This window comes from Lactuca sativa, chromosome 4 (genome assembly GCF_002870075.4).
Source record: "Lactuca sativa cultivar Salinas chromosome 4, Lsat_Salinas_v11, whole genome shotgun sequence".
Classification (NCBI taxonomy): domain Eukaryota; kingdom Viridiplantae; phylum Streptophyta; class Magnoliopsida; order Asterales; family Asteraceae; genus Lactuca; species Lactuca sativa.
The window spans coordinates 195,979,551-196,047,479 of NC_056626.2; the positions used below are offsets into that span (position 1 = coordinate 195,979,551).

Here is a 67,929-nt window from a genome sequence, read left to right on the forward strand (position 1 = left end):
AGATCGTGGCGCGGCACGGGGTGCCAGTATCGGTGATCTCGAACAGGGATGTGCGTTTTACTTCCAGATTTTGGAAGAGATTTCATTACGAGTTGGGCACTCGTTTGCATTTTAGCACCGCCTTTCACCCGCAGACGGATGGTCAAAGCGAGCGGACCATCCAGACTTTGGAGGATATATTGCGGGCATGCGTGTTGGATTTCAGTGGTAGCTGGGATACCTATCTTCCCCTGGCCGAGTTCTCATACAACAACAACTACCACGCGAGTATTGACCGTCCTCCATTTGAGATGTTGTACGGTCGGAGGTGCAGGACCCCGATATGCTGGGGTGAGGTTGGCCAGAGAGTCATGGGGAGCACCGAAGTGGTGCTCAAGACGACCGAGAGGATCCAGCAGGTCCGGACCAGGCTTCGGACTGCTCAGAGTTGGCAGAAGAGTTATGCCGACAAGCGTCGATCCGACTTGGAATTCCAAGTCGGGGATATGGTTCTCCTGAAGGTGTCGCCTTGGAAGGGCGTCATTCGATTCAGGAAGCGAGGCAAGTTAGGTCTGAGGTTCATCGGACCATTCCGATTCATGGCCCGGGTGGGCAAGGTGGCGTATAGACTGGATCTGCCAGTCGAGCTCAGCCAAATCCACAGCACTTTCCATGTTTCCCAGCTACGGAAGTGCCTAGTGGACGATACAGTAGTAGTGCCTTTGGAGGATATTCAGGTTGATGACAGCCTGAATTACATTGAGCGCCCAGTCGCAATCCTTGACAGGAAGTCGAAGGATTTGAGGAACAAGAGGGTGGAGCTAGTGAAGGTGCAATGGCAGCACCGCCAAGGTTCGGAATGGACTTGGGAGCCGGTGGACGAGATGATGGAGCATTATCCCGAGTTGTTTCAGGATCGAGCAGCAGACTTCGAGGACGAAGTCTAAAATGAGTGGGGGAGATTTGTAGCACCTGGTTCCTGGTTTTGAGGAAAAAGGGGAAGTAGATCAAGAGGAAGGGAAGGAATCCAGGCATCTTTGTACTCCTTCAGCAGTTCCTTTGAGGTATAATCTGTTTTCCCCTTGTTTCTATGCTCATTACTTCATTTAAGTCATTCTTGAGCCAATCCCCAAGTTTGTATGTGCAAATTATTCCGTAATAAGTTGATTGGCCCTTAGATCTAGGCATGGTTGAGCTCCAGGAGCTCAGATCTGTTGCCTTTATGGACCCGTATTGCATGAAGACCCTAGATCTACCCTTTTGGGTACATATTGAACCCTAAAATCCATATTGGTGAATATCTACACGTAAAGTTGGAAAAATTTACGTGTGATTCGTGTTCTAGGAGTCCAGATCTGTGAATGGCATGGACTGGAATCGAGCAGATCTGTGTATTTAGTGAGTGCATGGCAACGACTCAGAGAGTCGTTCATGTGACTCGGCGAGTCTGTTCGCGAGTCTCCGAGTTTGTCCCCTTTTCGTAGTGTCGAGTGAACAGTGAGTCACGGGGTGTGACTCAGTGAGTCGGAAGCTGAACTCATCTATGGAGGAACTCGGCGAGTCAATGCCCTGACTCGGCGAGTTCAAGGCAATCTCCTTAGATCAAGAACAGAGTCGGCGAGCTGTTCATACAACTCGGCGAGTCTTAGCATAAGTGTTCATCGGATGAAGATGAACTCGACGAGTTGTTTGTACAACTCGGCGAGTAGGATGAAGGACTTGAATATCAGTTTAGAAGGAGAACTCGTCGAGTCGTCGCCTAACTCGACGAGTAGAAACGGGATTCAGGACAGTCGTTTAGGAAGGGACTCGGCGAGTTGGAAAGTCAACTCGGCGAGTCGGGTCAACTGAAAGTTGACTCTGACTTGACTTAGGGCATGATCAGGTGTAAAATGGTCATTTTACCCAAAGGACAGTTAGCAGTGTTTGATTGAGTATGTTGTGGGAATTGCAGCCGGAGGATTTCCGGAGCAGCAGTAGCAGCAGTAGTCAGTCAGTTCCCGATCAGATCAGCAGCTACTTCGAGGTGAGTTACCTTCCAGTAGCGGTGGGTCTACGGCCACAATGTCGGCCCACCAATAGGAGTTGTATGTAGATGATTGTCTCTGTGATATTCATCTAGGGATTACTACTACCTGTGTTGTGTTTATGTGCTAGTATGATATGATGCTATGTGCTAGTGACAGTAGGGGGAGATAGTCCCCGAGATATCCGGCCGGTAGGGACGAAGGGGTAGTCATACCCAGCCATGTTAGATAGACACTGATATTGCGATACATGTTATGTAGTAGTAGTAGTAGAGGGGAGAAATAGTTCCCCAGTATCCGGTTGAGAGGACCGAAGGGGAGGCCAGCACCCAGATATGCTAGGCAGTATCCGGTTGAGAGGACCGACGGGGAGGCTAGCACCCAGATATGCTAGGAAATGTCCGGTCGAGAGAGCCGAAGGGTTAGGTTGGGCACCCAGATATGCCTGAAAATATGTGTATGTTATGTGATTATATGGTATGTGGTACAGTGGGGGAACTCACTAAGCTTCGTGCTTACGGTTTTCAGTTTTGGTTTCAGGTACCTCCTCAGCTAGGGGAAAGGAGTCGGCGCGGTAGTAGCATGTCACACACACACACTCTGGTTTCCGCATTTACAAGATTCTCTGGGATTTATACTCTGATTTTGATTGGTTTTATGATTTGGCTTTTAGACATGGTTTACGTTGTGTTATGGTTGATCAAACAATGTTTTTAATTATTAATGTTTTCTAAAGTAATGTTTTAAAATGAAATTTTTGGATTTGAAAATTGGGTCGTTACAATATTAGTCAAGAATTAATTGGTAATTAGTTTTGTGACTAAAAGAGATTAATTAAACTTAAGGGACTGGAATTGTAATTATAAGATAATTGCAATTTGGGCCATGGATTTCCTTTTATTATAAGGTGGACGAATTCTATGGGGGAAGCCCATATGAAATCGTCCAAGGCCTTGAGAAAAGGGCTCCATGGGTTGCTTAGGGCTTAAGCATCCAAATTAGGGTTTCCTTCTTAGATAACCCTAATTGCCTCACTATATATATATATATATATATATATATATATATATATATATATATATATATATATATATATATATATATCCCTTAAGGACCAAAAACGTGGGAAGACTCCTCTAGGGTTTGTAGACGTTTTTGGGCAGCCTCCATCCTCTCTCCTCTTCATCCTCTTGCTTATGGTGTTTGTGAACCATTAGAGGAGTGACACTTGTGACTCTAAGCCTTCCAAAGTCAATACAAGGAGATTTGGGATTGTTATTGCTACATAACAATCAAGGTAACATCTTAAACCTATTCTCATGTTAATCGGATTACTTGAATGCTAGAATTAGGGTTTATAGTCTTGGATAACTTGCATGTACAATAGAGAAACCTAGATCCAAGCATTAGGGTTTGTATGAGCACATAGGATGTCTTATGACCAAAACCCATTAGTGGTATCAGAGCCTAGACTGGTTTCAATTGTATTGATGCATTACATGTTTAAAAAATTCGATTTTTTGGATTCTAGAGGCTGGACTCGCCGAGTCCATGCAGACTCGACGAGTCCAAGCTTGACTCGACGAGCCAACTCGTCAGATGGAGGGTATTTCGCGATTTCTTGCTGTTTTTGCTTATGGATTGTTACCTTATCATATTAGATCAATATAAATCCGATTTTATGATATATTAAACTATATTCTTGATCTAATTGAAGATATTTATCAATTAATAAGATAATTGTTTCCTTATGTGATAATTAATTAATTATTTTGACTAAATTGGTAAATTGTTTTGCAAGAAATCATTAAATAAATCAAATATGGACAATTATGTAATTAAATGTTAATTTAGATTATCTGTTATTTGATCCTTGTGCTTTGAAAAGTTTCATATTTTCCCCTTTAGGTTTTATAGTTTAAATTTGAACCCAAAAGTTTTTGTTGTTTTGAAATTTAAATAGTTAAAACCCTAATGTTTTGAAAAAGGTTTCAAAACTTGCCCTCAAGTTTTGGAATTTAAATTTTGATTAATTGTTTAATTTTGATGTATATTTAAATTCTAAACCCTAATGTTTTGAAATGTTTCAAAACTTGTCCTCAAGTTTTGGAATTTAAAAGTTGATTAAAAGGTTTAATTAGGAATGTTAAATTCTAAAACCCTAGTATTGTTTTGAAAAAGTTCAAATTACACCCTTATGGTTTTATTAATTAATTAAGGTGTATAATTAAAAGAGGTTTAATAAATCCATAAAATTTTAGGTTTACAGTTTAATTGAATTAAAAGTATAATTGTTAAATTTGACCACCCAATATTTTAAAAGTGTAAAATACACCCTATACTATATATAACATGAAAAGTCTAACATTATATATATGTATGAGTAAAAGTCAGTCTTATCGTTAGTAGGCCTCATTCACGAAGCTGGTCTATAAGGGGTGTTTAAGGAAATTGCCTATAAAATGGCGATTGAATGGGTATCCACTCTTACCCACCGCACTCTTGACTAGTGGAGGGTCGTTAGCCGAACGGGTAGGGTAAGACGAAACCTTCCATTATAAGTATAATGAATTATTAAAGTAACTAAATGTTTTCATAAAATTCCCATTCTTAATTACTTAGGCAAAAGTGAATTGATGCAATTCCATGAAATTACACTTTGTGCCCTTGCGAAGACGTTAGTGGAGCGTGTGTGGTTTACCAGCACACTAAATGGTTCTAAGCAAAGGTAGCAAAGGGTGACTCAATGTTTGTCATAGTTCAGTGGAGCGTGTGTGGTTTACCGGCACATCGAATAGGTGACTGTAACATGTGAGGGCACCATGTAAGTTTGCATGGTTATTCACACCCGCTTTGTGATCCTCGGCATCCCAGTCACAAACAAGAGGGGCATATCGAGATTTAAACATGCCATTGAAATGTTCAATGAATCTCAAAGGATCTAGGAGTTTTCATAGATTTAAAACTTAAATTTCTTTTTCGTTTTTCATGGTGGAAATTAGTGAATCGTCATTCACTTACCTTCAAATATTTTGCAATTTGGGTTACGGCATCCCTCTCCCGAGTTGTAGAATATTGTGTTGGGTCCTAGCCTTAGCATCTCATTTGGGTGATTTACTAAGGACTCAATCGATCAACTAACTTGAATTTGTTTTCTCCTATTTTGTAGATGTCAAAGTTCGACAATTATGGTCTTCCCAAATCCCGTGGAACAAGCATTCCACATGAAGATGATATTCCACGATTCGATCGAGGAACAAGAGATCATGCTTCATTTCCTCCACCTCCTCCAATTGTTCTCCCTAACCCACAAGTTCAAAGGCTTGAAAAGTTCAAGATCACTCAAGCCCTTTTGGCAAGTAAACACAAAGAAGGAAAGTCGGTGTGTGCACACGTCCTAGGGATGGAGTCACACATTGATAGGTTAAGAATGTTGGGATCCGTTGTCTATAAGGAAATGGCTGTTGATTGGGTTCTTCAGTCACTTCCTAACTCATATACTGAGTTCGTAAGAGAGTACTATATGATGAACCACGACGTGACCCTTATAGATCTCACCTATATGCTTATTGTTGCTGAATCAGCAATGGTTTGGCGCAATAGAGAAGCAAAGTTAATTGATGAATCTGCCTTTAAGACCTCTATGGATATAAACAATGGCAACGAAAGACATGCTATGATCGAAAAGTTTGATCATAAGAGAAAGGCAATATCTGAAGTAGTTCCATGTCATGTTCCAAAAGAGTCAATTTGCTTTTATTGCCAAGAGAAAGGGCATTGGAGACGAAGCTGCCCCATTTACCTAAGAGATCTAAGAGATGGGAGAGTCGAAACGTATGGCTCTAATTTAGGTAAAATCCATTGACTAACTCTTTTAAGCTTCATTCTAGATTCTTAATACATAATGTGATAAGATTACAATTGATGTTTTGTAGGATCGATGAAAAGAAAGGAAGCTTAAGGGAAGAAGTGAGCAAAATCTAACCGTGAAGGAATGGATTTCGATCGCATTTCTCGAAGATTAGATTCTTAAGCTACTACTTAGAGTTAGAATAAGATTGCTAAGAAAGATGTATTAGCATAGTTTTTCAATGAATTGCATTGTAAGGACAAATTTTTCCGCAATAAAATAAATTTTGATTTTAAATTTTATTTATTTATCCTTGCAATGGCGTGTATGAAAATTGATGTTAAAATGTTTCTATTGTTAGCAATAATGGAGTTGATTCTTAATTATGTTATTTATGGAAATGTCGAAGAATTTACCGAATAAGGAAAGTTTCTCATCGCCCAAGTTTCAATTGGACAGAAACTTGGAATCATGCAACTTGGTTGCTCGATGAATGAGAAATTTCATATTTGGAAATTAGACTAATTCATTGACAAAGTGTCAAGTGAAGGACTAGGAGATCGAGTACACAAAGTTGTGTGTTGATCAAAGTCCACCATAAGAGTAACAAGATATTCGTCATGATTTACTAAAGGTTTAGTAAATATGATTATATCTATAAGATTAAGTGTAATTCAGAATTGATTAAAAGGGGTTTAAATCAATAGCAGAACGAATAAGAAGAATCAAGTAGGCAAAAAGATAAAAGTTTCTCCATTCTAAGAAGAAGGGAGAGTAGCTTTTATGCTTTATGATAGGTCTTAATGATTAAGAACCATATCTCAGTTGATCCTCTAAGTGAGTCTTAGTACAATTATATGTTTAAGAAGAGGAATCCAGGATTGAAGAAATGGTTAAATCAAGAAGTCAATCATACTTCGTTCCAATAACAAGTCTTAAAGTTAAGATTGTGACATTGAGTGAAAAGTATTAAGAAGGTTTATAGCATTCATCAAATGTGGAAAGTTGTGATGTCTTGGATAAGACAAAGACCAACTAGGACCAATTTATGAAATGTTTTGATAAAAGCTACACTAACTCTTGAATATTTGTTTGTCAAGAAATGTTTGTTGACAAGAGAATCTTATATGTCAAGGAGTCAGTGAGAGTCTTAATGGTCTTGAAAGGTTTCAAGAACAAATCAAATAAACCTTATCGATCATCACTAGCACACGAGTTGAGGTTTACAACCTATCGTGTTGACATTATTGTGTTTCTGTGCCAATCCAATCGAGTTAATTATGCATGTGAGTCCTATGAGTTCTCATTTGAATGCATAAAAAGCAAGGACCTTAATCAATGAAAGGTACATTGATAGGAAAGGGTGAACTGCTTAACTACTTGGAAGACATGGTGGGTAGCTGTGCTACCATAAGGCAAGAAATCAAGATTAAGAAAGTTCGGTCCATATGAGTTTGAATTTGTCATAAACTTTGGTTTTAACAAATTCACATGGATAGGAACACATACATAGTTTAAAATCTAAGTGTCATAAGATTTCCTCCTTCATAAAAATGATTGTGAGGAAATACTTTCACTAAGAAAGATTTTAAGAAGATAGTGATTGTAAAATTGCATTCTCGAATTCGATTATGGTTACGGTATCCCTTTCCATGATTTGAATTGTGAGGTTTGGCAATTAGTCTTAATTGTTTAGACACACATATGAACTATCTAAAGGCAAAGGTGTATAAGTTTAAGAGGCCTTGATAAAAGATTATCAAAGCATTAAGTATTAGAAACATGGATTTAAGAAATTCAATAGGTATTGTTTTTCTGAAAGTTAAGATGTTTATGAATACATATCGAAGCTAGTGGGAGCATAAGTGTTATGTTTTATAATAATCATCATGATAGTGGGAGCATAAATGTTATGATTGTATGATTATTAAGGCACGTATTGCAAGTTGGCAATATTAATTATAGAAAACAAGAGTTATACCTTGCAAAGTCGTAAGGGTTGGAATAGTTGTTTTGGTATAGTTAAGGGAGAGAGAATATTATGCTTAATTTCAAATCTAAAGGCTTAGGTTGTGGAATGTTAATAAATTAGTCAAAGAAACATAGTGTGTTCTTAAAATTTCGATTATGATTACGGCATTCCTCTTCACAATTCGAATTTTGAGAACATAGCAAATAAAACATTATGCGTCGTGTCCCATACGCTTCGGGTATAGGATCGATTGCAAATGCTTTAATGTTTGACCATTCTAAAATTTTTTCAAATGTCTAGCGCATTTAGAGGGAAAAGGGACTAGAATTGGTTTTGACTAAAACAATTAAACAACTATCAAAGGACAACCCAAAGTTCGATGAGGATTGGTCGCTTGTGAGTAGTTGGAAGTATAGTATTGGAAAATATGGAAATGTTTCCATATTGGATGGACCATATCGATATTATTATGAATAGATAAGATTCTATTAAGAATAAGTTGTCATATGGAAAATATGGAAATGTACCCATATTGGGAATTGAATATTGAAAAATCTATGACTAGATTAGAAACTTTTGTGCAAAAGGATGTTCAAAGGAATGTACTTAGAGTGAGAGACATCATATCTAAGGAATTTTCTTGTAACAATTTCCGATAGAGGACTTTGTAATATCATTGGCAATAGTTTTTGTGACTTTGGTGCAGTGACATTACGAAAGGATAGTTGCATAGAATGTTAGAATCTAGCATATTCTATAAGTAGCAAGAATTTGATATTCTTTCACTAATGAAAAGGATTTGGAGTTGTGAAATGAGAATGATTGGAAATGTGTTCAATGTGATCTATTTCACAAAATAAGAACCATAGGTAAACATTATGTGCATGCTAGGAGCATGGGACAAGTGTTGTAATTCAAGTAAGAAGTTGATTGCCCGAAACGACAAATAATGAGTAATCAATATGGTGATAAATAAAAGGCGTTTTATTTATACCCAAAGGTTTGGGGCCATATGGGATTAGTATTATTCTTGTGTTTCACATTTGCATGTTTTGACTTCCAGAATAATTGAGTTTATTAAGAATAATCGAATTATTCGAACGGGCCACAGTCGTTCATATGTTGGAAGTAGATATGAAAGAAGACTGTCGTGAATTGGTGTGTGGATTGTCTAAAGAGCATTAGACATAAGCAAATGTTTGCTGCAACATTCATGAGTGCTTATGAATATGATTTGAGCATTGGATTAAACCCACGCTCACTTGGATCACTCCATGGATTGTATCACGAGTGATTGGTGAGACGATAACATCTTATATTCTTGAAACCGAGATGTGTGAGTTGTATCTTGCAAATCGGTTGCACATTGATAATATGTAAACGCACTAGTAACTTGGTGTTATAAAACATATTGTTGTGTGTGATTCGGTGAATGAGTGCAAGCAAGAATTGTATCAAAGTTTATCCGTTCCTTTTATCCAAAGTAGGATAAAAGCGATATCTTTGGGCCCCTCGATGATTTAGTGATGACAAACGTAAATGCTCGGCCGGGCTAGGGCTAATTTGATTTGTTCAGTTAGTCAGTCGTCATAAATCGGGAATCGAGATATAGTACAAAGAGAATGATTAGAAATCATGTCTCATATGATATCTAGAATGGAGGAATATATGATCCCTTATCTAAGGACACGTGTATCTGATAGGATCAGAGTGAACAACGGCTTTGGAAAGCTACGATTACAGATCAGGATCTGAAGTCATACGCAGAATAGTTGTTAGACTTATCCAACTGGGAGACTGTTGGATTAGTGTCTAAGTCCATAACTATTTGGTATGTACTTGACCCGATGGTGCATGGTCCTTTTGGGTTGCCTTCATCAAAGCAACTTGATAGGATGAATTATGGAGAGAAAGGATTAAATATGATTTATTAATATATTATGGGAATAATATATTAAAGGAGAAATCATATTGTTTAATTAATATTAGTCAAGAATTAATTGGTAATTAGTTTTGTGACTAAAAGAGATTAATTAAACTTAAGGGACTGGAATTGTAATTATAAGATAATTGCAATTTGGGCCATGGATTGCCTTTTATTATAAGGTGGACGAATTCTATGGGGGAAGCCCATATGAAATCGTCCAAGGCCTTGAGAAAAGGGCTCCATGGGTTGCTTAGGGCTTAAGCATCCAAATTAGGGTTTCCTTCTTAGATAACCCTAATTGCCTCACTATATATATATATATATATATATATATATATATATATATATATATATATCCCTTAAGGACCAAAAACGTGGGAAGACTCCTCTAGGGTTTGTAGACGTTTTTGGGCAGCCTCCATCCTCTCTCCTCTTCATCCTCTTGCTTATGGTGTTTGTGAACCATTAGAGGAGTGACACTTGTGACTCTAAGCCTTCCAAAGTCAATACAAGGAGATTTGGGATTGTTATTGCTACATAACAATCAAGGTAACATCTTAAACCTATTCTCATGTTAATAGGATTACTTGAATGCTAGAATTAGGGTTTATAGTCTTGGATAACTTGCATGTACAATAGAGAAACCTAGATCCAAGCATTAGGGTTTGTATGAGCACATAGGATGTCTTATGACCAAAACCCATCAGTCCCTGTCGGTCTGAAAGCTGGCATCACTATACCCACGTACCTTCAAGTTATCACTCCCCCCGAGGACTAAAAACCATTCCTTGGTCCTCCGAAGGTACTTAAGGAGATTCTTGACCGCAATCCAATGGGCTTTGCCAAGGTTCCCTTGATATCTACTAACCATGCTCAAAGCAAAGGCTACATCAGGGTGAGTACAAGTCATAGCATACATGATTGAGCCAACTGCGGAAGCGTATGGTACTCGGCTCATTTCTGCTATTTCGGCTTCGGTACTCGGACTTTGATTCTTACCCAACTTGGCATTACTTTGTATCGGTAATTCTCCCTTCTTCGAATTTTCCATACTAAAACGTTTCAGTACTTTATCCAAGTAAGCGTTCTGACTAAGTCCTATTAGTCTCTTACTTCGTTCTCTCACTATCCTTATTCCCAAAATATAGGAAGCCTCTCCGAGGTCCTTCATAGCGAAGCACTTCCCGAGCCAGGACTTAACCTCCTGCAGTGTCGGAACGTCGTTTCCTATGAGTAATATGTCATCGACATATAGAACGAGGAAGCTGACTATACTCCACTGGCTTTGACATATACACATGATTCATCTTCGCTTCGTACAAATCCAAACTCTTTGACTTTCTCATCGAAGCAAATATTCCATCTGCGAGACGCTTGATTCAGTCCATAAATGGACTTCTCAAGCTTACACACTCTATTTGGATGCTTCGGATCAACAAAACCCTCTGGCTGAGCCATGTAAACATCCTCAGTACAATATATTGACCTGTATATGAAGTTCAACAACTCATCAAAGTAGTGTCATTCTTGGACAATTATACATCAATTCAATAGATTTATGACAATTTAGTACATTCATAAAATGGACTTATGAGTTTTGTTTGAGTTTTGTATGTAAACTTCTACTATTGTCATTTTCTCATGTATGAACATATGTCACTTTATGGTGTCACGCAAGATAGCATAATCCCCATTTGAAGTGTATATATATATATATATATATATATATATATATATATATATATATATATAGGCATAGGTTATTCTATTAAAACTAATTATTGTGTTATTGTATGCATAAATGTGGGCCAATCTTTTTACTTATTTTAAGAAAGTAATTAATACATATTATTGAATTAAAAATAATTGAAAAATACTGTCCAATTTAACTAGAAGGGTATTTTAGTCAACTAATACATATTTAATAAAAGGAATTTGCATATTTTAAGGAATCATAGATTCTATTAATTTTAAAAATCCGAATTTTAATAATTATAAGATTTTTAATTCAGACATTTTGACAGAATATGATTATGAGTATATTCAAAAATAAAAAAAATTCCTGAGCTGTAAATAAAAAAAAAATCTTGAACCTATTTCTTGATCATGAATTTAAAAACTTCTTGTAGAATAACAAATTCTTGAACAATCAATTGAAGAATAAAAACAAAAAATACATTATTTCTTATAGAATATGGGTAACAATTGTTAAGAATTACATTTATTGTTAAAGAATAAAACTAAAAAACTTTCAAAACAAGAAAGAAAACATCAAAAATCTAACAACGACTAATACATTCTAAAAGAATAATGTGGTATGTTTCAATTTTGTGGTCCGTTCTTCAATGATCAACTTCTGTGATTCCAACAGAATTGGAATTCTTGATTTCATTCCCACAGAATCGGAATTCGTCACTATCTGTAGCAGTGCGAAGAAGGGATAAAATTTGTAAAAATTCGAGAAATTTGAAAAGAATTTCGGATATTAGGTAAAATCCGTGAAGATCTGAATGTTGTGGGGGATAAAAATGAAAATATAACCCATATTCTTCAATTTGACGCTGAAAGTGTGAAAAGATGGTTAAATTTGTGAAGTCTGTAAACATTTGAGGACTGGAATAGTTAAAACACTGAAGTTGCAGGGACCAAGAATGTAACATCAGTCATCTTCTTCATACAAACAAAAAAGAACACACTTTTGACTCCTAAAAGTCAAAATCAAATTTTCGTTTACAATCCTCCGATCTATTTTCTGAAAATGACGAAATTGATTACCGACAATTCTAGTTTCCATCTCGACTGTGTTGTGCAAAGCCGACAATTCTAGTTCCCACAGCCTTCTGATCTTTCCATAAATCAGAAATCAAAATCGAATTCTCATTCAAATTAAACACCTCTACTCTCTCCAACAAGCTGGTCGTTTCTTCGCTGATTCCAATCGAAGTTTCAGCAGTTCGTGCGCCATTAATCTGCCAAATTACATAACTTGTGGATTAGTGTGTGTATTACGATGGAGAAGAATAAAACTTGCCGGTGGAGCTGGAGACGGCGGCGGCGGAGACAGGGCAGAGAGTATGTGGTGAAGAAGCAATTGTTGAGAGGGTAATCGCCATGTTCGGTGGTGGGTATGAGATTTAAAGACGGACCCTGCACCCTTACGCTATGCTCGGATAACACGACCCATTTCTAAATTAAAGGGATATTAAGTGATATTCCTAAATTAAAGAGATATTAATTGATTTATATATTTATCAAAATTAATTAACTGTAAGATTACATATTTATCCTTTTGAAATGATTGGCCTACATTGATGCATACAATAACACAAAACCTCTCTCTCTCTCTCTCTATATATATATATATATATATATATATATATATATATATATATATATATATATATATATATATATATATATATATATATATATATATATATAAAATAAACTTCAAATAGGGCTAATCATATTTTGGTTGAGTTTTATATGTAAACTTCTACTATTGTTATTTTGTCATGTATAAACATATGTCATTTTATGGTGTCTCACAAGATAGCATAATCCCCATTTGAAGTTTATTATATATATATATATATATATATATACTTCAAATGAATATTTTGTTTGAGTTGTGTATGTAAACTTCTACTATTGTCATTTTCTCATGTATGAACATATTTCATTTTATGTTATCTTAACACTAAATTATATCTATCTAGCATTTTGTGTATTTTTCCACTTTTTTTAAATCTATATGGTATTTAATTCTTTCTATAATAAATAGATTTCAATTTCACAAATACAGTAACTAATTTATTTTCCTTCTAAATTTAAAATTCGCGTATTCAATGACTTTTATCACGCATTACGTTAATTAGGATTGTTTGAAACAATTCCCTTTAGTCATGTCTGTTCCTCTTAGCTCAAAGGGGAAAAAAATAGCAGTTGCCATATTTTCCACATTTTGGCATTCCATGTTCTTGTTTGTCTGATGATTTCGAATCGGAAATTATTCTGGACATGGGAAGAAGCGAAAGCGATAATGATGGTTGAAGGGAAAATAACAAGGGTCGGGGTTTTGGGGTGTGAATATACGTTGGTGTCGGAATGGATGTTGTATCGAGCTATTAAATGGTTAGAGTTGTTTTTATTCAATAATTTCTCTTTCGGTTATCTATGTGCATGGATTTATTAAGTTTTCTGACATGAATTTGGTTCAAGAGACAAAATTGAGTGTTGTTGATTTTAGTGTCACCTGACATTTTTTGTAATTGGGACTGACATGTGAGCTAAGGGGCTTATTTTTTATACTTTATATTATATGTTCGGTGAATGCTGAGTGCATGCATATATAAGATCGAATTATAAGTTGGTACGAAAAAAGACGGAGGTCAAGGAGGTCATGCCCCTCCGCAAGATCCTAGGGGCAGAGCTCCTGACGATGGTCCCAAAAGGTCTTCGGGCAGGGTCAAGGTGCAACGTCCCAAAAGGTCTTCGGAAATAGGAGTGGAAACAGGGCAGGGCATGTTTTCCCAAACCCGCCCCGATATCTTTCAAGTATCTTATCGGGGCGCCCCCATCGGGTTTCAGGTATCTTATCGTGTTTACAAAAATTCATAACGAAATCTTTATTTTGTTTTAGGGTACCTCGATGTCTTATAAAAATACATGTTCTAGCCTCTCTTTTAAATTAAAAATATGATGAATCACTTTAATAAAATAAACTAGGCGTTATATTAAAATTATTTGATTTAAGTTTAGTGTAATACATCAAAACATAAAAAATGATCATTCACACGAGATTGTTAATAACTAAAAAGATTGTCTACGGTAAGTATTTTATCTTTGAATCCATGCAATTAACATCAAAAGGATACGAACATTTATATATATAATCGGGGCAGGGTAGGTCGAGGCGAGGATAACCTACTCCCTGCCCTGAACCTGATAACGACCCCTTACCCAACTCGAAATGATCGGGTTTCGAGTTTTCCCGTCGGGTTAAGACTTTTTTACCATCCCTATTCGGAAATTTGAATTAGTTTCTTAATGGAAAATCCGAATTGTAGTGGGTGATTATGGGAAGATTGATAAATATTGTCAGTTTTGGTGACCATTGATTATGCCATTAATTTCGAGATTTGCATAATTAACTTAGAAGATTAACCCTAATATGTCCTGTTTTTATAAGACTCCTCTTTTGAGCCGTATACAGAATGTTTTTCTCAGCTCTTCTTTTTCTAAATGATCTCAGAATTCTATAGCGATTTGGTTTGTGTTTTTGTGTCTAGATACACAAGTGTCCTTTCAGATTATCATAGACTGGATTTCCTGTAACCCAACCTAGACATAGAGTGAAAATATCGGTTCAAAAAGTGAATATATACAATCTTTAAAAAATCCGGATTTTCACCATCATCCTACTCAAATATCCTCCTCCATGGAACATCTAAAAGCTCTCATTTGAATTGGGTTTTAATTTGTTGAAGATAACACTTTTGACCTTAAAATTACCTTAGCCTTAGAACCAGGTAAGATATTAACTTTGTTATTTTGCTCTTTTTTTATTGGTAATCACTTCTCTGCTTTCTCTTTTCTTATTTCTTTCTCGCTCTCTCTTTCGAACCCATTGTTGGCCCATTGATGGACATCGAGCAGTTAAGAAGACGATTCGGGTAAAATTTTCACTGGGAAAAAAATAAAGATAAAGAAGATGTGGAGTTTTGACATAAAAAAAGGGATTTTTACTGCTCTAATATTTAATTGCAACAATGTTGGAAGACTTACATCGTCGCTCTTACAATTTCGCTTTCTCTTACATCAATGTCCGTTTCTCTCCCTTGTCTAAACCTCTTGATTTTAGAATATGTCTTTTCTTCGGGACAAAGTGCATGTAAGTGCAATAGATGCTACAATTACCAGGGGGTTTGATTTTTTGTTTTTTTTGTTTTTTGTATCCCCTCCCTTTTCTAATTCCACTGATTTGATTTTTTGTTTTTTTTTTGTTTTTTTTCCTATTTTGTTTTTTTATGTCTGTAATTCATTTTTAATTTTTATTATTATTATAATTATTATTATTATTATTATTATTATTATTATTATTATTATTATTATTATTATTATAAAGAAGATGTGTTGCTTTTTAAGAACACCTTATTTTTCTATTTAGACACCCTATTTGATTTTTATGGTTTTTTTATTTGTTGAATTTGCATTGTTTTTTTGAAAAAGTAAATTATAAATAGTTTATTATAGGTTGACTTTTACTAAAAATGTTTATAGAGTGTTTAAAGGGTGTCAATTTAGCAACACCCATATATATATATATATATATATATATATATATATATATATATATATATATATATATATATATATATATATATATATATAAGTCTAATAATGTCAAAAGAAGAAAAGAAAAAGGAAAATAAACAAAACAATGATGTCAAATCAAATGTTAAAAAATTGATTAGATTGAGTTTAGAGGGGTAAATTTGGTTGAGGGGGGTACTTATAGCACAACCTTTTTCAAACCAAAAGAGAAAAGAAAAAGGTCTATATTTTTGTATTTACGCATTGTTTCAAATCAAAACACTTTTACTAAAAATAAACCTATAATAAACAATTTATAATTTAGTTTTTCAAAAAACAATGCAAATTCAATCGCTAAAAAAATGGATAATGTCATAAAAAGCCTTAAGTTTGACAGAAAATGTCGATTTTACCATTCGGCAGATTTTTGGTTCGTTTATACGGCATTTTTTTGTCGGTTTTTCCCTTGTTACCTGCAATAGCAGGTTTCCAGGTTACTATGAATTATTTTTTGCGAAAAAACCCTTAAGTTTACAAATATTTTGCAAAAAAACCCTTAAGATTATAAACATATAAAATATAAATATATATTCAAAATTTGATAAAACTAAATAGTTTTCTATTGAAGCATATTTTTAGCTTTATGTACGGTAAATTTTATATTTGTTCGATAGAAAATTTTTATATTTAAATTTTAAAAAAGTTACATAGTTTTATCAAAATGTAAATATATTTATTAATTAATACTTAAACTTTTCAAAGCAACATTAAAAAACGTCTAGCTAATAATAATATGACATTAGTTACATTCAATTAATTTTATTAAAAGAAAAATAAAAAATATTTTATATTTTAAAAGGTTTGTATTTCAGAAATAATAAACTATCATATTTTTTATAAAAATAAATATATTTATATAATAAATTAGACAAATATATTTATATTTTATATGTTTAAAATGTTTATATTTATTTTTGATGTTTAATTATGATATTTTTATAAAAAAAAATATGATAATATTATTATGTATTTAAACATATAAAAAATATCATACGTTAGTATTTCTGAAATACAAACCTTTTAAACATATAAAATATTTTATTTACCTTTTAAAAAAATTAATTGAATGTACTTGATGCCATATTATTCATATTAACTATTTTAGCATAATTAATTATTAACTAATAGATGTTTTATAATTTTGTTTTGAAAAGTTGAAGTATTAATTGAGAAATATATTCAAATTTTGATAAAACTAGGTAACTTTTTTAAAACTTAAATATACAAAGTTTATATCAAATCCATATAAAAGTTATTGTATGTAAAGCTAAAATATGTTTCAGTAGAAAACTATTTAGTTTTATCAAATTTTAAATATATATATATATATATATATATATATATATATATATATATATATATATATATATTTATATTTTGTATGTTTATAATCTTAAGGGTTTTTTTGCAAAATATTTGTAAACTTAAGGGTTTTTCGCAAAAAATAATTCATAGTAACCTGGAAACCTGCTATTGCAGGTAACAAGGGCCAAACCGACAAAAAAATGACAAGTTTGCGGTATAAATGAACAAAATTATGTCGAAGGGTAAAACCGACATTTTCTGCCAAACTTAAGGCTTTTTATAACATTATCCCCTAAAAAAATCTTAAAAATCAAATAATATATCTAAATGGAAAAATAGGGATACAAGGTACCCAGGAAATTGTGAACATTACTAAAGGTTTTGAAAGTCCACATAATCTAAAAAAAGCGTTTACAACAATTTTGAATATTCATATATAATTACTGTAGAACCTAGTAGTTACAAAATCGCTTCAGGTAGATGAAGACTAAGGCCTCGTTTGTTTTTCTACAAAAGTATTTTTTTGAGCACTTTTCCCTTCTGGCGGGTAGACGTTTCGCAAGTGTACGTCTTCTTCCGCAAACTTGGAAAAAGACAAAAGACATTTAACCACTTCCAAAACAAACAGCACCTAAGCGTTGAAGAACACTGCTACCTCAACCAAGCATCGATTAAGGTAAAAGAAATGGAAGTTAGGGTTTTGTTTCTTATTTTTTTTAGATCTACGTTACAAGATCTGATCTGTGTTTTTTGTGTTTGCGAGTTTTATAGTTTTCATATGGTTATTGTTTGTTTGAGATCAATGAAGCATTGGTTTGAAGATTCTTATAGTTATGGAGATGGATTGGTGAATTAATACACCAACAAAACTATTGTCGTGGAAGGGTCAAAATGGTAAACATGGGATTGTATTAACATCAGGTCAAAACTGTAGAAAACTATCAAGTTTAGAACAATTTATAGCAACATATTTCTGTTAAAGTGGAATTTTAAAGTAAGGTAAAAATGGTTTACAACCAATATTTGTTTGTTAAAATATGACTTCTCTGCCAAGGTGAAAATAGTAAAATTGATGTTTTGGGATCATGTAGAAATAGTGCAAAATAAGCATTTTTAAAGCAACTTGTAACAACGTACTTCCATTAAATGGGCATTTGAAATGTAACATTAAAAATTTATTAGAATGAGTAAACTTTGATCAAAAGGATACTTTTTTGGAAAGGTCAAAGGTAAAAATGGGATTGTTTTAGCATCAGGTAATATTGTAGAAAATGATTATTTTCAGAAAAATTTATAGCAACATACTTCCATTAAAGGGGAATTTTGAAGTCAAGTAAATAAAAATTATTTTCAAAAAAGGTCAAAATGGTAAAATGATGTTTTGGCATCATGTTAAAATCAAACAAAATAAACATTTTTTTGCAATTTATAGCAACGTAATTTCGTTAAATGGCCATTTTAAATGTAGCATTAAAAATTGATTAAAATAAGCAAAATTTGGTCAAAAGGGGACTGCTTTGGAAAGCTCAAAATGGTAAAATGAGGTTGTTTTAGCATCATGTCAAAATAGAGCAAAATAAGCATTTTTAAGCAATTTATAACAACGTACTTCCATTAAAGGGCCATTTTAAATGTAACATTAAAATGATTAAAATGAACAAACTTTGGTAAATTTTGACTATTTTGGAAAGGTCAAAATGGTAAAATGAGGTTTTAGTATCATGTCAAAATTGAGCAAAATAATTACTTTTTAAGCAATTTATAGCAACATACTTCCATTAAGGGGCAATTCTAAATGTAACATTAAAAGTTGATTAAAATGAGCAAACTTTTGGTCAAAATGGGACTGTTTTGGAAAGATCACAATGGTAAAATGAGGTTGTTTCGGCATCATGTCAAAATCGAGCAAAATAAGGAATTTATAGCAACATACTTCCGTTAAAAGGGCATCTGAAAAGTAACATTAAAATTTTATTTCAATGAGCAAACTTTAATTAAAACGAGAATTTTTTAGAAAGGTCAAAATGGTAAAAATAGGAATGTTTTAGCATCAAGTTAAAATTGCAAAAAATGGTTAATTTTTTTTAAAAAATTTATAGCAACATACTTCCATTGTAGGGGAATTTTGAAGTCGGGTAAAAATGGTTTTTTTAAATATTTTTCTTGTTAAAATGTTTGTATTGGAAAAGTCAAAATGGTAAAAATGATGTGTTGACATCATGTTAAAATCAAACAAAATAAGCATTTTTTAAGAAATTAAAAAAAAATTGATTAAAATGAGCACACTTTGGTCAAAATAAGACTGTTTTGGAAAGATCAAAATGGTAAAATGAGATTATTTTGATATCATGTCAAAATGAAGTTTTAAGGATTTTCAATTCAGAATGGTTTCTCACAGTTCACAAGTTTCGGTGATATGCCTCTGTTTAGCCCAATTTCATTGTGGGCCGGAAAAGAGTTCCAAATTGTCGGTCTCAAATTTCTCATCTTCTAAAAAGAAAGAAAATGAATGGCAAAATGAATAAAACTCCCGAAAAATATATCATTATTTATTAAGCTCAACATATTTTCATTGAAAATTTGGAGCACCCAATGTGGGGCCAAGTTCCTCTACAAACAAACATTATTGTATATCTCATCACTACATTAACCTATCAGATAAACTAGGAAGCCTTCTAAAGAAATTCAAACTAGCCGGCGGCATTGGTTCCCTGAACATAGGGTGTCGCAAAAAGTAAAATCCAAGAGCCACCGCCGCCATCTTCGGTGGCACCACATATAGCACCACCGTGATCATAAGACAAATCCCAATGAACAATTTTGTAGCCCTTGGGTCCCTCCAACTCACCAAGGCTTGAACCCTTTCCCCTTGTGTTGCAAAATCACCCAACACGGTCTGGACCCGAGCAGCCAACATTCTCAACCGGTCATATCGGGCACGTATTAGCTCGGGCGGCCTTGAACTTGGAAACGAGTCGAATTCCTCGTCCAAGTCATCAGGGTCAACCGTCTCTGCTTGAGAGAGACGGATGTCCATACCCGCTGGACTTTTTGGTCGGAATCTGTAATACCAGATTCCGATCAAACAGACGTATAAGAACCCTGTTGGGACTATCAAATCTGGGTACCAAACAAGAACCAAATATAACAAATGGACTAGAACTGTCGTAACCGGATTCCTCCACCTCCTAATATTATCTAACCATTTCGCCAGTCCAACCGCCCACGCAAGCACCCCCACAATCCGAAACCAATTTGCTTTACTTTTTCTCATGCTCCAAGCATGGGAATCCGCATCTAACATGTATCTAACAACTTCTGCACCTAGCGGCGGCTCTGACCTTGCCAGCCACGCCGCCACCATTTTAGTGGCGGCGCCACGTAATGCTTCTTGTTGGGCCACTCCAAGTGGCCGCAAGTAATGCATTCGTGGCAATAAAGGCTGCCCGTACACCGCACATGTGTCGGGCAGCAATGACGGGCATGCGAATCGTACTGCTACCTCGATTTCGCCCATTTTTTTCAACCCGGTGCGTTGTAAAACTAGCAATGGGTATGAGTTTGTGTACACTTTGTTGCTTTCTAATGTGGATACCCGTATTCGGACTTTTCCGATCCGGAAATCGGGTTTTTCTTCTACCATGTCGGCAAACATACGCCAGTTGTCAAAGACCCCGATGGTGAGGACAGTACACGGGTCGTAGACTTGCCATGTGTACTGTTCGTTCCATCGGGGATCAAAACTGTCTGTTATGGTCCGGGTTCGGACCCACTTTTTCCCATACTTTGCCACACAATAAGGATCCGTAGACCCTTTTCCACCACCACGAGACTTCATTGGAAGTAGCCCACGGGCACCGAGAATTCCAAGTTCTAAAATTCCGATTGCCGGTTTCCATAGTTGCTTTGCGGTTGGGCGAAAGTCACTACACACGTGCGCTGCCTCATCCAGCACGTGATAACCACCTTCCAAACACATTCTTAAATGGATTCTACCACAATATGATCCTCCAGGACCACCATCCAACGACACCCACCGTGATGCCACGTGGCGTTCATCTATTCGTTGTTCAATTGCAGCTACAGGGATCAAGACGTGTCCTAGCAGCACTGGATCATTCCCCGTTCTGTCCTCTAGGAGTAAGATCAAGCTATCTTCTAGTGGTTCCCCGGCGACGAACACCAAGTCTTCATTCCAGTGAAACGACGCCGTGTGGTTGTTCATTACCCCTCTTTTTGTTCTTACGGACTGAAACCCTAGCTGTGCTTTCACTCGAACCTCCGGCGCTGTTAATGGAGGAAGATTTGATGCTATCTGCAGGTCCTGAGCTTCCATTATTGTAACTCGAAGGTACCATAGCTTAGGCGATTGATAAACCTTTGATCTAGTGTGTGAAACGTATGGTGCGTCGGAGCTCCATGATTCCGGGAATGCGTCGTCGGCTTGAGTTCCGATCCAAACAGAGAGTTGTATGTCCCCGGAAACTTTTCCGGCGGCGTTAGGATCGTCGCCGCCTTCGAGGCGGTACCACTGCGGAGCAAGCGGACTGTCTGGTGGATCGCGAACAGGAACGTCGGAGAGATCGAAGCATACACCGCCGAGGAAATTCTCCGATTGTGCATCCCAAATTGAGATCTCGAGAGTCGAGGAATCGGCGGATTCCTGTTTGTTGTATGCGAGAGCAAACACCTGGTGCCACTCTGGGTTTGAAGGCGGCTCACCTGGTTTTGGAATCCCTGGCTTTGATCGGACGGAACTACCGATTCTTACATAGGGGCTTTCGTGCTGTGAGAGTCCACGAGCTTTGACGATCCTTACGAACAAATATTGCATCGGCTCAACCAAGTCGTACGCCGGAATTCTCTCAGATTCTCCGTTTGCAGATCGTCTCGGTATCACTCGTGGCGAGTAATCTCCATTATCGGGGCGTTTCAAAACTCTAACTCGGTCACCTCCTCCAGTAGCTACTCCAACTCTGCTTGCCTGCATTCTCCTAATTTCCGGGGGATATTCCGGATGAAATGGAGGATGAATCCCTTGATGTTGCTGATTATGATGATTTTCCATGTGTACTGTCACTGCCGGTGGAGTTTCCTCCCCTGTAGCCATCGGCGGTGGTTGTGAATTCTCCATGACAACCTCTGTCGGAGCAGGACCTTCCATTCTTACATCCTCTTGTTGCCTCCCTTCCTGCTGCTGCTGCTGCTGTTGTGGTGGCGCCTCCTTCTCACTCGGTGGCGGTTGAGAATTGTCATTATTCGGCTCCTGATCGGCGACTACTTCCAGATCATCATAGTAGTAAATTCTCAAACCAATCTCACCTCTAATCCAACTAAAAACACTCTTCTTCTCCAATTGAAAATAGATCAAACCTTCATCCCCTTTCCTGGCAAACTGACTTCCATATAACTTCACTCGCCCTAGAAAATGATTCTTCCTAGCGCTCCCATTGCTCAATCTTTTGTCGTTGAACACCTCTATCTCTAACTCCTCATATTCCATCGTGCTCGGATCGGAAACCACAAATTCCAAGCTCTCATTCCATACAGGATTCAAGCTCCTTGAAATCGTCGACGTCCTCTTCTTCTGACCATCAAAATCCGCAACAACATAAGCACTTGAACTACCTAATCCGTCTTTTGGAAGCAGATCACGCGCCTCCACAACATCCACAACTAATCTCCGAACTGGCCTTGTTGGCGGCGGCTGTGGTGGCGGTGGTTGTTGCTGTTGCTGTTGCTGTTGCTCCGTCGTCATGGTGTCATCGGTGGTGGTGGGTCTTGGTCTCTTGGAAACGATAGAGGTGCCTTTCTTGATCTTTGTTTTTTTCAAGAAGCAAAAATCATCTCTACCCACTTTTTTAATTCTCCCCTAGTGCGTTCTCTGTCTTTTATCATCTTCTTATTCTTTTTTGCGTAAAACTTACAATCTAATCGTATAAAATATGTTTTAAAACATGTATTTTAATATTTTATATCCAAAATACATATTTTAAAATACCACATGTATTTTAAAATGCCAAGCAAATTTGGAATGTTTTTGCATATCTACAAGATTTGGAAGAGAATGTTTTAGGTTGTTTAAGATTAGATTCCATACCCTCTTCAAGAAGGTTGCATTCTACTTTTTTTAGTTTTAATTTTTAATTGGGTTTCGTTAAATTATATTATTTTCTAAAATTTATCATTTACTTTTGGATTTAATTCATCACTACTACATATCTTTATAATCTTTAGTTTTCTATACATCTATCTCACTAAAACAAGATTACCAAAATGAAAATGATTGATGATGAAAAATAAAGGTTATATTTTTATGTTTTCTGTTGGGAGGATTTTAGAATATAATATATTTGTTTTTTGTCTTGATGATGTAGTGAAGAAGTTAAAAAAGAATTTGAGAATATGTTGCTTTTTAGCGAAACAAGTAAATTCTTGTTGTGGACATAACACATAAGCATTAGATTCTTTGTCCCAAACACACACATCATCAATCAATCTACATTCTCATTCACTCCAACTCCATTTTGTAGAAATAAAAATCACTATCTTACACCACTTGTAACCCTAATATTCTTCCAAGGCACACGATTCCACATCCCCCCTCTTCTTTTTCATGTCAAAAAAGCACCATGAAAAAGGTTTTTTTGGATAAAAAAAAGCATCCCCTTTTTCAAACCTCTTCCTTTGATCAAGGGGCACTGTTCATCAATTTTCAAACTTACCCATTAGCTGTCATTTAAATTTGTCAAGCCTCTTTAGGTCAAAAAAGATTGTCTATTTCAAATGTTTCCAGGAGTACTTTCATCAGAATATTAAATGTTGAGGTGGGGAAATGTCTTTTTTACCCTTATACTAGATTATACTGTGGCATCTTATCCTTGTAGATAAAAGAAAGAAAAAGAATAGCATTGATACTTATGGGTTTTTCTTTATGGTAACAATGATCATGAAGAAATTACCTTTTACATTCGATTTCAAGATTACATTTTAATTAAACCGAAACATTATTTAATATATTCACAATTTACGTTACATATTTTATTCGCATAACGTTTACAAATATATTTGTCATATCATACAATTACTGTCTGTCCATTTGACTGAAACTTCTGACTCACCATCACCCCTAACGAGAACGCAAAGATTGCTGTCACAACAATCCCTTTATTCTTTCTTATTTTTTCAATCGCAATTCTCAAATATAAATGAGCCTCTTTTTCCCAATCTTCATTAAAAACCCTTTTATCTTCCTTTCTTTCAATAATACCCTTTTCACCATCTTTCTTATCACTTTCATTTTCATTTGCATCTGATTTCTTTTCATCATCATCCTCTTCGTCTGATGACACCGGTTCAGGTTCTGATTCCAATACTGATGCTGATGCTGATGCTGATACTGGTTCTGGTTCTGGTTCGATCTCACCGCCATGTTTAATTTCTTGATGTTGCGGTTCTATTTTTTTCGGAACACTAATATATAAAATCTCGCCATCGAGCTTCCCCGTGATCTTGTCCACGTCAGCATTCGTTGGCAACTCAAAACGTTGCTCGAATCGTTTGTATTTGTTCTCTCTTTCTTGCCTTTCTCCACTAACCACTATATGAGTCTTGTTATCGGCTTGAAGCTTTAACTCCTGCCTCTTGAAACCTACAATTAAAAATAATAATAAGTAATAACAATAGAAATATGAAATATTTGTAAAGTTTTTGAAATAAATTTGTGATGAAAGTTTAATATACCGGGAAGATCGACAAGGAGGTAATGGTATGTTGAGTCTTCAGTCCATGCGGAAGGAGGGACAAATTCTTCGAATGTTAAACTACTTGAGCTTTTATTGTCACCAAAAGGTGTTGTTCTTCCTGGGAGATATGCCATTGATAATGTTGTTTGTTAAGTGAAATATCAAGAATAGATGTTTAGTTTTTGTTTTATAACCGAGAAATTGCTAGGTAATATATATAGGAGATGTTGACAATTGATAAATTGTTCTTTGATTTTAAGAGATGATAAACTTTTCTTGCAAGTTTTATTCATTTTTATTCCAAACTTTAGCCTTTGGGCACAGATTTGGTCTTTTTTTGTTATTATTTGTGTTCTTCTTGTGGGTTTCATCTTCATTTAGTCAAAGAAATGGCCTATATACCTTGCTTTTCTTTGTGTCCGAAAGCCGCTTTTTGTGGGTCCTTTCACACTGATTGACCCAAAGTTTTGTTGGTTTCAGCCCACGTATAAACAAAAATGGTGAATTTATGTGGTTTCATTGGATTTTAAAAGAAAACTTGGCATTTAAACATTTTTGTAAATAAATAATACTGCTAGAATGTCAATATGCTTATATGATTTTAATGCATGTAATTGTACACTCGCATATTGATCAAAAAACAACTAAAATGAATAACAAAACGAATACGTTATACGTACACTATTAGACTATTTTTGTATATTGTTGTGCAATAGTGGAATTCAAATGTTATTACACTTATTTACATTTATGGTCCCTCGACTATAATATGAGAGTCAAATTTAACCTGAGACTTTTATATTTAAGCCATTTTACCTTACAATCTCCGTCTTGACTTTTAACCACTCAAATTTGAAAGTCAAGCCTGTTACCCAACTCATCATCCCGAAACTCTATACGAATTTGTTGTGCCAAATAGTGTAACCAAAAAATAATTAGGATGCATTTGTTAATTTTTTTTTGACAGTTTCATCCTAATTAGGTTCCGTTGTTTCTCACAACATTTGTTATATGTGTATAGTTTAGAGATGCACATAGGCTTTTTTCGGTTTTTTTAAAAACCGGTTTTGTCTAAATCGGTTTCAGTTATAATACATCTGTTTTTAATGATCGGTTTTGTTTAAACTGGTTTTTGTAACTCAATTTAACTTCCTATCTAGTTTTTGATTTTTATTCAAACTTTTTCCTAATAGATTGTTTCGGTTTTAGTCGAACCGGTAATCAAAAACCGGGTGGATTATTAAAAAACCGATTTTTGAAATGTGCACCTCTAGTATAGTTAGGCCATTTAGTTTGTATTAACCATGTGATAGCTTTGGTCATTGTGACATCCCCATTTTTACGACCATAAAAAACCGATTTGTTTATGTTGTATTTTTAAAAAATCAGGGTATCCTTTTAAAGAAAAGTGTTGCGGAATTTGTTCCCAGAAAAACATGATAAACATATTATCAAAGCATTTCCAAATAAATTTATTTTGTTTATGTTAAAACTTTTGGATGTGATTGTCAATACAGAAACGTAAGCATAAACAACTCTTACATTCATTTATACTAGTGATCTATATTTCTTTTAATCTCTCAGTGTAATGTAGCTTCGTATCGACACCTATGATAAAAATAAGTTGAGTGGTTCAGGTTGGGAAACCTGGTTAGTATATAGGATTTTCAACCCACAATAATAAAGTTATTATATTTCATCATCAAACAATTAATTAAATTACTCATCCTTATTATCTTCTTTATTTCTTAAGGACATACCTTATGAATCATCTATCATTCACTTTTTCATTCCTAAGGAATAGGCCTGAAGTCCATCGTTGCCTTCATGCCTATGGCACAGCTGGCAATGTTATCTATTAGGCACAGCTGCCAATATTATCATTTATGCACAACTGTCGGGATTATGATGTTCTCTATTAGGCGCAGCTGACGATATTATCCTTTAGGCGTAACTGTCGGGATTATGTTGTATCTATTAGGCACAACTGCCAATATTATCCATTCGGCGCAGCTGCCAAGATATTTAAAGTACATCTGGTGAACATGTAAATCAAAAACACCTACGGGTTATGACGCAACTGCCAATATTCATCTATATCGTCTTTCATCCCTTTTTATTATATTGTCTTTCATCCCTTGTTATTTATCTACCCATGTTCTACTCGAAATATTCATAGATATAAAATACATATATATTTTAAATCATTTAAAACATGTACAAATCATTCATCCAGCATAGATATCAGGAACACAAACAATATACACACATAGTACGCAATTTATATTAAATACTTCATATCTATGTGTAAGATGAAAGTAACTATACAATCACTTTAGTAGAGTGATTTGATAGAATTTAACTAGAAACGGTCAACGGTCCGTGATCATCGGGCTCGAGAAGGAAACGGCCTTCAGAAAACGAGAGAGAATAAAGGTAGAAGGTGTAAGGAATGAATGAGCCTTGATCACTATTTATAGGCTGATTTTTCCTCTCTCACGTCATGAGAATCAATGCTCACGTCGTGAGCCATGGCTGTATCATCTCGTAGACTTGCCATAGGCGTTTATAGCTTCGAAAGGTGTCCGGGTGACTTCTCACGTCATGAGAATGATATGCTCACGTCGTGAGCTTCCAAGAGTAATCTCGTAGCCTTCCTAGGTGTTTTCTAGCCTCGATTAGAGTCCTAGAGCACTCTGACGTCGTAAGAATACATGCTCATGTCGTGAGCTCAGACAAATCAAGGTTTCTGCCACGTGTCACGCTCTTAGACAACTATATCTTTGGAAGGTCATAACTTTTTCACACAAGCTCCGTTTTTGACATTTTTTTTGTATCCATGCGTAGATGGAGACATACTCTACAACTTTTGTTTAGATCACCAAGGCTAAAAAGTATTATATCGTCAACTCACTTTCTTTTTACGATTCCGGTGTCGTGTCGGTTTTTTCGTAAAACTTCGACAAGTCATAACTTCTTTGTTATAACTCGGATTTTAGTGTTCTTTATATGTACAGAACCCTTGTGACATATACTATAACTTCGTTAAGATTATTTATTAATAGTCTTCCATCAAAAGGTCATTTTTTATGTTTATTGTCTCTAAATTGACTAGCCCGAATCTGGGGGCGTTACAATTATCTCCCCCTTAGGATGATTACGTCCCATAATCATCAACGAAACAGGGCTTGTATAATGACTTCATACGTTATCTCTTCATCCTAGGTATAACTGTAACTTCTATGTTCCTTCGAATGAGTATCTAACTCTTGGACTTCTTGGCTGCAGGCAGTGCTCAATCTTACACCCGCTCTCTATTTCGCGTTGGACTTTCAATTGTAACCTTCGAGTTACAAAATCAATCTGTATTGGAGACTCCTTCTTCTTCGTAATAGACTTAAGATAAGTTCTTTTATTCGATTAACATAATAAACCGATAGGTCATTTTCTAATGACCTCTTATCGTATGATGCAACGCTTAGGCTCAGGTCTTTTAGAGTCAAATTCCATAATGGAATATACTTTCCTTCATGTTCTAATGTGATATAATCACATTCTAGCATGTAGCACTTCTAATGACAAACTTCTTTACTTTAACGGTGATCCCAATACTTCTATTGATCAATATTCTAACATCAATGTCATCAACTATGCATATATAATGATGTAATTCAGGATGATGGAAGCGAAGACTAATTTTATATCTATCTAACAAATCACTTTTCATTTTCACCAAAGATATAAAATCACTAAAACTAATATACTTCGAAAATTACAAAGCGAATTTAGAAATTCATCTCTGTGGACAAACATATTCTAGATTTTTCTCTATTAACTCTCACCTTCCACCAGTTACAACACAGACCAAATATTCACTCATTTTAGTACAAATGTAAAAAGCAATATTTCAAAAATAATTTATAATCTCAGATTTTCAGCTAATTTTATATACAATCTAGTAATTTATACGAATTCATAATCAACGCTATTTGAATTCATAATCAAACCTTAACGAATTCGTACTCAAACCTAATTCTTTTCTTGGAAAAGAAATTAAATTCAAAGCCCAAATTATAGATAGATGTAGAGGAAATTGCAGATGGGGCAAATAGTCATCTACGATTTAGTGAAAATTTTCGAAAGAAAAAAGTAAGTAGAATATAAAAATGAGGAAATAACAAATAAGTTTGAGAAAATCGCATACTTACTCCACCTAATTTGCAAATGGCTTAAGGAAATCATAGATAACGCATAGTCATTTGCGATTTCAATCGTTATTCGTTATTTTTGTGAAATTTTGTTCTTTTTTACTATTTTTTACAAAAGTTATTAGCGTTCTATTTTTTACAAATAATTATTTGTCTCATCTCCTTAGGATTGAATCCAGAACCTCATAGTTAGTTGTTAGTTTAAAACATTTATATCTCTCTATTATAATAAATGAATAAATTTATTTTCTTATTGACAAGTGTTACAATATTATAAATCTTTATTAATATTATGTGTCACATGTCAACCTCTTAATTCTCTAATTAATAATTGATAATTGATTTTTAAATTTCACACTCTAATTACACCGAATTAATAATATTAGAATAAAAAATAAAATAAAATTAATAAATATTATAACCTGTTATTATTTCATATAGTTATTTAAATTAACGTTTATAATTTTATATAACTAAAAAAATATCCCTTGATTAATAATTTATTTAAAATAATTTATTTGAAATATTAATAATTTTATGTTTTACAATAAAAGTTTAATTAATTTTACAATCGTGGTTCTCACAAGTTATAAACTAATTATGAAAATAAGTTAGCCCAAGTTTTAGCGTTTTTGGTTAAGTTATTAAATTTCTTAGGTCTGATAATCGTATCGTGTTCAATTTAGTGGATCGCGGGTTGGCGGGTTGGCATATCAAAATATACCAACCCAAAGACAATCAATTTAATTAAACATGTCACGGGTTGACGGGTTTGGAATATAAACTCATATATGACCCGCCTACCCATTTATTTATACGGGTTCACAGGTTGGTGGGTTTGTGGGTCAGATTTGGGTTCGTATGTTCATGAGTCAGATTCCATAAATAAAATTGATAATTAAATATCAATAAGTTCTTGATGCAAACATATCTGAATTTTAAAAACTTCAATCTTAAGCGTCCAAATGAAAATTATAAACATTCATGAAAACATGTTCAAACTAAAACATTAATACAAATATAGATAAATTCAATCGTATACATCAACATTGTTCAATAATGATTCAATCGTTCATGAAACGACCCAAAAATACGACCCAAAAATTTTTGTTTTAATATTACTAAAAATTCATAACATCAAACATCATATATAATAAAACCATGGTGCGAGTAACTCAAAGTCATAGTAACAACATTCAAAACAAGACTGTATCAATCATATCAAAATATCAGAGTAAATTCTCAGGCTAGACTGAAGCTGTGATGTGTGCCATGTCATCATCCCGAGCTCTTCCCCTTACTAGCAGAAGTACCTGAAACCAAAACTGAAACTGTAAGCACAAAGCTTAGTGAGCTCCCCCAAACTACCACATACCATACAATAACATATAAAGCACATACTGGGCCTTGCCCACTGCATCGAACCGAAGTCTGTAAACTGCGTCGGACCGAAGTCCGGAAACCAGGGCCTTGCCCTCTGCATTGGACCGGAGTCCGAAAACTGCCTGCATCAGACCGAAGTCCGGAACTGACGACATCGGACCGAAGTCTGGAACTAACTGCATCAGACCGAAGTCCGGAACTGACTGAACATAGCATAGCATAACATATCAATTAACATAAACTCATATACTGCATACTGCATCAGACCGAAGTCCGGAACACATAACACATAGACATGCTTGAATCTCAAAGACACCAACACCCTGAACTACTGCATCGGATCGAAGTCCGGAACTAACTGCAAACTAAATGGGTCGGCATTGTGGCCGTAGACCCGTTCCTACTGGAAGGAAACTCACCTCGGAAAGCTGACTGCTGAAAACCCGAGTGAAAGATCCATGTCTGCTGTCCCGGCTGCTCTCCGGCTATTATGACAATTCAAAAACTTAATCAAAAGGGGATCTTTCGATGGGTAAAATGATTATTTTACCCCGACTATGGTGTGGGTCATAATCATGGCCCAAACCCTTTAATTCTTTCAAAGTCCTCCACTGGCCTATTAAAGGCCCACCAATGGCCCAGTCATACTAAATTGGGCCTACTTCACATATGGCCCTTCATAAGCCCAAGAATGCCCTTGGCCCATAATCTGACTCCTACTGGCACACTAAGGCCCTAGGTCCAAAATACAGCCCACACTGAGGCCCAATACTCAAGGTCCAAACTAACTGTGTTACCCGAGGCGTACTCCAAAGTACGCTTAGCGTAACGGCTTGATGGCGAGTACGCTGGGCGTACCTGTTGGATTAGTGTCTAAGTCCATAACTATTTTTGTATGTACTTGACCCGATGGTGCATGGTCCTTTTGGGTTGCCTTCACCAAAGCAACTTGATAGGATGAATTATGGAGAAAAAGGATTAAAATATGATTTATTAATATATTATGAGAATAATATATTAAAGGAGAAATCATATTGTTTAATTAATATTAGTCAATAATTAATAAGAATCAAGTTTGTGACTAAAAGAGATTAATTAAAACTTAAGGGACTAGAATTGTAATTATAAGATAATTGCAATTTGGGCTATGGATTGCCTTATATTAAGGAGTGGACGAATTCTATGGGGAAACCCATTAGAAATCGTCCAAGGCCTTTAAGGAAAGGAGTCCATGGGTTGCTTAGGGCTTAAGCATCCAAATTAGGGTTTCCTTGTTAGATAACCCTAATAGCCTCACTATATATAGAGCCCTTATGCCCCAAAAACGTGGACAAGCTTCCTTCTAGGGTTTCCACACGTTTTGGGCAGCCTCCTTCTCTTCTCCTCTTCATCCTCTTGCTCTTGGTGTTTGTGAACCATTAGAGGAGTGACATTTGTGACTCTAAGCTTTCTAAAGTCAATACAAGAAGATTTGAGATTGTTATTGCTACATAACAATAAAGGTATGATCTAAACCCTAATATATATGTTATATTGATTATCATATGCTAGATCTAGGGTTTATAGTCTTGGATAAATTGCATGTACAATAGAGAAACCTAGATCCAAGCATTAGGGTTTGTATGAGCACATATGATGTTCTTATAGCTAAAACCCATCAGTGGTATCAGAGTCTTGATTGGTTTCTATTGTATTGATGCCTTGTATGTTTGTTCAAGTTGAAAAATTCGATTTTTGTGAAACTGCCTGATGAACTCGGCGAGTAGGCCCCTACTCAGCGAGTCCATATGTGTACTCGGCGAGTTCAAGCGTCAGAAAGAGGGGATTTCGGGATTTCTTGCTGTTTTACTCATGGATACTTGCCTTATCTATTTTAGATCATTAAAATCCAATTTTATTCATATTTTTGAGTATATCCTTGATTAAACAAAAGATAATTACCAATTGATTAGATAATAACTTTCTTATATGATTAAAGTTGATTATTTGTATTAATTGGGTAACTTATTTTGCAAGAAATTGAAATTAGGTCAAATATAGATAATGACAGAATTAATTGTTTGATTTATATTATTTGTTATTTGATCCTTGTGTTATGAAAAGTTTCAAATTTTCCCCTTTAGGTTTTATAGTTTAAATTTGAACTCAAAAGTTTAGTTTTGAAATTTAAATAGTTGAAACCCTAATGTTTTGAAAAAGGTTTCAAAACTTGTCCTCAAGTTTTGGAATTTAAATTTTGATTAAAAGTTTAATTTTGATGTATATTTACATTCTAAACCCTAATGTTTTGAAATGTTTCAAAACTTGTCCTCAAGTTTTGGAATTTAAAAGTTGATTAAAGGTTTAATTTAGGAATGTTAAATTCTAAAACCCTAGTATTGTTTTGAAAAGTTCAACACCCTTATGGTTTTATTAATTAATTAAGGTGTATAATTAAAAGAGGTTTAATAAATCGATAAAGTTTTGGCTTACAATTTAATTGAATTAAAAGTATAATTGTTAAATTTGACCTCCTACTATTTTAAAAGTGTAAAATACACCCTATACTAAAGTCTAACATTATATATATGTATGAGTAAAAGTCAGTCTTACCGTTAGTAGGCCTCATTCACGAAGCTGGTCTATACGGGGTGTTTAAGGAAATTGCCTATAAAATGGTGATTGAATGGGTATCCACTCTTACCCACCGCACTCTTGACTAGTGGAGGGTCGTTAGCCGAACGGGTAGGATAGGACAAAACCTTCCATTATAAGTATAATGAAGTACAAAAGTAACTAAATGTTTTACAAATTCCCAATCTTAGTTACTTAGGCAAAAGTGAATTGATGCGATTCCATGAAATTACACTTTCTTTCCTTGCGAAGACATTAGTGGAGCGTGTGTGGTTAACTGGCACACTAAATGGTTCTAAGCAAAGGTAGCAAAGGGTGACTCAATGTTTGTCATAGTTCGGTGGAGCGTGTGTGGTTTACCGGCACATCGAATAGGTGACTGTAACATGTGAGGGGACCATGTAAGTTTGCATGGTTATTCACACCCGCTTTGTGATCCTCGGCATCCCAGACACAAACTAGAAGGGGCATATCGAGATTTAAACATGTCATTGAAATGTTCAATGAATCTCAAAGGATCTAGGAGTTTTCATAGATTTAAAATTTAAATTTCTTTTTCGTTTTTTCATGGTGGAAATTAGTGAATCGTCATTCACTTACCTTCAAATATTCTGCAACTAGATTACGGCATCCCTTTTCTAGGTTGTAGCGTAGTGTGTTGGGTCCTAGCCTTAGTATCTCATTTGGGTGATTTACTAAGGACTCAATCAATCAACTAACTTGAATTCGTTTTCTCCCGTTTTATAGATGTCAAAGTACGACAACTATGGTCTTCCCAAATCCCGTGGAACAAGCATTCCTCATGAAGATGATAATCCACGATTCGATCGAGGAACAAGAGATCATGCTTCACTTCCTCCACCTCCTCCAATTATTCTCCCTAACCCACAAGTTCGAAGGCTTCAAAGGTTCAAGCTCACTCAAGCCCTTTTGGCAAGTAAACATAAAGAAGGAAAGTTGGTGTGTGCACACGTCCTAGGGATGAAGTCACACATCGATAAGTTAAGAATGTTGGGATCATTTGTATGTGAGGAGATGGCTGTTGACTGGGTTCTTCAGTAACTTCCTAACTCGTATAGTGAGTTCGTAAGAGAGTACTATATGATGAACCACGACGTGACCCTTATAGATCTCACTTATATGCTTATTGCTGCTGAATCAGCAATGGTTTGGCGCAATAGAAAAGCAAAGTTGATTGGTGAATCTGCCTTCCAGACCTCTATGGATATAGGCAATGGCAACGAAAGACATGCCATTATCGAAGAGTTTGATCATAAGAGAAAGGCAATATCTGAAGTAGTTCCATGTGCTGTTCCAAAAGAGTCGATTTGCTTTTATTGCCAAGAGAAGGGGAATTGGAGACGAAGCTGCCCTATTTACCTAAGAAATCTAAGAGATGGGAGAGTCAAAACGTATGGCTTTGCTTTAGGTAAAACTCATTGACTAACTCTTTTAAGCTTCTATTCTACATTCTTAATGCATAATGTGATAAGATTACAATTGATGTTTTGTAGGATCAAAGAAAAGAGAGGAAGCTTAAGGGAAGAAGTGAGCAGAATGTAACCGTGAAGAAATAGATTTCGATCACATTACTTGAAGATTAGATTCTTGAGCTACTACTTAGAGTTAGAATTAGATTGCTAAGAAAGATGTATTAGCATAGTTTTTCAATGAATTGCATTGTAAGGACAAAATTTTTTCCGCAATAAAATAAATTTTGATTTTATATTATTTATTTATCCCTGCAATGGCGTATATGAAAAATTGATATTTAAATGTTTCTATTATTAGCAATAATGGATTTGATTCTTAATTATGGAAATGTCAAGAATTTACCAAATAGGGAGAGTTTCTCATCGCCCAAGTTTCAATTGGACAGAAACTTGGAATCGTGCAACTTGGTTGCACGATGAATGAGAAATTTCATATTTGGAAATTAGACTAATTCATTGACAAAGTGCCAAGTGAAGGACTAGGAGATCGAGTACACAAAGTTGTGTGTTGATCAAAGTCCACCATAAGAGTAACAAAGGTATTCGTCATGATTATACTTATAAGATCAAGTGTAATTCTGAATTGATTAAAAAAGTTTAAATCAATAGCAGAACGAATAAGAAGAATCAAATAGGCAGAAAGATAAAAGTTTATCCCTTCTAAGAAGAAGGGAGAGTACCTTTTATGCTTTATGATAGGTCTTAATGATTAAGAACCATATCTCAATTGATCCTCTAAGTGAGTCTTAGTACAATTGTATGTCTAAGAAGAGGAATCAAGAATTGAAGAAATGGTTAAATCAAGAAGTCAATCATACTTCGTTCCAAAAACAAGTCTTAGAGTTAAGATTGTGACATTGAGTGAAAAGTATTAAGAAGGTTTATAACATTCATCAAATGAGGAAAGTTGTGATGTAACAGCCCAAAATCTCGAGTATTGTTAAATTGCAATTTTGGGGTGTTTTAAAGGGGAGACTCGGCGAGTGGGAGCCAGACTCGCCGAGTAGGGTCGCAGATTTGGTCGCGGGTTCGCGACTGGACTCGACGAGTCCAGGTATGGACTCGGCGAGTCGACGCTGTTCAGCGGAAACCCTAGCCGTTCAGTATTGGGTCGTATATAAGGGTTATTATGCCGTCATTTCACGACTTTGGATCGATTGGGAGGAACCCTAGGCGACTGGAGCGGCTAGAGCAAGGATTGAAGATCATTGGTGATTTGAGGAAGTTATTGTCCAAGAAGGAGAAGGTGTTGGCTAATGGGACAGCAAGGGAATCACGTTTTGAGGCTTGGGGACACTGAGGGTGCATGATTCAGGTAACCTTTCGGATTATTGTCTGTGATGTGAATGTGTGCATGGATTTAGGGTTTGTGAAACCCATTTGGAGATTAGACGGATTGTTGTGTCGTTAACCAATGTTTATAACCTTGTATTAGGACCCTTAGAGGTCCAGAAGGTCCCATGTTTGTTTATTCGGGAATATATGTATCTCAGGAAGCAGTTCGATCGACTGCATGGCGTGGACTCGCCGAGTCGGATGATCAGACTCGGCGAGTAGCTTGAAGATTCACTGGGACTCGCCGAGTTGTTCTTCAGACTCGGCGAGTGGAGTCGGGGTGGCCCCGCGATTCTTACAGGAGTGACTCGTCGAGTCAAAGAGGATACTCGACGAGTAGAAGGGGAATCGTAGAGGATTGAAGGACGACCAGACTCGCCGAGTCGCCAGGGAACTCGCCGAGTCCAGTCGAGTTGACAGCGGACTGTTGGCTAGAGTTGACTGGTGTGATTTCTTAGGGTCAACTAATGAGGAAGATAGAAGTATTAATAAGAGACATATGATGTGACAGGGAGCTTGTAGCTCGGAGGATCAAGTGTAAGGGATTTCAGGAGTTGCTATCTTCCAGTGACTGCGAGGTGAGTCTTCTCACTATACCTCACCCGGAAGGGTTTGATTGTGCGACCGGAAGGTCAAGTATGTTATGTGTTATGTTTATATGCTATAAATGGAAAGTTAGCTGCTACGCGTGATATACATGCTTATATATGGGCCGGAAGGCAAAGTGTTATATGACAGAAAGGTCAGGTATGATATATGGTGTATGTGCTTTATGTGTTAGAGTATTTGTATTATGTGTTATATATGTGTATGGGCCGGAAGGCAATTATCTTATGGGCCGGAAGGCGATATATATTGTGGACCGAATGGTCCGGGCCGGAAGGCAATGTTATGTTGACCGGAGGGTCAGGGCCTGGAAAGGCGTATGTGCGTAAGGTATATTGGGGAACTCACTAAGCTTCGTGCTTACGTTGGTTATGTTATGTTGTTTCAGGTTCTTATAGTAACGCGGGATGGCAACGGTTCGATTGTACACACCGAAGGAAGAGTTGTGTTTTGGAGGATCCTGGTCTTCTATTATAACGAAAAAGAAACTATGTTTTGTAATTCGAATGTGAATAAGATTTTAAACAAGTGTTTTAATATTAAATTGATTACTTAAATGAAAATTTTGTTTTTGGAAATCATGGTGTTACAAATTGGTATCAGAGCCTTGGTTTGAGGGATTCGGACGCGCCTACGGGTAAATCTGGACTCAAACTGAGGAAGTAAGAAAAAGTTTTCCAAATAAATGGTTTTCTAAAAGTGAATAAGAGTTCAAAGAGAAAGCAAGAAAGAGCAGTGTGTACAATCAGCCAGAGCCAAACGGTGATTTCCCAAAATACCCTTACTTTTGTATTATGAAATATCTATTATGCACTTTATGAGACATTATTGCATGCTAGAGACAGGCTAGGTATTTCATATCTTAGGACTAGAGTGGCCTGATTTGTGATGCCTTAGTCTAGGGTTTGCTGTTATATGTGCGTTATGCTTTTGTGTGTATGTGATGAGTGAGAGTATCTAGTTAGAACGCGCAAGGGGTAAAGCTACGGGGTACAGAGGTACTTCCGAGGATGAGCCGAGAAGGTGGAGCTACCACAGATGGGGAGTCCTATGTATGCTTCAATGTTCGAATGCTGCTTGCTTTGTGCTTTGTGGAGTTGTCGATGATGGGAGTCAGCTACTAAGTGAGTATGACGATACTCAGGAGGTAGAGGGCTGGCATCATTAGGAACTCTTCAGCAGCTGATAGCAAAGAAGTGGGAGGACGGCGGAAGGGACTAGGGAGTAAACCTAGCCAAATGAGTGCGCTGGTAGAGTAGAGGATTTCGCTGGAAAGCGAGCACGCGCGATGAGATGGGTGAAAGAGCAGGTTTATCAGCTACTTAGGAACTCTGGGATGGTCCGTGTGGAAAGTATGGGTAGATGTGGCAGGTAGTATGGGCCCGTACTACTGAAAGCAGAGGACCCATACTTGACACAGGGGGCATTCTGAAGGTCCTAAGGAACGGATTGAGGAGTGATGTTATGGTTCGAATACCATACATCGGAGCGGATACAGAGTGATGTTATGGTCCGGGCACCATACATTGGAGCAGATTGAGGAGTGGTGCTATGGTTTAGGTACCATACACCGAGGCATGTTGAGGAGGGATGTCATGGGATGAGTACCATGGTTCGTAGTGGATGATGCTTGTGGCTATCTTGTTATCCGGTTATCGATCGGACGAGCACGAGCGAGCGGGATGCGAGGGTTCGCGAGATCCTGCGTGATGAGGTCGCTACATTGTTGCGGGCTGAGTCGCCAGAATTGTTTGGGTCGATCAGGACCACTATGATTGAAGTAGTTGGATGAGCGATATGCGGCTTTCGCAGAGACGGCTGCCGCGGTGGTTACGGCGGCTGTAGCAACGGCAAAGAAAGGGGCTAGTCGGGGTTTTCAGTATCGGGACTTCTATTATGCGAAGCCTCCCACATTCGATGGAGTTTAGGACTCGATTGTTGCTATGAGATGGTTATCAGGCATGGAGGGGTGTTTCTCCACGAGTTTATGCCCTGCTGATCAGAGGGTGGGGTGTGCTCTGAACCTGTTGAGGCTCGGGGCGAAGGATTGGTGGAGATTGACCACGAGGTCATTTTCCGATGCGCAGAAGGCTGCAGTTTCATGGGATCAATTTAGAGGGATGTTCAGTACTCGCTATGTTCCGCGGGATGAAAAGGAGAAATTGGCTCGGAAGTTCCTTAAGCTGAAGCAGGATTTGGAGTCGGTGACTGAGAGCACCGGGATGTTTATTGAGAGGGCGATGTTTTGCCCTGAGTTCGCTTCGGAGCAGGCTCAGATGTCCCGATATCCGAGTATGCTCAAGGGGGGGGGGGATCGGAGCGGTCACACTTGTGGGAAGTGTGAGAGAGATGGCACCGGAGCTTGTTGGCCCAGTGGTGCATGCCGCAAGTGCGGAAAGGAGGGGCACGGTGCACGGGATTGTCGGTAGTCAGTGCCAATTCGAGATTTCAGGATTTGTTATCAGTGTCGGCAGGTTGGACATTTGAGGGTCAATCGTCCACAGTTTCCTGCAGGACCAGTGCAGGCTCTAGCATCGGCCACCTTGAGGAGTTCAGGAGGAGGACAGGATGGAGCAGAGCCCTAGGGCTCAGGGTCGTGCTTATCGGCTTGCGGCAGAGGGAGACGGAGCAGTGCCGGAGGCAGCTGCGGGTATGATGCTCTCTTGATGTCTTGAGTAACTTGCGTTGATTGTGGCGTATCGTTTGTGCTGGTGTCTGGTGTGGATTTCGATGCGGTATTCGTTGTTTCGCGGGTTTGGCATGGTTATGGATTGGTGCTTCAGGTTTTCGCTTGGCATTCGTTGTTCCCTGATGGTTTAGTATGATTATAGTTTGGTGTTTTGGTACCGGTAGCCTTGTGCGGTTTTCGATGCGATGTTTAACTTTTGGCAGGTTGTGGGTTTGGTTATGGGTTATTGCTTGGGAATTCCGTTGGTCATCGTTCATGAGGGTTGATAGTGGAGATGCGGCACTGGGTTGAATGACGGGTAGCATCTGCAGTTGTGGAGTGGATAATTGAAAGATCGGATTCTTTTGAGCGGATTGATCAGGGAGGAGATGTGTTTTGCTGAGGGTTGCTTACGCTTGTGGGAAGCAGTCAGTGAGTAAATGTTCTCTTTGTGCAGGATGGTTCTGAAAGGTCGTTAATGACGATCGGTGGCAGTTAGTCAGTGCTTTAGTGGGGGAGAATTAGAAAATTCTTGTAACAGCCCGGAATTTCAGGTATTTCTTTAAATCATTTTTGGGGCACATTTAGGAGGGGACTCGGCGAGTTGGTGCACGACTCGCCGAGTAGGGCCCTGGTCTGGGTCGCAGACGCGCGACTGGACTCGACGAGTCCAATAAGGGACTCGGCGAGTCGACGCTGTTCAGCTGAACCCTAGCCGTTTCGATTCTGAACCGTATATAATGATATTATGGCCGTCATGTCGTGTCTTTTGGCCGATTGAAGATCCCCTGGGAGTGTGTGAGCATCTGAAGCAAGAGAGAGGACTTGAGAAGGCTTGAAGAGATTGTTAGACAAGGAGGAGCAAGGTGGTGATCAAAGGAATTGAGTATTGGAGGTTTGGAGACACAGGAAACACGTTCCAGGTAATTTTCGGATCGAAATCTGTAACTTTTACGTTGTATGCGAGTTTAGGGTTTAGGAAACCCAATTAAGGGTTAGTTAGATTATATTGTTGTTATAAGTGTGTAAAAACCCCTGAAATAGTATATGTGAAAGTCCAGGAAGCCCTATATCTATATACTTCGAAATCATGCGAAATACAGGAGGCAGCGGGTTGACTGCATGGCGGGGACTCGCCGAGTCCAATGATCCGACTCGGCGAGTAGCTTGAAGATTCACTAGAACTCGCCGAGTTGTTCTTCAGACTCGGCGAGTAGCTTGAAGGTTCACTAGGACTCGTCGAGTTGTTCTTCCGACTCGGCGAGTAGCTTGAAGATCTACTGGAACTCGTCGAGTCGTTCTTCAGACTCGGCGAGTGGTGTCAGGATGTCTATACTCGTCGAGTTACCCTTTGCACTCGACGAGTCCGGTCAAAATTGACCGTTGACCTGCATATATCTTAGAGGGGTCAGTTGTCTTGTTTGATAAGATCATTAATTAAGGCTGTGGTATTATAGGGAACCTGCGGACTAGCGGATTGTGTGCGAGTAGCTCGAGGAGGTTATAGCCTGCGTACTACGAGGTGAGTCTTCTCACTATACTTCACCCGGAAGGGTTTGACTGTTAGACCGGAAGGTCGCGTGTGTTATATTCATGCTATGTCTAGAGAGATAGATGCTTTATATGCGATGTGTGCTTATATGTGTTGTATGATTATACGGGCCGGAAGGCGAGACTTATGTGTTAGAAAGAACGGTATGATATATGTGCGTTATGTGTTAGAGTATTTATATTATGTGTTATATATGTGTATGGGCCGGAAGGCAGTTATCTTGTGGATCGAAAGATCCGGGCCGGAAGGCAATGTTATGTGGATCGAAAGATCCGGGCCGGAAGGCAATGTTATGTGGACCGATAGGTCCGGGCCGGAAGGCAATATTTTGTGGACCGAAAGGTCCGGGCCGGAAGGCGTATGTGGGTAAGTCGTATACTGGGGAACTCACTAAGCATTTATGCTTACTAGTTGTGTTTATGTTTTTCAGGTACTAGTGATGACCGTGGGAAGGCGCCGGCGTGACACGTACACACTGCCACTGTTGGAGATCCTGGAGATTTATTTTTTTATTTTGAATTAAACTTGGAATAAACCCTTTTGTCGAATAATGATGTTTTATTTTTAACAAAAAATTTATTTGAGAATTTGAGCCGTTACAATTGGTATCAGAGCCTTGGTTTGAGGGATTCGGGTGTACTTTTGGGTGCAACTGAACTCAGACCGGGGATTTGAGGAAAAACTTTTTCTTAAAAATAATAAGGACATAACATTTTATAAAGGGCAAGGCGGTAAAAACAAGGGTGGAACAGTGTGTACGGGCAGCCAGCGTCCGAACGGTAAAGATCCCCAGAATACCTTACGATGTTATGTTATGCACTGAATTATGAATTGTTATGCATGCTAGAAGACTAGGTATACATGATAGGAATAGAATTGCCTGTTTTGTGATGCCTTAGTCTAGGGAGATTGCTTATATGAGATATTTGGTAGCGTGCAAGTAAATAGTACATACTAGAAGTAGAGTACCCGTTATTCGGGATTTGGGGAGGAAGATTTGGGACGAATACTGATACGATGTGGTCGGTAGTATTGGGCCCGTACTACCGAAGGCACCGGATCAGTGGAAGACTCAAATAAGAATCCCTGGAAATCGGAGACCGGGTAGGGCGCGTATTGAGTACAATTGTACTTGGTGGAGTCTCTGATGATTTTATGTTGTATTTCAGAGACATCATGGTTGTCACACGCAATGGGGCGAGTTCGAGCGGTGCGAGTGACGAGGAGATTCGTCAGATTATTCAGGAAGAGGTAGCTGCGGCGGTCCGGGCTGAGATCCCGGAGATGTTTGGGTCTATTAAGACCACGTTGATGGAGGAGTTTGAGGAGCGGTGCGCCGCAATTTCTGAAGCTGCAGTTGCTGCCGCTACCGCAGCGGTGGCTGTTGCCAGGCCGCAAGGGGGTGATTCATTACCATTCAGGGAATTCAGCAACACGAAACCCCCTTAATTTGATGGGACGCAGGATCCGATTGCAGCCATGAGGTGGATCGCCGACATCGAGGGGTGCTTCTACACTTGCTCATGCCCGGAACACTTGAGGGTACCGTTCGCCTTGAACCAGCTCCGTCTGGGAGCGAAGGATTGGTGGAAGTTCGTGACGGTGAACTTCACTCAGGCAGAGATTACGGCAGTGACATGGGAGAGGTTTACGGAGATGTTCAGGGATGAGTACGTTCCCCCGGTAGAGAGGGAGCGGTTGATTCAGGAGTTCTTGACCCTTAAGCAGGGTACTGATTCCGTGGCAGTGATCACACGGAAGTTTCATGAGAGGGCAATGTTCTGCCCCGAGCTGGTATCTACGGAGCAGTCGCGGATGAGCCGCTATTTGGGTGTTTTGAAGAGGGAGATTCGGGAGTTTGTGTCAAACTCCACCTATCGCACTTTCACTGAGCTTCAGGCGAACGCCAGGAAGCGCGAGATTGAGTTGGAGACTCAAGCGAGGGAGGAAGCTGAGTCTCGGCAGGTGGATCGACGGCCGGCCCAGTCTCAGCCGGCAGCCAAGCGGATTAAGTTCGCTGATTCGAGGAGGGGAGGTTCGAAGGGTCGCACTTGCGCGAAGTGCGGCAAAAGTCACGAGGGGGCGTGTCGAACTGGTGGTTGCTACAAGTGTGGCAAGGACGGACATATTGCCAGGGATTGCCCTAAGGGGTTTATGGTTTGTTTTCACTGCAACCAGACAGGCCATCGGAAGGCCGAGTGCCCGCAACTTCGTCAGGGAGCTACACCTACTACCCGGACTACTGAGACCCGACCGGTGAAGGTCGAGGCCCCGAGGGCTCGCGGGAGAGCCTTTCAGCTGACTGCGGAGGAGGTCCGCGCTGCGCCCGATGTTGTGGCAGGTATGTTATCTTTCATGTATTTAATTAAAGGTCGAAATGTTATGCTTATGTTAATATATGTGTAGGTACTTTCCTTGTGAACTCTATGCCTGCTCTAGTATTATTTGATTCGGGTGCGAGTAGATCGTTTGTATCGTTAGCTTTTAGTCAGCACATCGGCATTAGTCGTGAGCCGTTAAGTCGGCCTTTGAGCGTTTCCATTGCGGCTGAGAGGGTGATTTGTGCTACGGAGGTTTTTCGGGGATGTGTGCTAGAGATCTTCGGGGTCGCATTTCCGATTGACCTAATTCCTATTGCGATGGGTGATGTCGGTGTCATTGTAGGCATGGACTGGTTGAGCCGATTCAGCGCTGTCATCGACTGCGAGCGTCAGTTGGTGACTATACGAGACCCTAGTGGGGGAGTTCTTACGGTATACGGCGAGGGTACCCGTTCGAGATCAGCTTTTTGTTCGGCTGCTAGGGCGAGGCAATGCCTACAGCGGGGATGTAACGGTTTTGTGGCGTATGTGATGGATACGCGGGAGAGTTCCGAGAGACCGAAGACATTGCAGGAGGTTCCAGTGGTGCGCGAGTTTCCAGATGTTTTCCCCGAGGATTTGCCGGGAATACCTCCCGCGAGGCAAGTGGAGTTTGGTATCGACCTAGTTCCGGGGGCGGCGCCTATTGCGAAGGTGCCTTATCGTCTTGCACCTCCAGAGATGCAAGAATTGTCCTCGCAACTTCAAGAGTTGTTGGGGAAGGGATTTATTCGGCCGAGTAGCTCGCCGTGGGGAGCACCGATTTTGTTCGTCAAGAAGAAGGATGGTTCACACCGGATGTGTATCGATTACCGGGAACTGAACAAGGTGACAGTTAAGAACCGCTATCCGTTACCAAGAATCGATGATCTATTCGATCAGTTGCAAGGGGCATCTTGGTTTTCCAAGATTGATTTGAGATCAGGGTGCCATCAGGTAAGGGTGCGGGATGAGGACGTCCAGAAGACAGCCTTTAGGACGCGGTATGGGCATTACGAGTTCGTGGTGATGCCTTTTGGGCTCACCAATGCCCCAGCAGTGTTCATGGATCTCATGAACAGGGTATGCAGGCCGATGCTGGATCGGTCTGTGATTGTATTCATCGACGACATTCTGGTGTATTCGCGGTCTAGGGAGCAGCATGAGGGACATTTGAGGGAGGTCCTCGAGGTACTGAGGTCGGAGAAGCTATATGCAAAATTCTCCAAATGTGACTTCTGGTTACGGGAGGTTCAATTTCTGGGGCACATTGTAAATCAGGCAGGGATATTGGTCGATCCGGCCAAGGTGGAGGCGGTGATGAGATGGGAGGCACCAAAGTCACCTTCGGAGATCAGGAGTTTCCTTGGGTTGGCAGGGTACTATCGAAGGTTCATTAGGGACTTCTCCAAGATCGCAGTGCCACTTACCAAATTGACCCGGAAGGGTGTTACATTTTCATGGGGACCCGAGCAGCAGACTTCCTTCGAGACACTTCGTCAGAGACTGTGCGAAGCACCAGTATTAGCCCTTCCTGAAGGGATGGAGGATTTCGTCGTATATTGCGACGCATCGATTTCAGGACTGGGTGCAGTGTTGATGCAGAGGGGCCATGTGATAGCCTATGCATCGAGGCAGCTGAAGCCTCACGAAGCGAGATATCCCACGCATGACTTAGAGTTGGGGGCAGTAGTGTTCGCCCTCAAAATTTGGCGTCACTACCTGTACGGGGTTCGTTGCACCATATACACGGACCATAAGAGTTTGAAGTATTTGATGGATCAACCCAACCTAAACATGCGTCAGAGGAGATGGTTAGACGTGGTTAAGGATTATGACTGTGAGATCCTATACCACCCAGGCAAGGCTAATGTGGTAGCCGATGCATTGAGTCGTAGGGCGGAGGGTACTCCGTTGCGGGACGTATGTTTGAGATTGACGGTGGTGACTCCGGTATTAGATACTATTCGTAGGGCACAGGCCGAGGTTATGAAGTCTGGGATGCAGAAACAGGAGCGGGTCGTCGGGTTAATTTCAGAGTTCGTTACGGATGGGCGGGGACTTCTGACATTTCAGGGTCGGATCTGGGTGCCATTCGTGGGCGGTACGCGTGTCATTTTGATGGAGGAGGCACATAGATCGAAATTCTCGATCCATCCCGGTGCTACGAAAATGTATCTGGATTTGAAAAAGGAGTACTGGTGGCCTTGCATGAAGAGAGACGTTGCGTGGTTCGTGGAGAGGTGTTTGACTTGCCGTAAAGTTAAGGCCGAGCACCAGAGACCGCACGGTAAGTTGCAACCCTTGGAGATCCCTGAGTGGAAGTGGGATCAGATCACGATGGATTTCATCACCAAATTGCCGAAAACTGCCAGGGGAGTCGATGCGATTTGGGTGATTGTGGATAGACTAACAAAGAGTGCACATTTCCTTGCCATTAGTGAAAGTTCATCAGCAGAGAAGTTGGCGGAGTTGTACGTGAGAGAGATAGTATCTCGGCATGGAGTGCCGACCTCGATTGTTTCGGACCGCGATGTACGTTTCACTTCCAGGTTCTGGAAGAAATTCCATGAGGAGTTGGGTACTAAACTGCATTTTACTACCGCATACCATCCCCAGACCGACGGTCAAAGCGAGCGGACGATCCAGACATTGGAAGATATGCTTAGAGCGTGTGTGTTAGACTTCGGGGGTAGCTGGGATGCGCATCTGCCGCTGGCTGAGTTTTCCTACAACAACAGCCATCATTCGAGCATTGGTATGCCACCTTTTGAGTTGTTGTATGGAAGGAGGTGTCGGACTCCCATTTGCTGGGGAGAAGTGGGACAGAGAGTGATGGGCAGTACAGAAATCGTACTTCAAACGACTGAACAGATCCAACGGGTGAGGCAGAGGTTATTGACCGCCCAGAGCCGACAGAAGAGTTATGCGGACAGACGCCGGTCCGAGCTCGAATTCCAGGTCGGCGACTTCGTTCTCCTAAAGGTTTCTCCTTGGAAAGGGGTGATTCGGTTCAGGAAGAGGGGCAAATTGGGGCCCCGGTTCATAGGTCCATTTCGGGTAATTGCAAGGGTAGGTCGGGTAGCTTATCGGTTGGAGTTGCCAGCGGAGCTGAATCAGATTCACAATACCTTCCACGTATCGCAGCTGAGGAAGTGTATAGCCGATGAGGCAGCAGTGGTTCCGTTAGAAGATATCCAGGTAGACGCGAGTCTGAATTACGCCGAGAGACCAGTAGCTATCAGAGATCGGAAGATCAAGGTTCTTCGGAACAAGGAAATACCTCTGGTGTTAGTTCAGTGGCAACATCGGAAGGGATCGGAGATGACTTGGGAGCCGGAAAGAGAAATGCGGGAGCAACATCCGGAGTTATTCGCAGAATGAGAGACTTCGAGGGCGAAGTCTAGTTCTAGTGGGGGAGAGTTGTAACAGCCCGGAATTTCAGGTATTTCTTTAAATCATTTTTGGGGCACATTTAGGAGGGGACTCGGCGAGTTGGTGCACGACTCGCCGAGTAGGGCCCTGGTCTGGGTCGCAGACGCGCGACTGGACTCGACGAGTCCAATAAGGGACTCGGCGAGTCGACGCTGTTCAGCTGAACCCTAGCCGTTTCGATTCTGAACCGTATATAATGATATTATGGCCGTCATGTCGTGTCTTTTGGCCGATTGAAGATCCCCTGGGAGTGTGTGAGCATCTGAAGCAAGAGAGAGGACTTGAGAAGGCTTGAAGAGATTGTTAGACAAGGAGGAGCAAGGTGGTGATCAAAGGAATTGAGTATTGGAGGTTTGGAGACACAGGAAACACGTTCCAGGTAATTTTCGGATCGAAATCTGTAACTTTTACGTTGTATGCGAGTTTAGGGTTTAGGAAACCCAATTAAGGGTTAGTTAGATTATATTGTTGTTATAAGTGTGTAAAAACCCCTGAAATAGTATATGTGAAAGTCCAGGAAGCCCTATATCTATATACTTCGAAATCATGCGAAATACAGGAGGCAGCGGGTTGACTGCATGGCGGGGACTCGCCGAGTCCAATGATCCGACTCGGCGAGTAGCTTGAAGATTCACTAGAACTCGCCGAGTTGTTCTTCAGACTCGGCGAGTAGCTTGAAGGTTCACTAGGACTCGTCGAGTTGTTCTTCCGACTCGGCGAGTAGCTTGAAGATCTACTGGAACTCGTCGAGTCGTTCTTCAGACTCGGCGAGTGGTGTCAGGATGTCTATACTCGTCGAGTTACCCTTTGCACTCGACGAGTCCGGTCAAAATTGACCGTTGACCTGCATATATCTTAGAGGGGTCAGTTGTCTTGTTTGATAAGATCATTAATTAAGGCTGTGGTATTATAGGGAACCTGCGGACTAGCGGATTGTGTGCGAGTAGCTCGAGGAGGTTATAGCCTGCGTACTACGAGGTGAGTCTTCTCACTATACTTCACCCGGAAGGGTTTGACTGTTAGACCGGAAGGTCGCGTGTGTTATATTCATGCTATGTCTAGAGAGATAGATGCTTTATATGCGATGTGTGCTTATATGTGTTGTATGATTATACGGGCCGGAAGGCGAGACTTATGTGTTAGAAAGAACGGTATGATATATGTGCGTTATGTGTTAGAGTATTTATATTATGTGTTATATATGTGTATGGGCCGGAAGGCAGTTATCTTGTGGATCGAAAGATCCGGGCCGGAAGGCAATGTTATGTGGATCGAAAGATCCGGGCCGGAAGGCAATGTTATGTGGACCGATAGGTCCGGGCCGGAAGGCAATATTTTGTGGACCGAAAGGTCCGGGCCGGAAGGCGTATGTGGGTAAGTCGTATACTGGGGAACTCACTAAGCATTTATGCTTACTAGTTGTGTTTATGTTTTTCAGGTACTAGTGATGACCGTGGGAAGGCGCCGGCGTGACACGTACACACTGCCACTGTTGGAGATCCTGGAGATTTATTTTTTTATTTTGAATTAAACTTGGAATAAACCCTTTTGTCGAATAATGATGTTTTATTTTTAACAAAAAATTTATTTGAGAATTTGAGCCGTTACAATTCTCCGGGAGATCGATGAGTATGTGAGGGTGCTTAGCTGCCGGGATTCAGCAGTGTTTGTCAGCGCAGAGTATAGGCCGATGAGAGCGAGTGTCGGGTATGCGGGGCGGGATACAGACCTAGGGCATTCGATTTTGGAGGCCTGAGAGAAGGCCGGGATCAAGCTTGAGTAAGTAATCGGAATTTTGCGATCAGAGTATTGGTACGTTTGAGGTACGAGATGGGTTGTACTGCATTAATCCCACGGGATTATGTTGTGCATGTTTCTAGAGCTGGAGCCGGAAGGTTCCCAGAGTTAGAACCTAAGGGTTCGCAGAGTTGGGTGTACGGACCCACAGGGATATAGCCTCGAGTGGCTAGTATGTGTTGTGAGAGTCGGTCCAGTCATACTGAAGACTCTGTTGGTATTGCTGGATTAGTTTGAGATTTACGGATGATGTATGTGCAGTGTGATTGCATTGGAAGGTCTGGCCCCGGGTTAGTGATCTTGTTTAGCGGAGGCAGTGATTTTGATGAGTGGAGAGAGTGCATGGGATTGAGAGCCCCTGCAATGAGAACCAGAGTATGTGGATAGCGGTTACGCAAAAAGGGTGGTGTCGCTTGGGGCGAGCACCGTGGCAACGGTTGGGGTGGCATTATGGCCAAGAGGGTTCCTTGGAAAAAGGAAAAGAGGAAGGTGTGTAACTCCGAAGGGGTGCAAGTTCACGAAAGTGAAAGCTGCAGAGCAGAGTTATGGATAGAGTATTTCGAGTATGGTTGTGAGCATCGTGTTCGCGGAAGTGGAGTAGGAACCCATCCGGTTGGGATGTCTGTTGAGGCTCAGAAGGGATGCATGGAGAGAGAAAATTTTAAATTCTCAGTGTGAATCTGATCAGAGTGTAGGGTGGATGTAGTGGTTCATCTTGGGAGATGTTCGAGGATATCATCAGTGTATCGGGTCTTTCCACCTGCGGGTGTTGGGACTAGTTCAGTATGTGTAGGTAGTGGCAAGGGGAGAACTTGTGAGAGTTGACCTGAGAGGGAGAACGGATCTCTCAGTCGGTCCGGATTGGGCAAAGTGGGCTTTGGATCGGGGATCCGGTGGTTCAGGGTTTCCTAACCCTTATGGGTTGAGTGATCGTTGAGATTTGGAGCAGAGTGCATCTTGGGTAATTTCCGATTACAGAGAGTGCTGAGCAGTTCAGAGTTCGTACTTTGGTTGACAAAGCGGACTCAGCAGGTTAAAGAGAGTTAGTGATCGTCTAGAGTTAACAGGAAAGTTATGCAGGCAGACGCCGTTACGAGCATGTGATTCAGGTCAGCGACTTCGTATTTCTGACGGGGTGTTTCGATTTAAGAAGAGGGGTAAATGGGGGGCCCCGGTATGTTGGGTCTTTTCGTGAAAGTGCGAAGGTAGGAAGGGTGGCCTATCGTTTGGAGCTGTCAACGGAATTGGGACGGATCCATGACACTGGTATGTGTCGCAATTGAAGAGGTGTATAGCGGATGAGTCAGCAGTGGTTCTTCTAGAGAACGATTAGGTGGATGCGAGCCTGTGTTACGTCGAGAGGCCAGTGGCCGTCGGAGATCGGAATATCAAGGTTCTGAGGAACAAGAAGGTACCGCTGGTATTGGTTCAGTAGCGGCCTCGGAAGAGATCGGTGGTGTCCAGGGAAGCCGAAACGTGAGATGCGGGAGCAGCAGCCAGAGCTATTTTCAGAGTGAGACTTCGAGGGCGAAGTCTAATTCTAGTGGGGGAGAATTGTAACAGCCCAAAATCTCGAGTATTGTTAAATTGCAATTTTGGGGTGTTTTAAAGGGGAGACTCGGCGAGTGGGAGCCAGACTCGCCGAGTAGGGTCGCAGATTTGGTCGCGGGTTCGCGACTGGACTCGACGAGTCCAGGTATGGACTCGGCGAGTCGACGCTGTTCAGCGGAAACCCTAGCCGTTCAGTATTGGGTCGTATATAAGGGTTATTATGCCGTCATTTCACGACTTTGGATCGATTGGGAGGAACCCTAGGCGACTGGAGCGGCTAGAGCAAGGATTGAAGATCATTGGTGATTTGAGGAAGTTATTGTCCAAGAAGGAGAAGGTGTTGGCTAATGGGACAGCAAGGGAATCACGTTTTGAGGCTTGGGGACACTGAGGGTGCATGATTCAGGTAACCTTTCGGATTATTGTCTGTGATGTGAATGTGTGCATGGATTTAGGGTTTGTGAAACCCATTTGGAGATTAGACGGATTGTTGTGTCGTTAACCAATGTTTATAACCTTGTATTAGGACCCTTAGAGGTCCAGAAGGTCCCATGTTTGTTTATTCGGGAATATATGTATCTCAGGAAGCAGTTCGATCGACTGCATGGCGTGGACTCGCCGAGTCGGATGATCAGACTCGGCGAGTAGCTTGAAGATTCACTGGGACTCGCCGAGTTGTTCTTCAGACTCGGCGAGTGGAGTCGGGGTGGCCCCGCGATTCTTACAGGAGTGACTCGTCGAGTCAAAGAGGATACTCGACGAGTAGAAGGGGAATCGTAGAGGATTGAAGGACGACCAGACTCGCCGAGTCGCCAGGGAACTCGCCGAGTCCAGTCGAGTTGACAGCGGACTGTTGGCTAGAGTTGACTGGTGTGATTTCTTAGGGTCAACTAATGAGGAAGATAGAAGTATTAATAAGAGACATATGATGTGACAGGGAGCTTGTAGCTCGGAGGATCAAGTGTAAGGGATTTCAGGAGTTGCTATCTTCCAGTGACTGCGAGGTGAGTCTTCTCACTATACCTCACCCGGAAGGGTTTGATTGTGCGACCGGAAGGTCAAGTATGTTATGTGTTATGTTTATATGCTATAAATGGAAAGTTAGCTGCTACGCGTGATATACATGCTTATATATGGGCCGGAAGGCAAAGTGTTATATGACAGAAAGGTCAGGTATGATATATGGTGTATGTGCTTTATGTGTTAGAGTATTTGTATTATGTGTTATATATGTGTATGGGCCGGAAGGCAATTATCTTATGGGCCGGAAGGCGATATATATTGTGGACCGAATGGTCCGGGCCGGAAGGCAATGTTATGTTGACCGGAGGGTCAGGGCCTGGAAAGGCGTATGTGCGTAAGGTATATTGGGGAACTCACTAAGCTTCGTGCTTACGTTGGTTATGTTATGTTGTTTCAGGTTCTTATAGTAACGCGGGATGGCAACGGTTCGATTGTACACACCGAAGGAAGAGTTGTGTTTTGGAGGATCCTGGTCTTCTATTATAACGAAAAAGAAACTATGTTTTGTAATTCGAATGTGAATAAGATTTTAAACAAGTGTTTTAATATTAAATTGATTACTTAAATGAAAATTTTGTTTTTGGAAATCATGGTGTTACATGTGATGTCTTGGATAAGACAAAGACCAACTAGGACCTATTTATGAAGTGTTTTGATAAAAACTACACTAACTCTTGAATATTTGTTTGTCAAGAAATGTTTATTGACAAGAGAATCTTATATGTCGAGGAGTCAGTGGGAGTCTTAATGGTCTTGAAAGGTTTCAAGAACAAATCAAAATAGACCTTATCGATCATCACTAGCACACGAGTTGGGGTTTACAACCTATCGTGTTGACACTATTTTGTTTCTGTTCCATTCCAATTGAGTTAATTATGCATGTGAGTTCTATGAGTTCTCATTTGAACGCATAAAAGGCAGGCACCTTGATCAATGAAAAGTACATTGATAGGGAAGGGTGAGCTTCTCAACTACTTGGAAGACATGGTGGGCAGCTGTGTTACCATAAGGCAAGAAATCAAGATTAAGAAAGTTCGGTCCATATGAGTTTGAATTTGTCGTAAACTTTGGTTTTGACAAATTCACATGGATAGGAACACATACACCATTAAAATCTAAGTGTCATAAGATTCCCTCCTTCATGAAAATGACTGTGAGGAAATGCTTTCACTAAGAGAGATTTTAAAAAGATAATGACTGTGAAAATTGGATTCTCGAATTCGATTATGGTTACGGTATCCCTTTCCATGATTCAAATTGTGAGATTTGGCAATTAGTCTGAATTATTTAGACACACATATGAGCTATCTAAAGGAAAGGTGTATAAGCTTAGATAAAGGATTATCAAAGCATTAGGTATTAGAAACATGAACTTAAGAAATTCAATAGGTATTGTTTTTCTGGAAGTTAAGTTGGTTTCTGAATACATGTCAAAGCTAGTGGGAGCATAAGTGTTATGTTTATAATAATCATCATGATAGTGGGAGCATAAATGTTGTGATTGCATGATTATTATGGAAAGTATTGCAAGTTAGCAATATTAATTATAGAAAAACAAAAGTCTTGCTTTGCAAAGTTGTAAACATTGAATAGTTGTTTTGCTATAATTAAGGGAGAGAATATTACGCTTCATTTCAAATCTAAAGGCTTAGGTTGTGGAATGTTAATAATTTAGTCAAGGAAACATAGTGTGTTCTCAAATTTCGATTATGATTACGGCATTCCTCTTCATAATTCGAATTTTGAGAACGTAGCACATAAAATATTACGGCAGAAGATTGATAAAGCATCAAATCTTTATGTAAGAAGTTATGCATCGTGTCCCATACGCTTCGGGTATAGGATCGACTGCAAATGCTGTAATATTTGACCATTCTAAAATTTTCCAAATGTCTAGTGCATTTAGAGGGAAAAAGGACAAGAATCGGTTTTGACTAAGATAACTAAACAACTATCAAAGGACAATCCAAAGTTCGCCGAGGATTGGTCGCTTGTGATTAGTTGGAAGTATAGTATTGGATCGACCATATCGACATTATTATGAATAGAAAAGAATCTATTAAGAATGAGTTGTCATATGGAAAACATGGAAACGTTTCCATATTGGGAGTTGGATATTGAAAATCTATGTCTAGATTAGAAATTTTATGCAAAAGGATGTTCAAAGGAATGTACCTTGAGTGAGAGACATCATATCTAAGGAATTGTATTGTAACAATCTCCGATAGAGGACTTTGTAATTTCATTGGCAATAGTCATTGTGACTTTAGTATAGTGACATTACAAAAGGATCATTGCATAAAATGTTAGAATCTAGCATATTCCATAAGTGGCAAGAATTTGATATTCTTTCACTTATGAAAAAGGATTTGGAGTTGTGAAATGAGTATGATTGGAAATGTGTTCATTTGATCTATTTCACAAAGTAAGAACCATAGGTAAACATTGTGTGCATGCTAGGAGCATGGGATAAGTGTAGTAATAATTCAAGTAAGAAGTTGATTACCCGAAACAACAAATAATGAGTAATCGATATGGTGATAAATAAAAGGTGTTTTATTTATGCTCAAAGGTTTGAGGCCATATGGGATTAGTATTATACTTGTGTTTCACTTTGCATGTTTTGACTTCCTGAATAATTTAATTGGTTGAGAAAGTCAAATTATTCGAACAGGCCACAGTCGTTCATATGTTGGAAGTAGGTATGAATGAAGGCTGTCGTTAATTGGTGTGTGGATTGTCTAAAGAGTATTAGACATAAGCAAATGTTTGCTGCAACGTTCATGAGGGCTTATGAATAAGATTTGAGCATTGGATTAAACCCACGCTCACTTGGATCACTCCATGAATTGTATCACGAGTGATTGGTGAGACGATAACATCTTATATTCTTGAAACCGAGATGTGTGAGTTGTATCTTGCAAATCGGTTGCGCATTGATAATATGTAAACGCACCAGTAACTTGGTGTCATAAAACATATTGTTGTGTGTGATTCGGTGAGTGAATGCAAGCGAGCATTGAATCAAAGTTTATCCGTTCCTATTATCCAAAGTAGGATAAAAGCGATATCTTTGGGCCCCTCGATGATTTAGTGATGACAAACGTAAATGCTCGTCTGGGCTAGGGCTAATTTGATTTGTTCAATTAGTCAGTCGTCATAAATCGGAAGTCGAGAAATAGTATAGAGAGAATGATTAGAAATCATGTATTTAGATATCTAGAATGGAGGAATATATGATCCCTTATCTAAAGGACACGCGTATCTGATAGGATCAGAGTTGACAGCGGCTTTGGCAAGCTACGATTGCGGATCAGGATCTGAAGTCATACGCATAATAGTTATTAGACTTATCCAAGTGGGAGACTGTTGGATTAGTGTCTAAGTCCATAACTATTTTGGTATGTACTTGACCCGATGGTGCATGGTCCTTTTGGGTTGCCTTCACCAAAGCAACTTGATAGGATGAATTATGGAGAAAAAGGATTAAATATGATTTATTAATATATTATGAGAATAATTTATTAAAGGAGAAATCATATTGTTTAATTAATATTAGTCAATAATTAATAAGAATTAAGTTTGTGACTAAAAGAGATTAATTAAAACTTAAGGGACTAGAATTGTAATTATAAGATAATTGCAATTTGGGCTATGGATTGCCTTATATTAAGGAGTGGACGAATTCTATGGGGAAACCCATTAGAAATCGTCCAAGGCCTTTAAGGAAAGGAGTCCATGGGTTGCTTAGGGCTTAAGCATCCAAATTAGGGTTTCCTTGTTAGATAACCCTAATAGCCTCACTATATATAGAGCCCTTATGCCCCAAAAACGTGGACAAGCTTCCTTCTAGGGTTTCCACACGTTTTGGGCAGCCTCCTTCTCTTCTCCTCTTCATCCTCTTGCTCTTGGTGTTTGTGAACCATTAGAGGAGTGACATTTGTGACTCTAAGCTTTCTAAAGTCAATACAAGAAGATTTGAGATTGTTATTGCTACATAACAATAAAGGTATGATCTAAACCCTAATATATATGTTATATTGATTATCATATGCTAGATCTAGGGTTTATAGTCTTGGATAAATTGCATGTACAATAGAGAAACCTAGATCCAAGCATTAGGGTTTGTATGAGCACATAGGATGTTCTTATAGCTAAAACCCATCAGTACCTACACGTACGCTCAGCGTAATACCCTGATAAGTTCTTTCTCTATTAAGTGCTTAATACTCCGAGTCAGAAGCTACAATCTTAGATCCAGGTCTTATCCCACGTCTTAAACCATAAAGTTGCTTACTTGATGGCTTACAAGACTCCAATAAGCTCAAACTTCTAAAAACAACCATCTATTTCCAAAAAGGTGGCTAGTTCTCATGCATGGCTTCATGAAAGCCTCAAAGATCGAAACTTTACTGCTATGGGGACACTTTGAGCTTCAAGGATAGAAATTCCAAGCTCCAAAACGAAGTTGCATGATAAAGGTCTTTCCTTTGGACCTAAAAGGTCCAAACTTCCAAAAACTCCTAGATCTAAGCTTACAAGAGGAAAGTTGGAAGCTTTATACCTCTTTTGGATGGCAAATGAAGAAATGATCCCAGATCCTTGAGCTCAAGGTACTCAAGTTCTCTTTCTTCCAATCCTCTTCTCTTCTTCCAAGCTTTTCTTCACAAAAATGAACCCAAAAGATCAACCACACACAAACAAAGGGATAAGGGACGAACTAGGGTTTTCTGAGAGTGAAGGATATGTGAGGAGGCCAAATGAGGGGCTATAATGGGGTTTAAATGCGTCTTAAACCCTAAAATTAGGGTTTGTCATCTGGTCGCGTACGTTGGGCGTACCTTAGGGTACGTTGCGCGTACGCCTCTCATAACCCGCGCATCCTAGGGACACTACGCCCCGCGTACAACGGGTTACGCCCCGCGTACGGCTTATGGGCAGCCTACAACTCGGCCCATGAATCAAGAAGGCCCAATCAAATCCATTATGTCTAATTCCAAACATAACCCAACTAAAACTCAAGAAATTAAATTAATTAATACCTCTAAAGTTGATCGTTACAAATCTCCCCCACTTGAATCAGACTTCGTCCTCGAAGTCCGCTGCTACTGAATCTGAAAATAATTCCGGATAATGCTCCTGCATCTCCTCCTCGGATTCCCACGTCCACTCTAAACCCTTACGGTGCTGCTACTGCACCTTCACTAGCTGAACCACCTTATTCCTCAAGGTCTTTGTCTTCTGATCCAAAATCGCAACCGGTCTCTCAATATAATTTAGGCTACTATCAACCTGAATATCATCCAAGGGTACAACTGCTGACTCGTCCACCAAACACTTCCTCAACTGGGAAACATGGAAAGTCTTGTGGATCTGGCTAAGCTCTGCCGGAAGATCCAATCGATAAGCGACCCGACCCACCCGGGTCAAAACTCTAAAAGGATCGATGAACCTGGGGCCCAACTTGCCCCTCTTCGGGAACCTGATAACACCCTTCCAGGGTGACACCTTCAGGAGGACCATATCGCCCACCTGAAACTCCAAGTTTGAACGCCTCCTGTCGGCGTAACTCTTCTGTCGACTCTGCGCAGTCTACAGTCTGCTATAGACCTGCTAGATCAACTCCGTGGTCTTGAGCACTACTTTGGTGCTCCCGATGACTCGTTGTTCTGCACTTCCTCCCGTAGAGCATCTCGAAAGGAGGGCGGTCAATACTCGCATGGTAACTATTGTTATACGAAAATTCCGCTAATGGAAGATACGTATTCCAACTACCACCGAAGTCTAGGACACATGCTCGAAGCATGTCCTCAAGAGTCTGAATCTTCCTCTCGCTCTGCCCGTCCGTTTGAGGGTGGAAAACGGTGCTGAAATGGAGACGAGTACCCATCTCGTCATGAAACCGCTTCCAGAATCTGGAAGTAAAACGGACGTCTCGGTCTGACACCACCGAAACAGGCACTCCATGCCGTGCCACAACCTCTCGCACATAAATATCGGCTAGCTTCTCAGCCGATATGATCTCCTGAATCGGTATAAAATGAGCAGTCTTTGTTAACCGATCCACAATAACCCAAATCGAATCCACTCCATGTGTGGTCCTGGGAAGCTCAGTGATGAAATCCATGGTGATATCCTCCCATTTCCACACTGGAATGTCTAATGGCTGCATCTTGTCGTGGGGCTTCTGGTGCTCTGCCTTGACCTTCCTACAGGTCAGGCACCTCTCCACATACCAGGCGACATCCCGCTTCATGCAGGGCCACCAATAATAGGGTCGAATATCTCTATACATCTTTGTCACCCCTGGATGGATGGAAAATCGAGACTTATGGGCCTCTTTCATCAATACATGCCGCACACCGCCCCAGTATGGTACCCAAACTCTCCCATGAAGGGTCAACAGTCCTCGACTGTCATAGTCAAAGGAAGCTACTCGACCCACGATCCTCTCACACTTCTGCCTCTCCTCCTTGAGGCCCTCGACCTGTGCCTCTCTGATCTGCTCCAACAATGGAGTAATCACTGTCATCCTCAGACATATATCCCTGATCGGGGCTGCTGCCACCTTGCGGCTCAGGGCGTCGGCCATTATGTTGGCCTTCCCCGGGTGATAAAGGATCTCACAGTCGTAATCCTTCACCACATCTAACCACCGACACTGTCTCATGTTAAGATTCAGTTGATCCATGAGGTACCTCGAACTCTTGTGATTCGTGTAGATGGTACAACGGACCCCATAGAGGTAGTATCTCCAAATCTTGAGGGAGAACATCACTGCCCCCAACTCTAAATCATGTGTCGGATAGTTAGCCTCATGAGGCTTCAACTGTCTAGAGGCGTAAGCTATCACATGGCCTCGCTGCATCAGCACTGCTCCCATACCTGTGATCGAAGCATCGCAGTAAACTACAAAATTCTCTACTCCCTTTGGCAGGGTAAGAATCGGTGCCAAAGATCACAGGAGTCTGAGCTAGAATACTACGCGTAACCTCAGCTGATATCAACTCTCTCATCCGCTCCTCGAGCTGCTCGGCCCCTGAACCCGAGCCTGATCCCTCTCCGGCGCCTAATCCGCCCGATGGTCTCTCTCGCAACGTCACCATGCTGAAAATATAACACAATCACTATCAGAATACTCATCACTGCTGCGAGACCAAACACACCCTACCGGTTCCCGGTCTTGTCTCGGCCTTTCCCGAATCGAGTACGAATCCTCTGCTTTCAGTAGTATGGGCCCATACTACCTTCCACATCTATCTGTACTTTCCTCAGGAATTGCTTCGACTCCACCAGGTCCCTTAACCACTAATACTGCTCCTAGAACTATCTCATCCTAGGCTTACCCTAGGGAAACCTCTGACTCAACCCAAACCAGTCCTCAGCTGCTGAAGGTCTCCTCGTGATGCCAACTAGCTATCACCTGGATACCGTCACATGTGACGAGGCTCAGATAATCCTTCAAGTAAAAGACTCGTTCCTACAACAGTTGGACTCAAACAAGAGTTGCGCAATAGGACCAAATCCAACACTCTGATATTATTCAACCCTGATCACATGTGGCATGTCGTATCCACCTAATGGCTAACTCCCATCACTCAGAATCCCACAATGCACAAAGCAAGCAGCATTCAGACAAGGGAAAATCTAACCATAACATACTCAAGCAATCATATCCACCTAGCAAGAATCTGAACTAGCATGCAACACAAACTCATAAACTCAGGCATAACCTAAACAGGCTATCCTACTACTGTCTAATCAGCACTATCATGTAGCTCAATAGCACAAATAACAGGCACATAAGGCATCATCCCTAGATCCTTAGTCCTATTCTAGCATATTGTTCTACTAACTGATAATCATAACATAAACTTGTATGGGTATTTTGGACTACTTACTTGAGCTCGGTTGATTGCATGCACCACACCCCTTTTCTCTTTTCAAAATTCTTCTCTTTCTAAATTCTTTTTGCTTTTCTAAAACTGTTTTTCGTTCTCAAAATTCTTTTTACAAAACTGTCTTTTCATTTTTATAAACTTTTTATCCGACCCCTCAGTTTGAGTTCAGGCACACCCGAGAGTATGCCTGAATCCCTCAAACCAAGGCTCTGATACATACTTGTAACGTCCCAAAATTCAAGACTAAAAATTTCTTTTAATAAAACATTACTTTAAGCAAATTCATCATTTCAAAACATAAACAAAGTATTAGTTTCCAAAATACATGTTCGTTATCAGAGTAAACATTCCCAGGTTGTCTAAACTATGGTGTGTGCCATGCGATCACCCCGATCTCTTCCCTCCGCTATCGGAAGTAACTGGAACCAAAACTTAAAACCGTAAGCACGAAGATTAGTGAGTTCCCCACCCTACCACATACCATGCATAACCACATACTGCACATACTGGGCCACGCCCGCTATCCTGGGCCTAGCCCCCTACCTCGGGCCTCGCCCGCTACAACGGCCCCGCCGCTCCAGGCCTCGCCTGGCTTCGAGCCCCGCTCGGATACAGATCTGTTTCACTTAGGCCTCGCCTTTCACAGGGCCTCGCCCACTAACATTTAATAGCACGTAAACATATCACATCACATCACATAATCTAACACATACTGACGGATCTTATCCTAAGGCCTCGCCTATCTCTGGGCCCCGCCCTTGTCCTGCTACTGATGAGTCATGGAACCCCGTCCATACTCCTGCTGATAGTGAGGTACGGGCCCAGCCCACCTTCACTCCTTCCCTAACTTGGTCCTCGCCCCTGCTCTGCTGCTACTGAGATGTGGAACACCATCCACACTCTGCTATTGGTGAGATACGGGACCTCGCCCACACTCACCTCCCTACCAGGCACATACAAGTATCACACTGACAACAAGTATAAACTACCACATAAACCATTCCTTGGGCACCCGCCCTCCATCATTGGACCTCGTCCCGAATATCATACCAGCATACTGTGCCTAGGGCTAACCCCCGGGTCTTCTATTCATATCTACATGGGCCGGCATTGTAGCCGTAGACCCATTCACACAAAGGGAAACTCACCTATACTGGTTGAACTTGCTGATGATCCCACTAGCTGCTGCCCGACCACTCACTGAACTCCTGCTCTACTAGCTTCCCAAGCTATCAATAACAATGCAGCACTTAGCCTAACTGACCCCCGACAGTTAACCAAGTCAATTCTGGTCTAAGTCAAAGTCCTGGTCAAAGTCAACCTTTCCAGGTCAACCCTACTCGCCGAGTCCACTTACTAACTCGCCGAGTTCACATACTCAGGGTCCTTCCATTCGCGACACGACTCACCGAGTCCAACGATTTCCGAGTCCTGACCTGACCAACTCACTGAGTCTCCACCCGACTCACTGATTCGAGTCTCAACTCGAAGGGTTTGGGGCTTCGCGACCTGACTCGCCGAGTCCAAGAATAGACTCGTCGAGTACCAGGCAATCTTCATCCAACTCGCCGAGTTGTTCCTCCACCTCGCCGAGTTCATGCCCAACATCATTCGACTCGACGAGCTGTTCATCCCACTCGTCGAGTTCCTCCTCATCTTCATGATACTCGCCGAGTCCACTCGAAGGACTCGCCGAGTCCATTCAAATCTTCATACATGCTAAGGACTTTGGAGTCATGCATGGACTCCAAACTGTAGATCTATCCTTCCCAAGCTTATTCCTCACGTAAAGTTGCAAACTTTACGTGTAGAGAAGGAGATCTAGGCACAATGCACCATAAACTAGGGTTTAAGGCCTAGGGGCTTCAAAATCGACTCAAGGGCTGATACTTTATGCTTCTCCAGTCCATAACACACTTGGATTTAAAGTAGCAACTCTAGATCCGGCTTCTAACTCAAAAGGGTGACTAACCATGACTTAAAAGCCCCACATCTCACAACCATAGAAGATCTAACGGAGGGAAACGACTTATTACCTTCAGATGCTCAGAAATGTCTTCCCAATCCCGGATCTACAGCTCCCTTCTTGCACTCTCCAGGTTCTTCTTCTTTCTCCAAGCTTAATGCACTCTTCAAGGCAATAATTGGCTCAATCAATGGATATGACGGCTAGGGTTTGGTATCCAGGGCTAAAGAGGCAGTAAGGAACCCTAGGAAGAAGATTAAGACGTTTATATAGGCTCCAAGTCCCGAATTTAGGGTTTTCCACACACAGACCAGACTCGCCGAGTCACCTTGGCCGACTCGCCGAGTCGGTCACTTACTCCTCGACCCGGATCCCGCTCGGACTCGCCGAGTTCCTCCTTGGACTCGCCGAGTCGCCCTTAAAATTAAGGTTTTCTTTCCTTTCTTGGCCTTCCAGATTTTGGGTGTTACACACTGGGAGTGCGAACCCTCACTAACTGTAGCTCACAATCAATCATCGCCCCATTGGGGCTCAGCCAATCCATGCCTACTATGACCTTATTCCATCGCAGGGGAATAGGGACCAAGTCCACCAAAAACTGCTCATCGAATAACTGAAGAGAACATCCTCTGTGTACTCTAGCAACCCTAACGGTCCTGTCATCTGTGATCTCGACCTCAAGTGGACAATCCAGCTCCCCTGGAGCTCAACTAAACCTCTTGCTAAGTACAAGCGAAACGAATGATCGGGTAGCCCCCGAATCAAACAATATTGTGGCTGAAATTCCGTTCACTAGGAACGACCCTATACAAAACATATAATCATAAGAAACAATCAATAATAAATGCAGAGATAAGACGTACCCGTCACCACATCAGGAGTCGCTCGCGCCTCCTCTGTTGTCAGCTGAAAAGCCCTACTCTTCACCACTGGCGTCTCAACTCGGCCCTGGCGGCCGTCTGTAATCCTCAAGGTGGCAGGGGCAGGTGCTGACACCTTCCCTGCTGCAGCTAAACTCAGACACTGGGACTTTTTATGTCCCCTCTGATTGCAATGGAAGAAAATCAGATCAGATGCTGCGGTGGCGGTAGTAGTCACTGTACAATCTCTGCTCATATGCCTAGTCCGACCGCACTTGTAGCAGCCAGCACTTCCTGCCTTGCACGCCCCATCATGCAATCTCCCACAGTTGCCACACCGACCATGGCTCTGCTGACTCTTGGACCTGTGATCTGAAACCTTGGGCTTTTTGCCCGAACACCCTGTACCTGAAGCCGCCTCCAGCTTCCTTTTCCTCTCCAACTAAGGTCAATCTCTCTTTCCCCAGCCCTAGCAATCATGTCATCCAACGTTTTACAGCTGGACCGGCTCACAAACTGGCGGATATCACTCTACAACATCTCGTGATAACGAGCCTTCTTCATTTCCTCATCAATTGCGTACTGAGGAACGAGAAGTGCCCTCTCCCTGAACTTGGCGGTAATCTCCGCCACTGTCTCTGTAGTCTGGGTGAGGTCCTGAAACTCTCTGGCTAACTGCTGCACCTCAATAACCGGTGCGAACTCAGCTCTAAACTTGGCAGTAAAGTCAGCCCAGGTCATAGCATCCATAGCTGCATCATCTCCAATGACATGTCCAACCTCCTCCCACCAATCTCGTGCCCTGTCCTTCAGGAGACAAGACGCCAATCTGACCTTGTCCCCCTCGGGACACCTGCTAGTGCGGAATGCGTTGGCCATATCCGCCAACCATCTGGTACTCGCTATGGGGTCCCGCGCCCCGTGATAATCTGGAGCTCCACATGCCCGAAACTCCCTGAAAGTAAGTGTGTGCGACCCCATCATGGTCGCCACCTCAGCACGAAATGTGCCTAACTTCTCCTTCATCAACTATAGTATACCCTCCTTGATCGAACCAAAGATCACGGGAGTCTGCTAAAGAATGATACGGGTCACCTCTGAGGTGAAGAACTCCCTAGTCTGCTCATCCACGTGCTCAGCCCTCGAGCCTGATCCTGATCCCTCGCCGGCTCCTGAACTGCCGACAGCTGGCCTAGGTCGCAAAACCACCATTCTGAAATACATCATAGCAAACGTCAGAAACACTGATAAATCTCAAGGGATCACTACTATTACAGGCTTTCCGGTCTCATCTCAGCCTTCCTCGACTCAGGTAGGGATCCTCTGCTTCCAGTAGTATGGGCCCCAACTACCTTCCACATCTATCCGTACCTTCCTCAAGGACCGTCTCAATTCCACCAAGCCACTACTACTGCTACTGATCTCTACTACTCTCATCCTAGGCTTGCCCTAGGGAAATCTCCGACTCAACCAAAACCAGTCCTCAGCCGCTGAAGGCCTCCTTGTAATGCCAATTAGTCATCACCTGAATACCATCACATATGACGAGGCTCAGATAATCCTTCGAGTAAAAGACTCGTCCTTACAACGGTTGGACTCAAACAAGAGCTGCGTAGTAGGGCCAAATCCAACACTCTGAGATTATTCAACCCTGATCACATGTGATGTGATGTATTCACCTAATGGCTAACTCCCATTACTCGGCTCCCACAAAGCACAAAGCAAGCAGCATTCGGACACAGGAAACTACTTAAGCAATTCTATCCTCATAACGAGAAACTGTACTAGCATACAATGCTATGCTCATACTATCAAGCATAACCTAAACATGCTATCCTACTGCTATCTACTCAATACTAGCATGCAATTCTCATAAAGCTGAAGCACATATAACATGCACATAAGGCATCTTCCTAGATCCTTAGTCCTATTCTAGCATGTTGTTCTATTGAAACTGAAACAGATAATCATAATTTAAACTTGTATGGGTAATTTGGGAGTACTTTCTTGAGCTCGGCTGATTGCATGCACCACACCCTTTTCTCGTTTTCAAAACTCTTTTTCTTTCTAAGTTCTTTTTCAAAAATCCTTTTCGAAAATGTTTTTCTTTTCAAAATCTTTTATCGTGTCCTTAGTTTGAGTTCAGACACACCCGAAAGTGTATCCGAATCCCTCAAACCAAGGCTCTGATACCAACTTGAAACGACCCAAAAATTTTTGTTTTAATATTACTAAAAATTCACAACATCAAATGTCATATATAATAATACCATGGTACGAGTAACTCAAAGCCATAGTAACAGCATTCAAAACAAGACTGTATCAATCATATCTAGGCCTGGCAATGGAGCGGGTTTGGAGCGGATCAGCCTTGATCCAAACCCTTTTAACAAATTTTAAAAGATGATCCAAACCCGCTCCGTAACCCGCCGGATTTTGAATAATCAAACCCATACCCTTATCCACCGAATCAACGGATATCCAAACCCGCTCCGTAACCCGCATGATTTTAAATAATCAAACACATGAATCACATTTTACTTAATAATTAAAATAATATTTCTTAAATAAAATAAATGTGTAGTACAACTTAATACTTCAAATAACATTTCTTAAAAAAAACAAACAAATGTCTACTATCACAAACATGCATGACAAAACGTAGGCCTCGAGATGCATCTTCAAAAAATCAAGAATCCGACCATTCAACTCACCGAGCACCTGTACAAAAGTAACCACATACAAGTTATTAAGGGATTTCAAGTTAAAAAAAATTAAGTGGCTTCTAGAATTAAACCAACATACTTTTTTGTTTCCTTGAGGGTAGCCAATCTTGTGTAGTCACCAGTGCCTCTACAGTTTCAGGTACCAAGGATGAACGACATTCATCAATTATTCTTCCTCCACTACTAAATGCTGCCTCAGATGCAACACTAGTTGCCGGAACGGCTAATATGTCACGTGCGATCTTTGCAAGAGTAGGATGTTTTGCACTATTGGCTTTCCACCAATCTAGGACATCAAAAGACTCACTTCTTGGAAATAAAGATTCTTCTAAATAAATCTCCAACTCAGTTTTGCTTGTAGCAAGTACATTAGATTTCTTTTTTTCATACCAGGAATCAAATCCACATAACTCATCATCAAAAAAGTGTGTGTCGCTTGAAGAACCACGAAATTTTGGGCTTGATTCCACTTTAGAATGAGATAAGCACTCATCATACTCATTGAAGATCTCAAACAAAGCACTACGAACTTTTTCAACATATGAAATAGCAAGAGAGCCGTGGATCTTATTATAGTAGTACTCAACTAAACTCAATTTGTACCTGGGATCAAATACAACAACAACTGATAAAACCAAAGAACATTCATTCCAATATTTGTCAAACTTAATCTTCATTGGGTTGACCATATTACGCAAAAATAGATATTCACTGGTTTCCCACTTCATCATTTGCAACTTAATTTTACAAACATCAGAAAAGACCATATTTGAAGTAGGATAAGAAGAACCAGAAAACCGATTTGTAGCTTTATAAAAGTGCTCTAAGCAATCACTTATAACTTGGGCAACTTCCCACTCCTCTTTAGTTGGATGGAATTTATAATTATCATCTGTTTGGGCTAAACGCCAAAATACATCTTTCATCTCCAAAGCACTTTTAATCATCAAAAAAGTAGAATTCCATCTAGTGGGACAATCCATTTTTACTTTTTTTTTATCCTTAATCTTGTAATGAGCTTTCGCATTATTAAACTTTTGTGTTCCAAATGGAGAACGTTTAAGATATTTTACGGTTTCTCTTACCTTGTGAATGAACTCACCAATAACTTTTAAACCATCTTGAACAACAAGATTAAGAATATGAGCACTACAACGAACATGAAATAATTTACCATTCAAGGGGATTGCAGACCTGTCACAAAGCCAACCTCTCAAGGTCCTCACCATTGCGTCATTGACACTAGCATTATCTAGCACCATGGAGAACAACTTTCCTTCAAGCTTCCAATCTAGTATGCAGTCAATGATGTGTCTAAAAAGAGTCTCTGCATCATGAGGATAATCTATACATCTATAAGCAAGTATTTTGTTAGTTAAGATCCAATTCTCATCAATAAAATGAGATGTTAAACAAATGTATCCGATATTTTGATGATCAGCTGTCCAAATATCAGTCGTAAGAGTAACCCTGCCAGGTAATGTTTCAAGGTAAGTATATAGTTTCTCTTTTTCAATTTTGTGAACACAAAGTATATCAGACTTCACGGTATTTCTGCAATGAAGATGAAACTTTGGTTGAAGACCCTTCACAAAATACTCAAAATACTCATGTTCACACATGTTGAATGGATAGTTGTGCTTGATCAACATTTTTGCAAAATCCATCCTACTTTTCTCTTCATTGAACTTGAAATTTTCAATCACAACTGAATCATCAGAGGTACTTTTCTTGGTGGATATCATATATTGAGCAATATCAGTTTTGTTTTTGCTATTGCATCTAGTTAAATGATTTCTCAAGTGGGTTGTTCCAGATTTAGAGCCAGCAACAAGTACCTTATGACAATGCTTGCATTTGGCACCATCACTCCCATCTTTCCTCTTTATTTTATCAAAGTCTGCCCACACATCAGATGTTAATTTTCTTTTCTTGGCAAAACTCTCATCTTTGTCTTCAACATTCACTTGAGTTTCAGCATCCAGGTCTACAACATTCTAAGTACCATTTGTTTGCATATCATTATCATCCATCCTGCATTAAAACAAATGAAGCAATAAGAAATCATATAAATATATATTAGCAACAGTAAACAATAAGCAATATGGTGAATTAGCAATCACATATTCACAGTAAGCAAAATCATGTATTTGATCTAATTCCATAGACAAGCAATAACCCATGTCGATTTCAAGAAATTAGAAAACCAATGCCGATCATAGGATTAGATACCATGGTTTCAGAAAATTAACCCATGTCGATTGCAAAGATTAGAAGAAAACGATTTAAGAAACCGATTTCACAAAATTAGAATACCATGATTTCAGAAAATTAAAAACATTGATTGCAAAGGTTAGTAAACAACGATTTCTATTAGAATTTAGAACATCAAAACTCGATTTCAAAAAATTAAAAAACCAATGATTGTAGTCGATTTCAGTGAAATAGAATATGAACCTGATTAACCAATGTCGATCACTCGATTCAATTGCAAAGGTGAAGCCGTGCGTGAAGACGAAGTCGCACAATGTCTATTAGAAATCGATTTAAGAAAAAAACGATCGGAAGTTGGAAACTTGGAACTGGAAATTTGGAACGTAAAGACTCAAAGAGTCGAAGTCGAGACTCGAGAATACCTCCTGCAGAATGTCTCTTCGATTCCAACTTCCAAGGGCTTCCTATCCCGTAAATGGTAAATGGTAATTAACAAAATAACAAATGGATATCATAAATATATAAAATAAATAATAAATTTATATTATTAAAATATACACGGGGCGGGTTATAAACGGATCGGATCGATAGTGATCCATACCCGACCCTTTTAATAAAAGGGTTAACGGGTATGGGTCGCTAACGGGTAAACGAATCACAAATCTCAATCCAAACCCTTATAATTTTAACGGATTCGGATCGGATCAGGGTCAAAACCCGCTCCATTGCCAGGCCTAATCATATCAAAATATCAGAGTAAATTCCCAAGCTAGACTGAAGCTGTGGTGTGTGCCATGTCATGATCCCGAGCTCTTCCCCTTACTAGCAGAAGTACCTGAAACCAAAACTGAAACTGTAAGCACAAAGCTTAGTGAGCTCCCCCAAACTACCACATACCATACAATAACATATAAAGCACATACTGGGCCTTGCCCACTACATCGGAACGAAGTCCGGAAACTGTGTCAGATCGAAGTCCGGAAACTGACCAAGGCCTTGCCCTCTGCATCGGACCGGAGTCTGGAAACTGTCTGCATCGAACCGAAGTCCGGAACTGACGGCATTGGACCGAAGTCCGG

General features: G+C 40.0%; 2 protein-coding genes across 2 annotated transcripts; both read right to left on the reverse strand.

The window, feature by feature from the left end:
* Nucleotides 1-19,957: 19,957 nt before the first annotated feature.
* Nucleotides 19,958-23,465, reverse strand: LOC111905826 (protein QUIRKY). Its single transcript, XM_023901545.3, has one exon. It carries the CDS (start codon nt 23,191-23,193, stop codon nt 20,077-20,079), a length of 3,117 nt encoding a protein of 1,038 aa, XP_023757313.2. The 5' UTR covers nt 23,194-23,465; the 3' UTR covers nt 19,958-20,076.
* A 920-nt stretch (nt 23,466-24,385) lies between these two features.
* Nucleotides 24,386-25,398, reverse strand: LOC111905830 (17.9 kDa heat shock protein 2). Its single transcript, XM_023901551.3, has 2 exons — nt 25,179-25,398; nt 24,386-25,086 (listed from the first exon to the last, which is right to left on the reverse strand). The coding sequence occupies exons 1-2, from the start codon at nt 25,312-25,314 to the stop codon at nt 24,512-24,514; spliced, it is 711 nt and encodes a 236-aa protein (XP_023757319.1). The 5' UTR covers nt 25,315-25,398; the 3' UTR covers nt 24,386-24,511.
* Between the last annotated feature and the right edge of the window lie 42,531 nt (nt 25,399-67,929).

Excerpts from the sequence above, each read along its gene's own strand:
- LOC111905826 (XM_023901545.3), bottom strand. The coding sequence starts at position 23,193 with ATGACGACGGAGCAACAGCAACAGCAACAGCAACAACCACCGCCACCA.
- LOC111905830 (XM_023901551.3), bottom strand. The coding sequence starts at position 25,314 with ATGGCATATCTCCCAGGAAGAACAACACCTTTTGGTGACAATAAAAGC. Across the intron at positions 25,087-25,178 it reads CCTCCTTGTCGATCTTCCCG|GTTTCAAGAGGCAGGAGTTA; the intron begins GTATATTAAACT and ends TTTTAATTGTAG.